The sequence below is a fragment of the Littorina saxatilis genome, unplaced genomic scaffold, assembly GCF_037325665.1.
Source record: "Littorina saxatilis isolate snail1 unplaced genomic scaffold, US_GU_Lsax_2.0 scaffold_555, whole genome shotgun sequence".
NCBI classification, from domain to species: domain Eukaryota; kingdom Metazoa; phylum Mollusca; class Gastropoda; order Littorinimorpha; family Littorinidae; genus Littorina; species Littorina saxatilis.
In genome coordinates this window covers 19899-86509 of record NW_027125972.1, presented here as the reverse complement: position 1 = coordinate 86509, position 66611 = coordinate 19899, and the positions used below count along the sequence as shown (strand labels likewise).

General features: G+C 41.9%; 2 protein-coding genes and 1 long non-coding RNA gene across 3 annotated transcripts in view; 1 reads left to right on the top strand and 2 right to left on the bottom strand.

Moving 5' to 3' along the window:
* Positions 1-16211: 16211 nt before the first annotated feature.
* On the top strand, positions 16212-52961 carry LOC138954418 (NXPE family member 3-like). The gene is made up of 5 exons (XM_070326274.1): positions 16212-16470; positions 43496-43563; positions 44184-44337; positions 44834-44966; positions 51710-52961. Exons 1-5 carry the CDS (start codon positions 16400-16402, stop codon positions 52220-52222), a joined length of 939 nt encoding a protein of 312 aa, XP_070182375.1. The 5' UTR covers positions 16212-16399; the 3' UTR covers positions 52223-52961.
* Positions 40144-41119, bottom strand: LOC138954419 (uncharacterized). Its single transcript, XR_011451830.1, has 2 exons — positions 40779-41119; positions 40144-40460 (listed from the first exon to the last, which is right to left on the bottom strand). It is a non-coding gene; the product is annotated as an uncharacterized lncRNA (long non-coding RNA).
* Positions 52962-64370: 11409 nt separating the features above from the next.
* LOC138954420 (dentin sialophosphoprotein-like) overlaps positions 64371-66611 on the bottom strand; it is a 5372-nt gene continuing 3131 nt past the window's right edge. The window contains exon 2 of the mRNA XM_070326275.1: positions 64371-64679. Coding sequence (XP_070182376.1) covers positions 64468-64679 — 212 coding nt within the window. The 3' untranslated portion in view covers positions 64371-64467. The remainder of the gene's footprint in view (positions 64680-66611) is intronic.

Below are 66611 nucleotides of genomic sequence, written 5' to 3'. Positions count from 1 at the left end.
GCTATGCTATGCTATGCTAAATTTCTATTTTTGTCCCCAGAATAAGAATCTATTTGGGACATGAGGTGGTTGTACGCTAAGAAAAAGTTGGGTGTGTGGGGGTGGGGCCGGGAGGATGACGGGAGAGGGACTGTAAAAGTTAAAAGTTGCGTTGATAAAAATAATAAGAGTTTCATTCTGGGCACGTATCAGTTTCGCCCGTGGTCACTATTATTGCTGTGTCTATATTGTGTCGGGGGGTGAGGTGGGTATAAAATAATTCAATTTGTATTCAATAATCTTTTTAAAAAGGGATAAAATCAGAACCACCGGTTTTAAAAAGTGACGTTCAGTATGCAAAGCATCTGTTCTGCCGCAGCAGTTTAAAACCTGAATATTTATAATATACATAATGTACATAATATACATAATATACATAAGACTGGCTTGCTTAAATATAAGTAGAGGTACATGAAGGTAAGGAGAGGTACATTAAACAAAAAAACCTAAAAACTGACATCTAAAAAGTGTTGCGTATAAAATAGTTTGTCGTATAGTGACGCGAAAGTTAAGGATAAGATGGTTGATTTGTTTTTTTAAATTTGGTGGACTGCCATTTTAGAGCCCTTGGCTGGGTATGGACGGGGGGGGGGGGGGGGGGGGGGTAAGGCCTCATCGGTGGTGTAGTGGTAGCAATAGATACAAGTGGGTGTCGCGATTTGGTTGGGTCTTGGTATGCGGTGCTCAGCGACCCACTCGCCAGAAGGGGCGGTGAGGGGAGAGGGGGGATGAGGGTGGAGGGGGGAGGGGGGCTCGTCTCTCCCGGCAAGTGGGTACCGGCGGGACGCGCACACCAGACAAAAGAGTGATTGAGGTATGGTGGGGAGGGTTAGGTACGTATTATGTTGGTATTTGGTGTGCGGTGCACAGCTCCCCCCACCAGGTGGAGCAGGGAAGGGAGAGGGGGGATGGGGGATAGCCATTCGGCGGCGGGGGGATGCTGGCGGACGCGCACACCAGGCCATCTGCTCAAAATCTCTTGCATTTAAAGTATTTCTAAGGCCAAGAAGATATGATACAGACATCACACCAGTGCGGTTCAGTGACAACTGACATAAGCAAAGAATGATATTGTAGAAAATTATAACACGGAAACTGAAATGTAAGTGCCTGCAGCGATGACGAGAGGTTTGTCGCGCTGGTTGACTGACATAGCCCCCGAGCTCTCGGGGACCCCTTGTGTTCTCCTGTTGGGGAAAATCAGTGCCCGTATGCTTATCGGAAGAACTTGCCTCACTTTCGTATGCATGGGCCGGAAGAAGGGCTTACTTCGAAGCAAAGCGAGGAAGTAATTGATGGTAGTTTGCGACAACTTCCTACGTTTTGAGCGACATCGGAAGTACATCCTCAATTTCGCATGCATGGGACGGAAAAAGTGCTTACTTTTGAAGCAAGCGAGGAAGTAAGTGAGGGTAATTGCACTACAGCGAAACCCAGGAGTAAACACGCTGCTTCCAAAGTTTCTCAGTGCAAAATTGCAGGGCTTTTCTTCGGTTTTTCATATAAAACCGATCTAACGCAAATGAAAGTCCCAAAGAGAGAAAATAGAAAGAAAAGTCGTATCTCGTGCGTGCATTTCGTGTAAATTTCCCTGAATACAAACCTGAGTTGCCAGCTTTGACTTTTGTTCGTTCTGGGTCACTGGCCACCACTCTTAAAATTTCATCCCCGCTTATAGGGGGGGGGGGGGGTGTTTCTATTGGGCGTCTTTGTGTGCATGTGTGAGTTTGTGTGAGAGTGTGCGTGTGTGTGTGTGGGTGTGTGTATGTGTGTGCGTGCGTGCGTGCGTGTGTAGGTGTGCGTCTGTTCATTCATTCATTCATTTGCAGTGCACGCGCGCACATGTGTGTGTGTGTGTGTGTGTGTGTGTGTGTGCGTGCGTGTGCGTGTGTGAAAGTGTTTGTATGTATTTGTGCGAATGCCTGTGCGTGCGTGCGGGTATAATTGTGAGTTTGTTTGTGTGCGCGTGCGTGTGTGTGTGTGTGTGTGTGTGTGTGTGTGTGTGTGTGTGTGTGTGTGTGTGTGTGTTCGACAGTGTGTGTGTGTGCACCCCTACCCCCCACCCCCCCCCCCACACACACTATTATGAGCTGATCATTTGCGCCTCAATATTTTATTTATTTTCTTACGTTTTATGTTGTTTGTTGTGATTCACCACACCCGAGTTTCTCGAAATTGAGATAATAAAGTGTTCTATGTCTAACACACATGCACACACGCGCGTAGGATAAACAAATCCAATCTTGACTTTCAACTTTACATAAACATACATCCTGTTCACAATTAACGAGGACAAACATAATTTACTAACACCTAAGTACAACAATTTATCTTTTGTAAAAATTTGGACACACATTTTCCCAATTAATATGAAAGTTACTGAACTTATCTTCTTTCAACTACACCTTATATCTTGATTCCCCAAAAAACTTGAGTTCTGCCTTTTTAAATTGACCAGTAGCCCAAAACTTTCGCTCTAACCAAACAGTTTTACCGATACACAATCATTTAAAAAAAAAAAAAAGAGGTTAAACATAACCGACTTCGCTACCTCATAAACAAAAAAAGTTTTATTCTCCCCAACATTCTGGTCAACAAAATCATTATTACAGACAGTCATTCAATTTCAAGACAATCATCACAGCTTTGAACAGACCATTTCGTTCAACCAGTCAAAAACAACAACTATAGTAAAAGCTACAGCGCGATCAACGTTCGCCCATTTACGAACTCGCGATGAGATTTGTTTCTTCTGGTCGCCAAGCCTACCGTTTACAAACGCATGCGCACAAATTGGGATTCCCCCAATTTCCTCGACCTTGACCTCAGGACTCTCGACGCCACTACTTCGGCGTTCAAGTTAGCTCGTACATACCGAGTAGCTGGCAACTTTGCTTCCGAAGTTCCCACTTTCAAAGTTAATTTCATCATTTATACGACGATATCGCATCTAAAAGGTCCTTACCCATCTAAAAAAACCTCCAACGCATGCTCCAATTGCATGACATTCCGGTTTTAAAGGCAGCTCATTGGGAAATGAGCTCAGACACAATATTGAAGACGTGAAATGCGTCAATCGAGCAACTGTCGTAACTTGGCTACAATGAGACGGTCGGCTACCTTGCACCATAGACACGAACTGTGACATTCTTGTTTAATTTAGGTGAAAAGCTTGAAACAGCGGGGCTCAAAACCGACAGTACGATCATTTACTGACCGAAAAAAACGTGCTCGAGTCATTCGGCGAAGGTTGTGAGCTTTCAAACTACCACGACTGAATAACTGATAACACATCTTTGCATAGTGCTTTTTCTAGACGAGTAGCATAGTGCAGTGGTCACGGATTCGGAATTTCAATCCGACGCTCTGGGTTCAAGTGCCGCTGGGAGCTACACATTTATTTTTTAATTAACCTTTTTCTAGACCTCAATTGCATTCAGACTGCAACAACCGGTTTTTGCCTCTGTGTTAATTTTTTTTAATCGCGTAAAGAAACTGTCCTATGCTTTCAAAAACAAATCGAATCTTGACTTTTAACTGTACATAACCATGCATCGCCATCGTAATCAAAAATTAACGAGGGAAAACAAATTAAAACACCGATGAACAGTATTGTCTTTTCTAAACTTCTTGACAGACATTTCCCCAATAAATAAGGATCAAGTCACTAAACTTAGTTATTTACGGTCTACTGCATAATGTTCTTCCTTTTAAACTTTACCAGAAACCCAAAGTTTCCCTTTAACCAATCTATGTTTGTCCAACAAAGAGTTTTACCGATATAAAATTATTAAACACAAGTACAACATACAGTAATTGTTGTACTTATTGTGAGAACGAAATTGATAATACTGATTTTTTTTTTGGTGCCCCAAAATTATGTTCGCTTGGAAATGCATTGAGGATAAACTGATTTGTAAATATAATATGATTATTAAAAATTTTATGAAGTTTTTTGGGCGTGTTTAAAATACATTTAGAAATATTATTGTTAACGATATAGGTACATTTAAAGTAGAAAATTTAATATAGCAAGCAGAAAAAAAGAAAAGTAAAAAAGATCAATGAAGAGGGATACTCCCCGCAAAAAAAAAAGAAAAAAAAGGGTTGAAGCAAGCAGCTGAGATAAAAAAAAAAAAACAACAACAAAAGTTCAACATAATCACTTACTCTTCTCCTAACATTCAAGCCAACAAAGTCATTTGTCATAGACAGTCATTCGATTCCAAGACAATCATCACAGGTTTGAACCGACCCTTTCGTTTAACCATTCAAAAAAAAACCCAGCAATAATGCTGTTAGTACTACAGCACGCTCAACGTTCGCCTTTTTGAACTCGCGATGAGATTTGTTTCTTCTGGTGGCAAGCTTACCGTTAACAAACGCATGCGTACTAGTTAGGATTCCCCCAATTTTCGCGACCTTGACCGAATACTCTCGAAGTCACCACTCCGGCGTTCATGTATAGTGAACAGTTGGAAAATTAAACTTCAGGAGTTCCCACTTCCAAAAGAGGCCTCTACTTCCAGTGTTGCTGACTTCCTCCTCATGCATACGGGCCCAGACCACATCAAGGCCTGACTAGCTTTTTCTTTACAAAATGCAACGGAATACGAATGAAAATTGACCTCTTGGCACCCAGGTGCGCCCAAATCTTTCATTCCATACAACATGTTAGCGCCGCTTTTGGGCTGTTACCCAACCAACCGCTTCTCTCCCTGAAACTATGTGCCGCTCAAAGAAACGAGGCGAACAAGACACAGAGAGTGTTCACAGCCATTACTGTACGAGTGTGACATAAGGTTATCGTGCAAGTGAAAAGAAGAGTTGTATTTAATGGGCTGTAACAAAGAGCGTCGGGAACCACCCGGGAAATGTGTCAAAACAGTTTTAAAAAATCAATTGATGCACGCACAGACACACCCATCTAACCATACACAGACACATTTATAAACCCTCCCCCCCCCTGACCTCCTTTCCCTTTCAGCTGAAGGTATGCGCTGTAATGCTGGACGACAGAAAGGGGTTAGGCGGGAAAGAGGGGGGGGGGGTGGTATGGTGTCGAACATGAGGGGGTAAAATTCGATTGCGATTGCTTGTGCTATAAGAGTCAACGAAACAGTTAACTGCAGTTTAGCAACTATTTACGAGTAAAGAGCTCATACAAATCGCCATGCAAACACCAAACAACCAAACTATCTGCCTTGGATGCCAGTTTACTTTTTTGTTTTACCTCTTCGCCATTGTTTTCTTTTCTTTTTTCTGTGAAATGTATCCACGGCCACCATTTCTCGATACAACATTATAATTTGCATTCAAAGTATTTCTAAGGGACATTGTTAGCAAAGAACATACATACATTTACACACACACACACACACACACACACACACACACACACACACACACACACACACACACAGACACACATTGACTCACACAAATCTCATACACACACACACACACTCACACACACACATACACACACTCACACACACACACTCACACACACACACACACACACACACACACACACACAGAACCACGAACACGAACACACACACACACACACACACACACACACACACACACACACACATACACACATACACACACACACGAACACACACAGACACAGGTACACACACGGTGACACCAGACGAAGAAATGTCCGTTGAACATGTCTATAGATATAAAAGGTTCTTAGATTTTGTCTTGTTAGACTTCGTTCATAAGATGCTCTGAAAAGCGTAAGTTACGTTGAACAACAACACCAACACCACCACCACCAACAACAACAAAAACAACAACAACAACAACAACAACACACAAACAAACAAAAACAAAAAAACACGTCTTGGGTAAATACCATCTGGAAGAATTCACATGTCAAACTTTCATAAAGATTTGGTCAGTAATATTCTGGAAATCGCTCTACGCATACAAACAGACACAGACACAGACACGCAGAGACAAAGACACACATAAAGACACAGGCACACACACACACACACACACACACACACACCCATTCCCCCCATACGCACACACACACACAAACACACACACACACACGCACACACACACACAAACACACACACGCACACACACACACACACAAACACACACACACACACAAACACACACACACGCACACACACGCACACAGACGCACACACACACACACACACCCATTCCCCCCACACACATACACACAAACACACACTGAAACACACACACACACACACACACTGAAACACACTCACACACACCCATTCCCACACACACACACATTATACACACATACAGACACACACACAAACACACACACAAACGCGCTCACCCCCCCCCCCACACACACACACACACACACCCTTGTCTCAATTCCGAGTCTTTTGGAATTCGTATGGTCAAATATTGAAACAGTGTAAAAAGACAGTACATCATGATGAAGTTTCATTCGTCTGACCCTGTTCTTAGTGACCAACGTCCGGGACAGTTTCATAGCTGTTGATCCGTAACGGCTCTTGACTTGTTTTTCCGCTTTTTTTCGGCGAGTTTGTTACACCCCAGCCACACATAGACGCCGCTTCTACTACGATGGAAAAGTGTCAGAGAGCGTGGCCAATCATGGGCCAAACGTGGGAGGATCTCTATGAGCGTGGTTTAGTCGGGGTGGGATCTGCTAGGTCGGGAAGCTGCACGCTCTCGCAATGCTTATTTTGAACTGCACAAAACAAGCGCAGCAGGGTAGTGGCGCAGTACAGTCGTGATGTCGTTTTTTACATTCAGTCAAGTAATGACTGAATGTCTTAACATTGACGGAGAGTGAGGTCTGTCTGCCGATGTATGTGTGTGTGTGCGTGTGTGCGTGTGTGTGTGACAAGCATTTCTCAGAAACTACCCGACAGATTTTCTTGAAAATTGATGCATACATTTCTGAGGGCATTTTCTTGTGTCGCTTTTTTCCTATTTTTAATAGGGCTATTTGATGACGTCATATTTGACCGTTTGTGAAAGTTGAGGCGGCACTTTCAAGGCTACAGTTTTTTATCAATTTGTTTGAAATTTTCGCTTTATGATCTTCGACTAAGTGCGGACTATGGAATTGCATTTCAGCTTGGTATCTTAACAATTTGTTTATGAAATGTTCACTCAAAGTTAGCCAAATTTGTCGATTTCTTAAAAGTCGATATTTTAGTCACAAAGTGACACCATCGTATTATGTAATGCCTCCTGTATCCGAAAATATATAGTTTTGTATTTGATTTAAAGATTGGCTTAAAATGAAAAAAAACCGTTAAATAGCTACTTTCTTTATTGTTTATTTTCATTTCTCTGTTCCTTATCATTTGCTGATTCCAAATATGAACAGTTTATGGTGTTTGTCGCTGAAAATATGCTTACAATGAAGAAAACCTGTGAAAGGTAATTATGCTTCATGAAGCCTGTATCTAACCACATGAGCTTTTATCAAAGCGCCGGTCGATCATTATTTACTCCTTCATCCTTACTGTACCTTACAACTACTATTCACTAGTAGTGAATAGTAGTAGTAAGGGTAAGCATGCAGGAGTAAATAATGATCGACCAGCGGTTGGATACAAGCTCCTGTGTATCTAACTCATCAAGCTGGTTTCTGTGTGTGTGTTTGTCTGTCTCGGTACGATGACAAAAGCCTCCGAAACGGCTTCACCGACCGAGACGGGAATTACAGGGTTTGTTCTTTGCCACTCGAGTCGTGTCATAGGGTATTTTTGAAAAAGCAAACTTGAAAGGAGTCGTTAAAAACAGCGGACAAAAGTAGATTCCATTTGAGCTATCGAGGACCCTTCTCGTCTGGGCTGTCGAAACTTTGATTCATCTGTCCTCATCACGTCTTTAGTTTTGACGTCATGTCATTCGTCATATGTTCGTAGCGTCATTGTCCAGTCTCTTCATTTGTGTTGGCAAAGTCTTGGTCTCAGTTACAAAAGTCAGTCACGGCAAGCCCAGAGTCTCTCTCTCTCTCTCTCTCTCTCTCTCTCTCTCTCTCTCTCTCTCTCTCTCTCTTTCTCTCTCTCTCTCTCTCTTAGATCAGGGGCCAGTTTCATAAGATAGCAGTGAACCGACTGACAGTCGATCGACTGCCCAGTCGATCGACTGTGGTTGATCGCCGGGTCACCGAAAAGCGCGTTTCATGAGCGAATCACCGTCACCCGCGGACAACCGCAGTCGACCGACTGTACAGTAATCCGAATGGCCAAGTCGAAGGCTAAATTTAGCAACATTACCACTTCCGTTTGCTCATTCGCACGTGGAAATGGCCGATTTCGAAGAAAAAACTAGTCTCGGCCCGCTCAAAATAACAATGATCGAGACTTTCAGTAATTGCTTCGCGTGACGTCTAACCCTCTTACGCCATAATGTGACGTCTTCAAGACATAACCCTGACTTGTCTCCTGGATTACTGCGTCATGATAGATAAATTTCGAAGAACAATCACAAGGTTTGGCTCACAATCCAAAAAAGTGTGAGCATTCTGCCATTGACTGTGCGGATAATTACATTTATTTTCGGTTTACCGCAGTAAGCCGAACACAGTGTTGGGGGGAGAGCATCGCCGTGTTTGGTCGACTTCCGGTGAGACGACCCGCAGTCGGCCGACTGAAATTTTGTTCGTGAAACCCGATGACGTCGGATTACTGTGGTTCTCTCGGACAACTGCAGTTGGTCGACTGTGTTTCTGGCTTATGAAACTGGCCCCTGGGGCCGGTAATATGAACAGCGTATTTTGGACGGTCGAGCAACCACAGTCGACTGACTGTCAAGTCAGTTGACTGCAGTCTGCTGACCGGCCGTGTTTTGACGGGTAATATGTGCAGCGCGGTAGCACTGACAGTCGGCTGACTAGACAGTCAGCCGCTCAGTGGTATTTTTAGAACATTACAACTTCCGATGTAAACATCGGTCCTGTTTTGGCGGTATCGGTATCTAAATTTCGGCGCCGACCCTAAACTTTTTTTTTCCAAACTCTAATTTTTTTAATTTTTTTTGGGTGGTAAAGGACAGGGTGAGAAAATTTGATCATTAAAAATCTGAAAAATGTAAAAAAAAATATTGTTTTTATAAAACGATCCAAATTTACGTTCATCTTATTCTCCATCATTTGCTGATTCCAAAAACATATAAATATGTTATATTTGAATTAAAAACAAGCTCTGAAAATTAAATATAAAAAAATTATTATCAAAATAAAATTATCGGAATCAATTTAAAAACACTTTCATCTTATTCCTTGTTGGTTCCTGATTCTAAAAACATATAGATATGATATGTTTGGATTAAAAACACGCTCAGAAAGTTAAAACAAGTAGAGACACTGCGGTCGATCGACCGAAAAAGGTGCCTGTAAGCCCAACCGCAGTCGGGCGACTGTTTTCAGTTGGACCGGCAGTTGTTCGCGCTCATATTACTGACTTTTGCGGTTCAACGTCGACCCACCGTCAGTTTCACGGTCAGCCGACCGATGACTAGCTACATATTACCGGGCCCTGGTCGTCTCACCGGAAGGCGGCCAAACACGGTGATGCTCTCCCCCCAACACTGTGTTCGGCTTACTGCGGTAAACCGAAAATAAATGTAATTATCCGCACAGTCAATGGCAGAATGCTCACACTTTTTTGGATTGTGAGCCAAACCTTGTGATTGTTCTTCGAAATGTATCTATCATGACGCAGTAATCCAGGAGACAAGTCAGGGTTATGTCTTGAAGACGTCACATTATGGCGTAAGAGGGTTTGACGTCACGCGAAGGAATTACTGAAAGTCTCGGTCATTGTTATTTTGAGCGGGCCGAGACTTGTTTTTTCTTCGAAATCGGCCATTTCCACGTGCGAATGAGCAAACGGAAGTGGTAATGTTGCTAAATTTAGCCCTCGACTTGGCCATTCGGATTACTGTACAGTCGGTCGACTGCGGTTGTCCGCGGGTGACGGTGATTCGCTCATGAAACGCGCTTTTCGGTGACACGGTGATCAACCACAGTCCATCGACTGCTATCTTATGAAACTGGCCCCTGGTCTGCGGAGGTGGAGGTTCACTAGCAGTAGCAGGTAGAAGGCATGCAGCTGCTTCTTTTGCGGCTTTACGCTTGGCTCTGATAAACAAAACAAACATAAAATCAAAATCAAAACAGGATTTAAATTTTTATGCAAATACAGGGATTGCGCTATGCTCAAGCTAGTGAGCAAGGGGGAAAAATGTTTGCCACTAACAGAGACTGTAGCTTACCTCATCTTCTGAACTCGCAGCCTAGCTGGTCTTCTCACGGATACGCAGCAGCGCTTCCTCATTCCCTGGCTCCTTTAACTTCCGGCGATACAGTTGGCTTTGGATGACGCTCTGTTGTTGCTTCTCAGCATGAAGTCCAGGGTTGGTCTCCTCTACCCTCTTTCTGTACTTTTTGCACTTCTAAGTTCTCTGCATTTGTTGAGGTCTTCAACTTCACATGTGGATTTGATCTCCGTGGACGAAGAGCTGGCAAAAAGAACAGAAAATATTCAGATTAGAAAGTAAAATCCAAGATAGGCAATAAGGTTCTCAATTAAAATTAAATCGAAAAAGGTAATTAGTTGTACGTAAAATCCTAGCAAAATCCCAATTAAAAAAAATTAATCTTCGATTTTTTGTTGTTGTTGTTCGGAAGGGGGGGGGGGTGTTAAAACAATCTCATGAAAATAGTCCTTCCCCCTGCTAACCCAAATGCATATTTTTAGCTTTGGCTACAATATTTACAAGGACATAAATGTCTCCTCCTGAATCGTAACACGGACATTAACAGAACCATGTCCGAGATAAGTGATTTCTCCACATTTGGTCACTAAAATCGCGCGGGACAAAAACTGGCTAGAGAATCGTATTTTTCTTCCATCAAATTTGCCTTCAAAAGTAGCAAGCAGTTATTAAAAGCTAATTCAATTCGTTGGGAGAAGAATTATGTGTCAGACGTTACACCTTACCCTGAACAGACAGTAAAATATTTTCTTACCTTTACGGCTCGTCGTCTCCACGAATTGGTGACCGGAAACGCCATAGAAGCAAAGCTAGTGGTTTCCACGCTTTCGTATCAAATACTCGTGAAACTTCTTTGTGAAAATTGCAAAAATAACAAAATGTGTGTGGTGTGCGATGTGCGATTCAGAGAAATCTTCTGGACAGATCGTTATGAAACTTTGCACACAAATGTTCCGACCCCCAACCCTTCCCCCTGATTCAAATTTATGGATTACAAGTCTAGTGCTCTACCAACTGACATACAGGGTTCCCAAATTATTGTTTTTAATCATTTTTGTCAATCAAGATATGGGGGTGCGGGAATAAATGTGAAGTTGACCATAAGGCAACAACTTATTTTGTTTACAGGTATTGTATCTGTAGGCCTATACAGTTAACTGTGTTCAAATTTAGTTATGATCTGTCGAGCAAATTTTTTTAAATAACGTTCTTACTACTAAATGAGTGATAATTGTATGTGTACGCCCTCGAGAAACCTCGATCATTTTCTGAAAATGCACGTTGATGAGTGCCGTATTAAGATAAAGTGATACTCTTCATTCATTTATCTACACAAAGTAATGTTTCATTTATCATTTGTAGAGCTAAACATGTCAGTTAGAATGACGTTAAGAATCGCAGTGTTTTTTCGCAAAATCGTACTTGACAACCCCCAGTAAAAAAATTATTAAACAAAAGGTTAATAAGGCAACCACCTTTTTTCTTTGCACAGATGTGTCCATATTGCTCAGAGGAACCTGTGCACAAAATGTGTAATGTATTTGTCGAGCGATTTGAACACACAAGTAACCCCTTAAAGGACCATAACAGGCTCTTTTTAAGGTCAGATAAAGCAGTTGGGGTTGATTTGAGGATATAGGTGAGCATCTACAGATACAAAAACCAATCAGTAAATCTCAGGTTTTGTGCTGCATCAGTCTAATTTTACACAAAATGCATGCTCAAAAAGCGACCAAATTCGTCTGCTACGCGAGACTTCAAATTCCCCGCGGCGGCAAGCCCTTGGCTGTGACGTCACAAGGGGGAACCAGAAGCGAAAGTAGCAACGCTCGGTGTGCGTCTTTGCTGCAGCTTTGGATGCGCGCGTGCTCCCGACATCATGCCGAGAGAGTGTGCTGCTGCCGAATGTTCGGAGTTGCAAAAAAAAAGACTCAGGCTTGAGTTTTTATTTGTTTCTATCCGACTGGGTAACAACCGTACAACGACGACAATGACACTGACAACAACTCGAAAACCAAGAACAACTAGGCTACAATGTCAACAACAACTGCTTTACACTGATACTGTAGGTGGAACACGATTGATTTGACACGTTACAACCTTGATTTCACCTACGACGACGACAACAACAACATCAACTTAAATTCGAGAACATAATAATACGTCTTCAACAACATAGTCAACAACAAATCCGATAGAACTTCAACTTCAATCACAACAGTGATCATGGGCTGCCTAATCTATTTGTTGAGTCTGGCAGACATTTTACTTCCACCCTTGAGAGATAATGTTTTTTCCTCGTACACTTTGTGCCTCAAACCTGACTAAGAGGATACAATTCTACATTAATCCCCGATTATCAACCCAAATAGGTGGGACACTTCCGTCTCAACTCGGACGCCGCTGTAAGAACGATCTCCAGTAACAGACGCTGATAACGATACAGCTATCTGCTCGCTCCTAAGCCAATCCCCCAGCCTGCATGCCTACACACTGGCACCAATTAAACCTCCAACTGAGCTGTTAACCCGTGGTTTGTAAAAATGTAAAAATATTGTACAAATTACGTCGAACCTAAATCCGCGATTTGTAAAAAAAAAATTGTTTTTCTCTATTCAGCCTATTGTCCCATCGCTGAGAAATTCGGATCGCTTCCTCCCAGTGGAAAGCTAGCAGCAACAGAGTCGCGCTACCCCAAAGTCAAGGCATCCATTAGATTTGTTTTTCTTTCTTTTTCCATTTCGTTATTTTCCTTCATCGCTGGCGAATTCGGATCGCTTCCTCCCAGTGAAAAGTTAGCAACAACAGAGTCGCGCTTGTGGTCCAAGTTGTGGAAATTTCTAAGTTGTGGAATGTGTCCAAGTTGTCGTATGTGTCCAAGTTGTGGTATGTGTCCAATATGTGCAATGTTGTGGTAAATGTCCAAGATGTGGAATGTGTCCAAGTTGTGGTATGTGTCCAAGTTGTGGTATGCGTCCAAGTTGTGGTATGTGTCCAAGATGTGGAATGTGTTCAAGTTGTGGTATGTGTCCAAGATGTGGAATGTGTCCAAGATGTGGTATGTGTCCAAGTTGTGGTATGTGTCCAAGATGTGGTATGTGTCCAAGTTGTGGTATGTGTCTAAGATGTGGTAATGTGTCCAAGTTGTGGTATGTGTCCAAGTTGTGGTATGTGTCCAAGTTGTGGTATGCGTCCAAGTTGTGGCATGTGTCCAAGATGTGGAATGTGTTCAAGTTGTGGTATGTGTCCAAGATGTGGAATGTGTCCAAGATGTGGTATGTGTCCAAGATGTGGTATGTGTCCAAGTTGTGGTATGTGTCCAAGATGTGGTAATGTGTCCAAGTTATGGTATGTGTCCAAGTTGTGGTATGTGTCCAAGATGTGGAATGTGTTCAAGATGTGGTATGTGTCCAAGATGTGGTATGTGTCCAAGATGTGGAATGTGTCCAAGTTGTGGTATGTGTTTAAGTAGTGGTATGTGTCCAAGATGTGGTATGTGTCCAAGATGTGGTATGTGTCCAAGATGTGGAATGTGTCCAAGTTGTGGTATGTGTTTAAGTAGTGGTATGTGTCCAAGTTGTGGTATGTGTCCAAGATGAGGTATGTGTCCAAGTTGTGGTATGTGTCCAAGTTGTGGTATGTGTCCAAGCTATGGTATGGGTGAAACTTTTCCGTCTCAGGGCGGAAATCCGCCAAATGAAATTGGTCAAATAAGGATTTTGAAAATCTTTAAATTTTTTTTATTTTTTTTTTCGCCTGCGATCCGATCCGTATTTCCCCTAACACAGTGACCGGACATCGCTGAGTCTTTGTTTCACTGGGTGCGCGAATTTTCGGACTATAGCTTGGCATTTGTTACCATTGTTTAATGTGCAAATTTGTGTGTTTGAGATACCAGGATACGCCTACTGTTACCCTTAAAAGCCTGATTTTTTGTTTTCTTCCGGGTGGCTTCGCCCCCCTGGGCCCCCTAGGAAGGCGTTGCCCCTGCACCCCACCAGTGCCTATGTGGCCCCTGGACCCCGGCCTCATTTTCCTTATTTTCAATTCTGATCAGTTTCACCCATGACTGTAAGTTCGCCACACGGTAGATTCGTCACGGGTGACGAAGTTACCGGCAGGGCCGGTGGGCGGGTGTTTATGCTTAGAGCTTATGCTTTCAGATGTTTGATTTGTGGGAGAGATTCAAGATTCACATTTTTAATGACAAAAAGCTAGAGGGGGAGAGAGAGAGAGAGAGAGAGAGAGAGAGAGAGAGAGAGAGAGAGAGAGAGAGAGAGAGAGAGAGAGTGTGTGTGTGTTTGTGTGTGTGTGTGTGAGAGAGAGAGAGAGAGAGAGAGAGAGAGAGAGAAAGAGAAAGAGAGAGAGAGAGAGAGAGAGAGAGAGAGAGAGAGAGAGAGAGAGAGAGAGAGATGAATCTCAAACAAAATTATCCAAATGTCCACACCAAAACAACTTTATTTTCAAATCACTGAGGTACCATCAATTCTGACATACAAGTGAAGCATACAAAACATGTGTCATTCAACTGAAGCACACTTTCTTACTAACAGTTCACAAATATTTTATATAAATAATACTGCTAAAGTCAAAATCCATGTAATTGCCATAAAAAACAGCAGGGAAAACTGCAAAGACAGATAGAGAACACAAACGAATCTAGAACTAGAAGACAAAAGCATGCCAAGCTCACATTTCCAGCAGTTGTAGTTTTTTAAACAAGAAAATGTATCTTCAAAAAAGGAAGCAATGAATTGGGTAGGAATCTAACTGGTCAAATATTCTCAATATGAGACACTGCATCATCAAATTTTGACTATTGATCATAATATATCGTGTAAATCACACTATTAGTACTGTAGCGAAGTTACTGTGGCGAAGTTACCGGGGACCGGTGACGAATCTACCGTGTGACGAACTTACTGGTATCCGTATGGTAATGTGTCCAAGTTATGGTATGTGTCCAAGTTGTGGTATGCGTATAAGATGTGGTCTGGTATGTACGTGTCCAAGATGTGGTATGTGTCCAAGTTGTGGTATGTGACCAAGTTGTGGTATGTGTCAAAGACGTGGTAATATCGTCATGTGTCCAAGTTTTGGTATGTGTCCAAGTTTTGGAATGTGATGGGACAATAAAGAAATGGAGAAAAAAAATCTTATAGATTCACTGACTTTCGGGTTGCGCGACCCTGTTGTTTCTAGCTTTTCACTCGAAGGAAGCGACCCAAATTTCCCAGCGATGGGACAATAAAGAAAAGGAAGAAAAATCCCATAGATCTCCCTTGACTTTGGGGTATCGCGACTCTGTTGCTGCTAGCTTTCCACTGGGAGGAAGTGATCCGAATTTCCCAGCGACGGGACAATCTAGTAATGATATGGAGAAAGAAAACAAAATCAACGGAGTCGCGCTACCCCAAAAGTCAAGGGATTTTGTTTTTGTGCCTTGACTTTTGGGATGACAAGAAGATATCGGGATTAACGTGATTCAGTGTAAAAAAAATTATTACAAATCACGGGGCGCGCAAACCCTTGATTTTAACTCCCAGGCTCAAAACTGTAAGGTTGAGCAGCTAAAGTTTCTTCTATGAATACGGCTTCTGACGTCATTTCTTGTATCTTGTATCTTGTCATCGAACATTTTACCCAGAATTCACCACTTCCGTACTCTCGCGGACGTTCGAGATACAATGGCCGCCAGATCGGAACGCGAAAACGCTTCGCTTCAGCCACGAAATTCGTCGGATTATGGCCTAAACGATTCCGAAATAAACTAAACCCTGTGAGGCAAGGTGACAAAACAATTTCCTACGGCATGCATATGTCTGGTTAACCTAAGTCACGCCAAAACGCAAATAAACGCGTTTTTGACACCAAAAATAGCCCGTTGGGGTCCTTTAAATGAAGATGTCCTCAAGCAGCTTGTGCCTGTTTGTAATTGCAGAAGACGCTATGTTTTCCATTGGCGCCCATTCCTGGCTTCGCCAAAATCTGCAACCTGACGTCACGCAATGGCGACCGCAGCTGGTTCTGCTCACATCCGGTGTCGAAGGGCCTCAACTGCAGCCACTGGAGCAAAACCAACAACATGCCCGCCTTGTCAGACACGCAATGGCCAATAACTAGCGTGGTTAGACCATTCATCGCTAAATTAGGAAAGTGAGTACTCGGTACGGTACGGTTAGACCATTCATCGCTAAATCAAGAAAGTGAGTATGGTATTGGTACGGAACGGTTAGACCATTCATCGCGTAATTAAGAAAGTTAGTACGGTTACACCATTCATCGCGGTACGGTACGATTGGACCATTCATCGCTAAATTAAGAAAGTGAGTACGGTTACACCATTCATTGCGGTACGGTACGGTCAGACCATTTATCACTAAATTAAGAAAGTGAGTACGGCACGGTTAGACCTAACATCGCTAAATTAAGAAAGTGAGTACGGTTCGGTACGGTTAGACCATTCATCGCTAAATTAAGAAAGTGAGTACTCTACGGTACGGTACGGTTAGACCATTCATCGCTAAATTAAGAAAGTGAGCACGTGGTACGGTACGGTTAGACCATTCATCGCTAAATTAAGAAAGTGAGTACGGTACGGTACGGTTAGACCATTCATCACTAAATTAAGAAAGTGAGTATGCGGTACGGTATGGTTAGACCATTCATCGCTAAATTAAGAAAGTGAGTACGGTACGGTACAGTTAGACCATTCATCACTAAATTAAGAAAGAGAGTACGGTACGGTACGGTTAGACCATTCATTACTAAATTAAGAAAGTGAGTACGCGGTACGGTTAGACCATTCATCACTAAATTAAGAAAGTGAAAACGGTACGGTACGGTTAGACCATTCATCACTAAATTAAGAAAGTGAGTACGGTACGGTACGGTTAGACCATTCATCACTAAATTAAGAAAGTGAGTACGGTACGGTATGGTTAGACCATTCATAATAATAATAATAATAATGCAAACTTTTATAGCGCTATTCTAGAAAAATATCTACTCTTAGCGCTTTACAATACATACATCGACAAGCATACTATACACGCACAGGCAAAGAAACCGACCAAACATAACCAACAAACTATACATGCACAGGCAAAGAAAGCGACCAAACATACAATACACGCACAGGCAAGATAACGACCAAACATAAACAAACATACTATGACCAAACATAACCAACATACTATACGCGCGCAGGCAAAGAGAACAATCAGCACATGTAATAATTACTGACAACTAATAATGCAGGCATACAATGACAGTCCAATACACAGCCTAAGCACAAGAACCACAGTAGGCTTCTATATAAAAACGTGTCAACGGTACTATTTACACACACACAAACAGTGCTGACACAAAGCGCAGAAAATATATATACACGTTATTTTAGGCGCTAGGTAGGGGGTGAGGTGGGGCGGGATGGGGTGGGTGGGGAGATGCTGGAGGGGAAATCACTTGCGCTGAAAGAGGTGTGTTTTGAGATTTGTCTTGAATGTAGTGAGAGAATCTGTGTGTCTGAGAGGCAGTGGTAATCACTAAATTAAGAAAGTGAGTACGCGGTACGGTACGGCTAGACCATTCATCGTTTTATTAGGAAAGTGAGTATGGTACGGTACGGTTAGACCATTCATCGCTAAATTAAGAAAGTGAGTACAGTACGGCACGGTTAGACCATTCTTTGGCTAAATTAGGAAAGTGAGTATGGTACGGTACGGTTAGACCATTCATCGCTAAATTAAGAAAGTGAGTACAGTACGGCACGGTTAGACCATACATCGCTAAATTAAGAAAGTGAGTACGGTACAGTACGGTTAGACCATTCACCGGTAAATTACCACGAGCATGCAAGGCTTACCTGTAAGGTGCAGCTTGCTCTGGATTTATCCGAGATATGCATCAGGAGCGTTTGTGTCAAGTAATAGAACGGCCCGCATGCGCAGAACTCACACTTCAGAGAACGAATGTACACTATTAACAGATATAAACAATGCTAGGTCAAGCATGACTGACAAGAAAGGGAGGGAAAATTAAGGGAGGGACTTGACACAAACGCTCCTGATCCATATCTCGGATAAATCCAGAGCAAGCTGCACCTTACAGGTAAGCCTTGCATGCTCGTGGTAATTTAACCTCGACATGCAGTAGCGTTTATGTCAAGGAATTTTTAGAGCAATAGTGTACATGAGACAACAGAAAAAAGTCCCATCATAAAGTCTTGGTTAGAATAAACTTCAATCCAACACTTACTTTAGTTCTTCTTCAGGAAAGAATCCAACAACTTTTGACCCATGTTGACAGTGTGTGGCTTCTTGTAAAACCTTCCAAAGGTTGACTCTGAAGACCAGCCTGCAGCCTTCATGATAGTAGCAATGGGAACACCCCTTGCAGCCGCTGCTGATGTACTAGCAGCCCTCGTGCTATGAGCACCAAACACTGATGTGTCAATACCTGCTCTGTTCAATATGTCTCTAATCCAGCGTGACACAGTATCCTTAGAAACAGCACCATGAGGCTTCTGGTAACTGATGAACAGTTTCTTTAAATCTCCCCTCAAACTCTGAGTCCTTTTAATATACTCCTTCAATACATTGACTATACACAGACTTCTATTCTGAGGATAAGCAAGAAATTCCAGAGGCTCTTGATGTACACCTTTCCGTGAATGTTTCAGCTTTTCACTTATGTTGAACACACAACGATTATTTTCCATAGTTAAATCATCCAAAGACAGACTATATACAGTTTGGCAACGTTGGCCAGACAAAATAACAAGCATTGTTGCAAGTTTGCTGGACAGTTCCTTAAGAGTAAGTTTATTGTGAGGTTGAAGATTCTCCAAATAGTTCAACACTATATCTACATTCCAGGTAACACTGTACTTGGGAAAAGCAGGCCGAAGCTCGAACACACCCTTGATGAATCTTCTCACTAGTTTATGTTCACCCAAACTTTCACATCCTTCAATATTCAAATAGCATGACAATGCAGATCTGGCTATGCAGATTCCACTATAACTCAATCCAGACTGAAAAAGTTCTGCTAAGAAGTTAACAGCTTCACTCACAGACGAATGAACGGAATCAATGCCCTTTTTGCGAGCATACACTTTCCACTTTTGAATGTAGTGTGCATACTGTCTAGATGTGCCAGATCTCCACGAAGCACAGATGAGTTGTGAAGCTTGCTGCGAAAACCCTGACTGTCTGAGTCTTTTCCTGATACTTTGCACAAAATCAGCTGCAGTGTTCTTGCCAGTCGATGCTGACACTCCTTTCCTGGGGCCAGTTTCATAAGCCAGAAACACAGTCGACCGACTGCAGTTGTCCGAGATAACCACAGTAATCCGACGTAATCGGGTTTCACGAACAAAATTTCGGTCGACTGACTGCGGGTCGTCTCACCGGAAGTCGGCCGAACACGGTGAAGCTCTCCCCCCAACACTGTGTTCGGCTTACTGCGGTAAACCGAAAAAAAATGTAATTATCCGCACAGTCAATGGCAGAATGCTCACACTTGTTTGGATTGTGAGCCAAACCTTGTGATTGTTCTTCGAAATGTATCTATTATGACGCAGTAATCCAGGAGACACGTCAGGGTTATGTCTTGAAGACGTCACATTATGGCGTAAGAGGGTTCGACGTCACGCGAAGGAATTACTGAAAGTCTCGGTCATTGTTATTTTGAGCGGGCCGAGACTTGTTTTTTCTTCGAAATCGGCCATTTCCACGTGCGAATGAGCAAACGGAAGTGGTAATGTTGCTAAATTTAGCCCTCGACTTGGCCATTCGGATTACTGTACAGTCGGTCGACTGCGGTTGTCCGCGGGTGACGGTGATTCGCTCATGAAACGCGCTTTTCGGTGACCCGGCGATCAACCACAGTCCATCGACTGGGCAGTCGATCGACTGTCAGTCGGTTCACTGCTATCTTATGAAACTGGCCCCTGGTAAGCCGATTAGATCTGTCCTTGCCGACATCAATACTGGTATTTCTGTGAGCATGTTGGCAATCCTGGCGTACCAAGGTTGGCTTGGCCAGAAAGGTACTACCACTATTCCTTCTGCCTGGTCTCCCTGAATTTTCTGCAGCACTCTGGAGATAAGGCAAAAGGGAGGGAAAGCATAAAACTTTATGTATCGATTGGAGATTGGATTTCCCTTCTTTGAGTCATGTGACGTCAGAGGCCGACAAAACTTTATAATTTAGCTTTTCAGGTTGACCGAAACTTCAAAGGAACTAAAAAAAAAACCGTCATGTGTTTGATTGGCAGATTGCATGTGTGTGTGCTGTTCAATGTCAAAACAACAACAAAGTGAGTACATGACGTGTGTTTTGTAGTTCCTTTTAAGTTTCGGTCAAACTGAAACGCCCAAATATGAAGCTTATGTGTTTGATTGCATACATGTGGATTGCATGCATGTGTGTGTGTGTGCTCGTTCAATCGTCAAAACAACAACAAAGTCATAAGTACCTGAAAGGAATTCGATCGATACATAAATGTTATTTGCGTGTTTGACCAAAATATGACATTTTACACAGATCTCGACAGTCATTGTTCACCTCGACCGCTAGCGCGGTCTCGGAGAACAATGACTGTCTCGATCTGTGTAAAATGTCATATTTTGGTCAAACACGCAAATAACGTATAATGTTGCCCCAAAACAAGTGAAATGCATTCACAGCATAAGCTCCTGGGTCTGGCCTGTATGCCACGTATATAGGCAACTGATGATTCAGTCTAGAAGCAAACAAATCTTTTTTGCCATCTTATCAATGTTCCCCTTCTCAATGACTTCTTCGTTCAAACGGGGGGGTCTTGTTTCCAAGCAGTTTCCTGGTGTTAAAACCGCACTCATCTTCTCTTTAAGTTTAGGTTCCGGCATTCGCACAGTAAACCTACTTTTGGTAATATACACAAAGAAAAAAGCCAAGCACCCCCCGAATGAATTTGTGATAATAATTGAGTCAAATTTGTTTTACCATTTTTTTTCTTCGTAATGACATACATGGGTTTCCATAATAAGGTTGGGAAGTTCACGCGTCAAGATTGTGTCGCCACTGCCTGTGAGAAGCACGTGCAGCATGCAACCCATGAATGTTAAAAAAGGCAGTATGCTCACGCTGCAAATTTCTGTATTTAACACTGGACGACGACAATTTGCAAACATTCTCTGTGAACATGGCGAGAAGACGATTATCAGAGGCGATCCGATGGCAGATTATAGGAATGCATGCTACAGGAGCATCCTTCAAAGCGATTGGTCGTCAACTTGGCTACCACTACACCGTCATCAGCCGTTTGGTACGCAAACATCGTCAGACTGGTGCTGTGAAGGACCGTCCACAGTCAGGGCGACCCCGTGTGACGTCAGAAAGTGAAGACCGAGCACTTCTCCGAATAATTCGGCGTGAGCCATTTTCAACGAGTACCGTCCTGAAACGAGCATGGCTTCCAAATCGACATCTGTCAACCAGGACCGTACGAGACCGCTTGAAAGCTGCAGGAATGGCAGCCCGAAGAGTCATTAAGCGTCCCCGACTGACAGATGACCACAAGAGAAGACGCTTGGCATGGTGTCTGGCACGGTAAAGATGGAACCTGAGAACGTGGAGGAGGATCCACTGGTCGGACGAAAGCAGATTCCTTCACCATGTCACTGACGGCAGACTGAGGGTATGGAGGCTCAGGAACACGGCCTATACACCCAGGAACATCAGACAAACTGTTCCATTCGGTGGCGGGTCAGTCATGGTTTGGGGTTGCATTTCCCATGACTGCAAGCTAGACCTTGTCACCATACGTGGCAACCTCACGGGTGATCAGTATATGCGACATGTCCTGGAACCTGTTGTCGTTACTCATTTTGACAACCACCCACTTGCCACAAGACCCGTGTACATGGATGATAACGCCAGGCCTCATCGATCCAGGGCAGTAGTGGACTACCTCCAGAACAACGCTGTAACAACACTCCCATGGCCGGCAATGAGTTCAGATCTTAATCCGCTGGAGCATGTTTGGGACATCCTGGGGCGTCGTATACAAGCTCTGCAGCCTCCTGTGCAGACATTACGTGAATTGGAGGCAGCTTTGCATCGTGAGTGGTTGCAAGTGACCCGTGAACAGATCCGACGTTTGACTGGAGGGATGAGACGCAGGGTTGACGCCGTCATCCGGGCACGCGGGGGTTTCACTCTATATTGAACTTTTGAATCGCGTATGCCATCTGAGCACTCTCAATTACATTTTTTTCATGACACATTTACCTAAACCTGTCTTTTTCAGCTTGCAGCTCCATACTTATCAGGGGTACTGTTTTAGGGTTAAAACGTCACTTTTTGGCAAGGTACCAAATCACGATTAAAACCAATCAAAACTGGAGTTTTCTTGTGTGATGTTATTTCCAAAGAGTTGCTCTTGTCGATAACATTTGTCAAACCGAGCTCCTGAACTTACTGTTTCCATACCAGAACTTTAAAAATCAGTCATTGCGAAATTGAAGGGGGGTGCTTGGCTTTTTTCTTTGTGTATATTTGCCAACTTCTCATTCACAGGCATACCCACTGGCTCAACCACTTCCAGATCCGCTTCCATCTGGGAAAACACATCACTATCCTGACTGTCCAGCACTACGCAAAAGCCACTCTCACTCTCATCGTCAGCATGTTGCGTATTGCTAGGTTCACTAGCCTTCTCTCTTTGAATCTGAGTGATGTGTTACTGTTAGATTCACCAACAGTTTGAGTGCCGGATTCACGGGCGAGAGAAGTTTGCTGGTTACGAATTGTCACACCACTTCCGGTGGTACAGTCATCGGCCTCGACCGCCGTGTCAGATTCTTCCTTTGTGTCTTCTTCTTCTTCTTGTGGGGGACCGGATCCGATTTCTTGGATGTTGAAGGTCCCGCGGTGATGTCCATACACTGTTGGCCCCCATTGCGGTCTGTGCCAGTCGTGTAAGGAAGTTAAAAAGCCAAAGCTGGGGGAGGGGTAGGGGGGATGCAGGAGGACAGTGGAGAGGAGCTTGGCTAGGTTTTGGGGTTATTAAAACTTTGTAGGCTACAATCCATCAACGGCTATGGGAGGGAGGTGGATGGCTGCAGGGCTCTGCTGCCACCGAGTCGTGACATGAACGACTCAAGGGAGGGGGCGGATGTGGTGGAGATCGGGAGCTTGTTCCACTCTGATGTTGTCCGCGGAAAAAAAGGAGTGGGACAGTGAAGGGTGGTAGTCCTGTTCTTGGTGGATCCTATTCCCTCTCGTTCTCGTGTCTGATGGTTTGAGAAACGCGGTCTTATCAATGCCGACCATGTATTTTTTCATTTTAAACATCATCGCTAGCCGACTGTTATGTCTTCGTTCTTCGAGGCTCTTCCATCCTAAGTTTGTCAGCATGTTGGTGACGGTGCCAGGCTCTTTCCCTGTAGTTATTGTGGACATATCTGGCCGCTCCTTTTTGGACTGACTCGAGCAGGTTGTTGTGCTGTTGTTCGTGCGGATTCCAGACAGTCGAGGCATACTCAAGGGTGGGGCGGACCATTGTGATGTAGGTTGCCGCTTTCACTTTTGGGGTGCACTCCTTGAAGTTCCTTCGGAGGAAGCCGACTGTCCTGTTTCCCTTCGCTGCAGCTGTTTCTACGTGCCTGCCCCAGGAAAGGTTACTTGTAATAGTAACACCTAGATATTTGCTCTCTGTCGTTGTTTCAAGAGTCTGTCCATGGAGGTGGTAGTTGGATGGAAGAAGTATCTTATTCTTGTTTGGCATGATGTTCATTACCACACATTTGCTTGGGTTGAACTCCATTTGCCATTCTTGCTCCCATTTCTCTAGCGCTTCCAGGTCTTGTTGGAGCAGCATCTGGTCTTGTTGATTTGAGATGTTTCTAAACAGGAGGCTGTCGTCAGCAAACAGTTTTACTTTGGAATTTTTGACGACGTCTGGCATGTCGTTAATATATAGCAGGAATAGGAGGGGTCCTAGCACTGTGCCTTGGGGCACGCCTGATGTTACTGGTGCTGGTGTTGATTGGACGCCCTCGATTGCCACCCTTTGTGTTCTGTCGGACAGGAAAGATTGAATCCAGTTTAGAGTGGAACCCCGAACTCCGTAGTAGTGGAGTTTGTGCTGAAGGGCGGCGCTGGTGAGGAACCTTGTCGAAAGCTTTCGAAAAATCCAGTAGGACAGTGTCCACTTGCTTTTTCTTGGCAAGGTTTTGTGCGATGTCGTGCACTGTCACTATGAGCTGGGATTCACAGGATCGTTGCTTCCGAAAACCGTGCTGGACGTCAGTAAGGATGTTGTTCTTTTGAAGATGTTGCATTATGGTGCTATGGACTATATGTTCGAGGATCTTGCATGTGATTGATGTGAGTGATACAGGACAGTAATTCGCGGGTTGGTGTTTGTCTCCATTTTTAAATATAGGGACGACTAGGGCCTCCTTCCAGTCCTGGGGTGTTTTTCCTCCATCAATCGACATTTGGAACATCCTTGTTAAGATAGGTGCTATTTCTTCAGCTGCTGTCTTCAGTAGAAAAGCAGGTATTTCATCTGGTCCAGTCGCCTTGTGGGGATTGAGGTTTCTCAGCAGCTTCAGTACCCCGGCTTCAGCAACGAGGATATTCTTCATGGCTGGGTACTTGCTCACGCCTTTGTTGGGAATATTTTGTATGTCCTCATTTGTGAAGACAGACTGAAATTCACACGCTTTAGCAGCCAGTTCGTTGTAGTTTTGCTCTAAAGAAACTACTTTGTTCATCATTTGGCTCATCATGGTTTGCATGGATTTTAGAATGTCTGTCTGTGTCAACGAGTCCTCTAACTTTGCAGTACTCGTACTGGCGGTAGCGTCACCTTCAGCCGCCATTGTCCCCACACGGCTCGCACGAACAATTAAAATCCGAAGAAAAATTGCACCTCACCTGACCATCGATATCCGAATTTCACACACTGAATTCCGATCTCAAAGAGAAATCACACACACAGTATATAATCCATCTAAAAAAGAAAGAGATCTCTTATTTTACACAAATTCTACCAACAGTAAATTCCCTGAAGTTGCGATCCAAGCGCGCGAAACCAAAAGTAAGTTCTGCGCATGCGGGCCGTTCTATTCCTTGACATAAACGCTACAGCATGTCGAGGTTAAATTAAGAAAGTGAGTATGGTACGGTACGGTTAGACCATGCATCGCTTAATTAAGAAAGTGAGTACAGTACGGTTAGACCAATCGCTAAATTAAGAAACTGAAAGTGAGTACGGTTACACCATTCATCGCGGTACGGTACGGTTAGACCATTTATCACTTAATTAAAAAAGTGAGTACGGTATGGCACGGTAAGACCATTCATCGCTAAATTAAGAAAGTGAGTACGGTACGGCACGGTAAGACCATTCATTGCTAAATTTAGAAAGTGAGTACGGTACGGCACCGTAAGACCATTCATCGCTAAATTAAGAAAGTGAGTACGGTACAGTTAGACTATTCATCGCTTAATTAAGAAAGTGAGTACGGTACGGTACGGTTAGACCATTCATTGCTAAATTAAGAAAGTGAGTACGCGGTACGGTTAGACCATTCATCGGTAAATTAAGAAAGTGAGTACGGTACAGTTAGACCATTCATCGCTAAATTAAGAAAGTGAGTACGGTACGGCACGGCACGGTTAGACCATTCATCGCTAAATTAAGAAAGTGAGTACGGTACGGTACGGTTAGACCATTCATCGCTAAATTAAGAAAGTGAGTACGGTATGGTAAGGTTAGACCATTCATTGCTAAATTAAGAAAGTGAGTACGGTACGGTACGGTTAGACCATTCATCGGTAAAATAAGAAAGTGAGTACGGTACAGTACGGTTAGACCATTCATCGGTAAATTAAGAAAGTGAGTACGGTACGGCATGGTTAGACCATTCTTTGGCTAAATTAAGAAAGAGAGTAGCCTACGGTACGGCATAGTTAGACCATTCTTTGGCTAAATTAAAAAAGAGAGTATGGTACGCTACGGTTAGACCATTCATCGCTTAATTAAGAAAGTGAGTACTGTACGGTACGGTTAGACCATTCATCACTAAATTAAGAAAGTGAGTACGCGGTATGCGGTATGGTTAGACCATTCAACGTTTTATTAGGAAAGTGAGTATGGTACGGTATGGTTATACCATTCATCGCTAAATAAATTAAGAAAGTTAGTACAGTACGGCACGGTTAGACCATTCTTTGGCTAAATTAAGAAAGTGAGTATGGTACGGTGTGGTTAGACCATTCATCGCTAAATTAAGAAAGTGAGTACAGTACGGCACGGTTAGACCATACATCGCTAAATTAAGAAAGTGAGTACGGTACAGTACGGTTAGACCATTCATCGGTAAATTAAGAAAGTGAGTATTGTACGGTACGGTTAGACCATTCATCACTTAATTAAGAAAGTGAGTACGGTACGGTTAGACCAATTGCTAAATTAAGAAAGTGAGTACGGTTACACCATTCATGGCGGTACGGTACCGTTAGACCATTTATCGCTTAAATAAGAAAGTGAGTACGGTATGGCACGGTAAGACCATTCATCGCTAAATTAGGAAAGTGAGTACGGTACGGCACGGTAAGACCATTCATTGCTAAATTTAGAAAGTGAGTACGGTACGGCACCGTAAGACCATTCATCGCTAAATTAAGAAAGTGAGTACGGTACAGTTAGACTATTCATCGCTTAATTAAGAAAGTGAGTACGGTACGGTACGGTTAGATCATTCATCGCTAAATTAAGAAAGTGAGTACGCGGCACGGTATGGTTAGACCATTCATTGCTAAATTAAGAAAGTGAGTACGGTACACTTATAGACCATTAATCGCTAAATTAAGAAAGTGAGTACGGTACGGCACGGCATGGTTAGACCATTCATCGCTAAATTAAGAAAGTGAGTACGGTACGGTACGGTTAGACCATTCATCGCTAAATTAAGAAAGTGAGTACAGTATGGTACGGTTAGACCATTCATCGCTAAATTAAGAAAGTGAGTACGGTACAGTACGGTTAGACCATTTATCGCTAAATTAAGAAAGTGAGTACGGTACGGTACGGTTAGACCATTCATCGCTAAATTAAGAAAGTGAGTACGGTACGGTACGGTTAGACCATTCATCGCTAAATTAAGAAAGTGAGTACGGTATGGTACGGTTAGACCATTCATCGCTAAATTAAGAAAGTGAGTACGGTACAGTATGGTTAGATAGACCATGCATCGGTAAATTAAGAAAGTGAGTACGGTACGGCACGATTAGACCATTCTTTGGCTAAATTAAGAAAGAGAGTAGCCTACGGTACGGCACGGTTAGACCATTCCTTGGCTAAATTAAGAAAGAGGTTATGGTACGCTACGGTTAGACCATTCATCGCTTAACTAAGAAAGTGAGTACGGTACGGTACGCTTAGACCATTCATCGGTAAATTAAGAAAGTGAGTACGGTACAGTTAGACTATTCATCGTGGTTCGCGGCGTTGAGCGTGACCCGTCCTGGTATCCTTGGCATTCGATGTCATTAATCCAACAAATAAGCCCATAAATTTGTGGGGCACATTTCCAGTTTGTGGACCACAAAAATAAGCCCACAAATTTGTGGGGCACATTTCCAGTTTGTGGACCACAAAATGAAGGCCAAAACAAAATGTGAGGCACAAAATGTGCGCCATAAAAATAAAGGCAAATAAAAGTAGTCCTTAAATAAAATTTGAAGCAAGTTTTTGTGGACCATAAAATTCAATTGATCACTTTCCCGAGAAGTCGGTTTTAAGACACAATAAAACGCTCTTCCTTAATGGAGTACATGAATAGTATTGATGACGAAAAAACATGGCGGCCGTCGTTACTGACATTGAAAACAATCTAATATTTGGAAGTTCAACACGTCCACCAGAGAAATATATATCGACAAAGAAGTTAAAACACTGACTGCCCTTCTGAAGGAATTTAATCGGGATGTGAATGGTACAGCTGATTTTGGTGATTTGGACACGGTTTGCCTTGAATGGGGAGGTTGGCGATGAATCGCACTGTTCTACACTACAGCCAGGACATTTTCCCCTCACTGATTTTCAATCATCGGTTTGGATCAACCAGCAGGTAAGTTATTGTTTTTAAAATCCAAGACATAACCATTGCAAACGTGGCCTTTGTAGAACTGAGCAAGATTCATATGTTGTGTATGTGTGTGTTACTGAGTAACCTGGGTGTGACTGTGAGTCACAGAGTGTGTGCTTGTTGTGTTCTTTTTTTTTTTACTCAAGTTTAAAAAATGCTTGATCTTTAATCTGTATGCACAGAATCAAATGCTGCTGTATCAGTGTATGAACTATGGTTGTAAAAGAATAAACAAAACAATTACTGAATTAGTGAGTGATTTGGCTCTGATAGTGAAGTTGAAATAGTACTTATTTCATTTTCAAGACATGTTAATAGTTATGTTAAATATTTTTCTGGTTTTGTCAGGCCTCCCGAGAAACCAGACATGATGTGCATCATTCATACAGCTCCTGTCTTCCAGTTCCAACAGTTAAACATGGATACATGTACTGGAGAGGTATCAGGATGACTTCTTCTTCTTCTTCTTCTTTCTTGATGTGGACTGGGTTCATCAGAACGTCTGTAGTCCAGCGGCGGAGTACTGAGTGATTGGTTACTGGTGGTGGGTGACCCAATAACTCCGAGAAGATGGTTAAAAGTATAAAACTATTTACACGAAGAGCTGCAGGGTTACCGTGTCAGCGAGGCAAGTCCGTGGGTATATACGACCCAGACCAGCTTGGAAGGACTCCAGTGAAGGAGCAACTGTGGTCTTAGGGTCGAGCTTGTTCCACTGACGCAGTGTTCGGGGGAAAAAGGAGTTGAAGAGAACAGGATGGGATGCCCTCTCCTGGAACAGTCTCTGGGCTCCTCTGGTGCGGCTGTCGCCAGAGGTGTAGAACTCGGCCTTGTTGATGTCGACTATGCCGTTGTTGATCTTGTAGAGCATAGTGAGGCGGTTGGCGAGTCTTCTGTCGGCGAGTGGTTCCCATTGGAGGGTCTTCAGAATGCTGGTCACACAGCCTGGGGTCCGATCGCTGTAGTTGTTGTGGACGTAACGGGCTGCTCTGCGTTGGACTTTTTCAAGCTCCGTGACGTCTTTCTGAGAGATCGGGTCCCAGACTGGCGAGGCGTAGTCAAGGACCGGTCTGACCATGGCCTTGTACGTAGCAGCTCTGACGGTGGTGGTGCACTCCCGGAAGTTCCGCCGCAAGAAGCCCACAGTTCTGTTGCCCTTGTTGACAGTCGCTTGCACGTGGCTGCTCCAGGACAGGTCATCGGAGATTAAGACCCCTGGGTACTTGCTGGATGGTGTTGTTTCCAGAGTCTGTCCATGGAGGCTGTAGGAAGTTGGCAGGATGGGCTTCTTCTTGTTCGGGGCAATGCGGATGACGGTGCACTTGCTGGGGTTGAACTCCATCTGCCATGTTGATTCCCACTGTTCGAGGCTGGATAGGTCCTGTTGGAGCTGCAGACTGTTCTCTGGAGAGGATATACGTTTGAAGAGTAGGGAGTCGTCTGCAAAGAGTTTGACGCTGCTGAACTGAACGGATTCAGGGAGGTCGTTGATGAAGGCTAAAAACAGGAGAGGACCCAGGACGGTCCCCTGCGGAACTCCGGACTGCACTCCGACTGGAGACGATAGGACGCCCTCCAAGGCCACCTGCTGTTGACGCTGACTGAGGAAGGCAGAGATCCACTTGAGGGTGTCGTTTCTCACTCCGTAGTAAGCCAGTTTCGTGAGCAGGCGGGCGTGGGGCACCTTGTCTAAGGCTTTGGAGAAGTCCAACAGGATGGCGTCGACCTGGGCTCCCTCTGCTAGCTGCCGGGCAATTTTATGAACTGTGACGACTTGGCATGGTGCTTTACATTACAGACTACCCCTGAAAAGTAAGTTACACATTTATAAGGTATTGGTGATGGTAGTCTGAAGCTATAAACATGTACTGATGTAGATCATTCAGCAGTCTTTTGTTCTTTGTAAATTGTATTACATTTACAAGTACTGTGTAGATCTAATTATTCATACATTTGAAGATGCATAGTAATACTGTGCATGGTAATAGGTATGATGTACTTTGTATACATAATGGTACAAATATATCTTTATTTTCTCTCTCTTTCCCATCTTAAAGTTTGTTGCAACCCTATACTCATAAAGTGCATTATGCTGTTTGTATGATCATTTACTATTGTGATGAAATAGCTAGAATGAAAGATTTACTCATTACTGGAATTATTTTAAATACAGTTAGTCCTTTCCTTGGCTCACAATCACAGATCTGGCCAGTTTTTTTATAGTTTTTTTTTTACATGGAATAAGAGTTAGAATTTTTTGAATGACTTCACATCACATTTGTCAACAAAACTGTAAGGTGTCAACACTAAATAGGGAATGTGTGTGGGATGAGGGCTCATGCTGTCAATTTGAAAAATAGTAAATTTCCATCACATTCCAGAACAAGAAGGGCAAAGCCCATACGACTCACATGCTTTACACATTTTTCCTACCAAAATACATGTGACCTTGACCCAAGGTCAAGGTCATCCAAGGTCATGCAACACAAAGCTGTTAATTCAAGACATAGGAAGTACAATGGTGCTTATTGGCTCTTTCTACCATGAGATATGGTCACTTTTAGTGGTTCACTACCTTATTTTGGTCACATTTCATAAGGGTCAAAGTGACCTTGACCTTGATCATATGTGACCAAATGTGTCTCATGATGAAAGCATAACATGTGCCCCACATAATTTTTAAGTTTGAAACAGTTATCTTCCATAGTTCAGGGTCAAGGTCACTTCAAAATATGTATACAATCCAACTTTGAAGAGCTCCTGTGACCTTGACCTTGAAGCAAGGTAAACCAAACTGGTATCAAAAGATGGGGCTTACTTTGCCCTATATATCATATATAGGTGAGGTATTGAATCTCAAAAACTTCAGAGAAAATGGGAAAAATGTGAAAAATAGCTGTTTTTTAGGCAACATTTATGGCCCCTGCGACCTTGACCTTGAAGCAAGGTCAAGATGCTATGTATGTTTTTTGGGGCCTTGTCATCATACACCATCTTGCCAAATTTGGTACTGATAGACTGAATAGTGTCCAAGAAATATCCAACGTTAAAGTTTTCCGGACGGACGTCCGGATCGGACGGACGGACGGACGGACGGACGACTCGGGTGAGTACATAGACTCACTTTTGCTTCGCATGTGAGTCAAAAACCGCTCACATCAGCAGCATAACAAGATATCATGTCAAATAACCAAAGGGAAGTAATCGCTCTTTATGAATACGACCTGTGTAGTAGAGTAAGCGAGAGTTGTACGGAACCTTATATCCTGGCACCTGAGAGAATAACAAGCATTGAAATGAACAAGCGACTTTCATCCTCAAAAAAGGATGATCACCGCAAGCTCATATGCTCATCATTCTCTAAGGCACTCCAACTAACAACACCTACGTACACAGTCATATATATATATATATGTTACAGTAAATTCATCAAACCAGTAAATTTGTAAATTTCCTGAATTTTTCAGTAAATTGGTAAATTTACGGAGTGAATTTACAAATTTACTGGTTTGATGAATTTACTGTAACATATATACAAGAACCAGCTTTTATTGTCGACCGGACATAGTCCTTAGATCAAGACTGGTTTAAACAGAACAAACACACAAACACACACATTGACATTGTTACAGGGTCGCCTTGAAAATATCAGTTAGAATCTCAAACAGAATGAGGCAGAGCGATGTTAAGATATCAACTGAATAACCAAAGGGAAGTAATCGCTCTTTATGCATACGACATGTGTAATAGAGTAAGCGAGAGTTGTACGGAACCTTTTCTCCTGGCACCTGAGAGAATAACAAGCATTGAAATGAACAAGCGACTTGATATCATGTCGTTAGAAAGGCTCTTGTGGGGAAGTCTTGCAAGTTAATTTTATTTTTAATGATGAAAGATTTTCTTTTTAATTTTAATGATGAAAGTATATAAATAAATGGTTTTCACAGGAAGGAATGATGGCACCTGTAATATTACAGAACAATGTTTACAGTTTAGTTAATAGTTGTCACTGTCAGTATCACCCACACCATTCTCCATCCCACTGATTGTGTGAAGAACAAGTATTACTTCCTACCTACCTTCCCGCACCCCCACCCCCACCACACACCCTCTTCTCAATACCAAAAACATATCCCCATCAGCGCACAGCAAAGTCTGAATGTGCTCAGTAATACATTTTCTTTATTTTCCAGGAAGTGAGGTGCTGAGATATGACGTGCAGGCAGCTTGCAGAGTGGTGCCTGGCTTTGCTGAGGATGATCAGATTCAGTCCATTCTGTGCTGACAGAGCTACCAGAACTGCTCTAATATAGTCCATCTGAAGATGCTTACACTTACAGAGGTTTTCTGTTGCCTTAGTGGTGAAATGAACATGTAACACATTAACAATAACATTCTACACAAATACTGTAATATGTGGCGCGGTGTGGATCAAGGGTACATTGTAACTTATGTAAGTTGTCAATTCAGCTAAATACAGGTAGTGTTTGGTATGCAGATATTTACTTACAGCAAACAGCGGTGTGTTTGCTTTTACTACATAAAGTGGTATTATCTTTTATGTTGTTTGAGTGCTTTAAATTAAGCTGTTAGGCAGTATTTTACACACATGCTTAGCTTTGGGAGATGTGTGTGTATGTTTCTGTCAATGCGTGTTCATGTATAGACTTTTTTTGCAATATTAGAATTTAGATCTTTTAACTGCATTATGCACATGAAATGTGTTAACCCATGACTTTTTCTACCTTTGAATCCTTGTCAGTACTTTATCTTGTTTCACATTTTCATTGATTCTGTTTTTGGGTTGTTCTGGTGCATCCTGGATGCGTTCAATTCATTCTTATGTTGTGCTGTAAATTGTGTAATGTTGCTTTTGTAATACAGGAATGTATATGTATATGTTTCTGTGTTTGTTTTTGTTTTAATAAAAAAAAAACCACGTGATCAAATAATCAGAACTCTTTCAAAATACTCTTAATAAAATATATTAAATTCAATAACTTTTGTTTCTTTGTTAATTCAAATAAATGTTTAAATTTGACTGCATTTGAATTTCTACGAAAATACAATGGTAAAAACCTTTTCCTCACATTTTCAAAAAAATGACACTGAAATATATAATGAAATTCATCCCCGAGTTCTCCAGACTGGCATTAAACACATATTCTTTCGTTATGTGGTATATTTAACATTCGACCTTTCTGTATTGGTAATTTATGATTTAATGTTCTAAAACGTAAAAAAGAGAGTGCTAGGTTATTATCAGCTGAGAGGAGACCTGCAATAAAATAATAGATGAAAGGTACAGTAAGCCTCCCGTAAACCATCACAGAGCTCCCCGAGCGTCTACATACAGCACAAGCATACTTCCATTTGAACGCTCACCGAACGGGAACATCCTGGCTGCTTTCTGTCGAGCGTGAGAAATTTTCAAAGAATTTATTTTCGTGGAGCAATCCTCTACAACAATGGCGCCTCGTTTTGGTGCTGGACGGCTGTTATGAATATACCGGAAATCACGCCCGGACAGTAAGCCTCCCGTAAACCATCACAGATACTGTCAGGCTTTTACACACAGTACAAACACCCTTCCATTTGAACGCTCACCAAACGGGAACATCCTAGGTGCCTGTCAGGAATGAATTATCTACAATACCGACTGTCAGTCAGAAGGCTACTATTTCATTTATACGCATTCGTTATTCTCCTCCGATTCATTCCAACAATAAAAGAAAATACGTGGAGCTCAATATGTTTATATAGCTCACTGGTAAAGCATGGACATATATCAAACGTTCAGGATTCACACACACCTATACACAATACGCCCAGGGTTCTAGATGAGTAAATTAATGTGTTACCCCATCACCAGAACAGCGTAGTGTAGTTCATCTCTGTTTCTCCATCACCCAGCCGACGCGGCGACTCCTGGCGTGGTCCATTATAGTCCGGTTAAGATCACGTCGCTCTGCTTCGTGCATCTTCATCTCTTCATGCGTCTGCTTGAATGGTCAAACAAGCTCTCGCGAATTCCGTCTTCTGTCTCTGGGAAGACTCCTGTGAAAGTAATTCTTGAGTCAGTATTCCATAGGCATAACACACACACCAATTCACTCATCATTCACCCTGGGCTGTAATTACACTCTACATTCAACCACACACACACGAATTCTTAAATAACTACTGTCAATACTAATATCAATTCCCATCCATGTCCGAGTTATTTATCCACACATTAAACAACTATTCAGAATATCCAGATTAAGAACTAGTACAATGAACACTTAAGTTAACATAGCAGCGAATATTAAGAATGCCTATTCATAAACATACTAGTGTTCCTTAGCGAAAACATATCATGAAAAATAGTTTACCTGAGCACGCGAGCAAAGAATCTTCCCCGACTTGCCGCTTACATGTTCAATGGGCAAGTGAAGCTAACAGCTTAGGTGACTGGCGACACAAGTCTAACAGCTCACCTTACAAAAAAATGGACATTCAGGTTTTTCACCTGTTGCACGTGAGTGCGTGGAGACTCGGCTCTACAGGTAACAGTACAGGCCCCATAATCATGGTCCAACAGGCATGCGAATCAATAATAATGTTTTTCGCGATACGAGTCTACTTCTGTCAATTAATGCATACTAATAACAGCATCATTTCATCATTAATTAAGTACTCATATTACATACATGTTCATACATAAAACCCATAAATGTCATATCTGACAATGCCCCCCACTTCAAGTAGAAAGCTGCATAAAAGATTTCTCATTTCTTAACTCGATAACACCATACAAATGTTATCATCCATGATAGTACATTGCATTTAACACAATAAGTCCCACTCAAAGTGTCAACGTCACTACTTGTATATATACAGTTCTTATACAAAACAGATCTGACTTCCAGGGCCATTTTTCTTCTTGTTCAAAGAGTTTGATCGAGACAACAAATCCGCAAACTGATTGCACTGGCCTGCAATCGGCTGAACAACGAACTTGAACTCCTGAAGAGACAACACCCAACGCATCACACGACTGTTCTTGAGCCTACATGACGCCATGTATGTGAGTGGCCTGTGATCCGTCTGTATGACAAATTCCCGGCAAAGCAGGTAGCGCGAGAACTTTGTGAGTCCCCAAACAATGGCAAGACATTCACGTTCGATGGTAGAGTACCTGGACTCTCGATCAAGCAGTTTTCGACTGGCATAAGCAACAGGATGTAGAAGACCCTCCTTTTCCTGCAGAAGAACTGCACCCAAACCTGTCGAACTTGCATCAGTTCTCACAACGAAATCTTGACTCAGGTCAGGCAAGAGAAGAACAGGGAAGGTAGACAGCACCTCCTGAACAGCTTTCAGCGCAGAATCACATTCTGCCGTCCATGTGATAGTTTTGCCGTGATCGTCTCGGGTTAGATCCGTCAAAGGAGCTGTCAAAGTTGCAAAGTTAGGGACGTATCGCCTGTAGTAACTTAACAACCCCATCAGGGAACGAACCTGCTTCTTTGTCGTTGGCCGATTCACAGACAAAATCTTCTTGACCTTCCCGTCCTCTGGTTTGAGATATCCTCGACCGACAACATGTCCGAGAAACTCCAACTCAGAAAACCCAGCAAACAGTTTGGATGGTCGAGCCGTGAGACGAAATCTCAGCATCTTGCTCAGAACAGCCCGAACCTGCTTCACGTGGTCTGACCATGTTTGCGTAGCAATGAGAATGTCATCGTAAAAGTTGACTGCTGAGTTCTCTGCTAGATTTAGCTTACGCATCATCCGAGCAAAAGTTGCTGGAGCTGAGACCAGTCCAAATGGCATTTTAACCCATTGGAACAACCCAAGAGGAGTTTGGAAAGCTGTTTTATGTCTATCTTCCGGCTTGATCGGAATCTGCCAATAGCCTTTTGCAAGGTCAATCTTCGTGTAGAAGTTTGCTCCAGCAAGACTACAAAACAACTCATCCGGGTCAGGGATCGGCTCGGCATCAAAATGCGTGATCTTGTTCAAGGCGCGGAAATCAATGCAAAAACGAACTGATCCGTCTCTTTTCGCCACCAAGACAATAGGCGAAGAGTACGCAGATTTCGAAGGTTCTATGACGCCTAAATCCAGCATGGATTTGATCTCCTTCTCAACTGTCTGTCTAGACGCAAACGGCAACGGGTATGGTTTCCTATATACAGGACAATCGCTCGTCAAAGGGATGACGTGGTCATCGACATCTTTTGTAACTCCCGGCTTGTCTGTAAGAAGTTCAGAAAATTCCTGAAAAACGGTTTCCAGTTCAGTACGTCCTGAATGAGAAAGATCATCAGAGTAGTGAACATCTATGACAGATTCACCCGTAACTGCAGGAATTGTCGGTAAGACAACCTCATCCTCGATTTCAGGAGACAACACAGCGACAGCACAAACAGGATCCAAGACGTGATCCGAACACGCATCTGCCTTCTGATCAGAGTCAGACATCAACGTTGAGAATTCCTGGTCATCAAGAACTGGACCAGTACTTAACTCTCTTTCCACAGCAACAGCTGCTGTCAAAACTCGTCTCTCATACTTCTTCAGCATGTTGACGTGAAACACCTTGTGTTTGCCGTTGAGGTCAATGCGGTAGTCAACAGGGCTAACCACCTCCATCACTTTGAATGGACCTTTCCAGCACATGAGAAGCTTGTTGCTGTCAGCAGTTAAGAGTACAAGAACTTCATCCCCAGGTACAAAAGTACGAAGTTTGGCCTTCCTGTCATGGTAATGTTTGTGAATACGAGCAGCATCACGAACATTCGATTGTGCTAGAGCACACGTATCAGCGATTCTGTTCTTCAAATCGAAGACATACTGATATAGAGGTTTGGCTTCATCTCCATCAGTCCTCCCTGTCCATGAGTCCGCTAAGATAGACATTGGGCCTCTCGGAGTGCTCCCAAAGAGAAGCTCATAGGGAGAAAACCCTGTACTGGCATTTGGAAGTTCACGATACGCAAACAGAAGTGCAGGAACGTATATCTGTCCCAGTCAGTTGGGCGCTCCTGGACAACCTTCTGCAACATGCTCTTCAGAGTTCCGTTGAATCGTTCGACTAACCCATTTGCTTGAGCATGGTAAGGAGAAGTGTGGATCGACTTGATTGCCAAAAGTCTGTATATCTCCATCATGAGATCAGAAACAAACTGCGTTCCACAGTCAGAGACAATGACCTGAGGACAGCCCATCCTCGAAAAAACTGAAAACAGTGCTTCAGCAACAGAAACAGTATCAATCTGCTTCAATGGAATTGCTTCGGGGAAACGAGTCGCTGTATCCACTATCGTCAGAATGTACCGGAATCCAGTCGAAGATACAGGTTTAAAAGGACCGACCAAGTCAATACAGATCTTCTTGAAAGGAACGTCGATAAGCGGCATCTTCTGAAGAGGAGCAGCGGGAACGCGACCCTTGGAAGACGTTTTCTGACACACATCGCACGTTCTACAATACTTGCCTACGTCACGCCTGACGCCTGGCCAAAAAAATTGGGTCAAGATCCTTTTTAACGTTCTTCTGGTACCGAAGTGACCCGACATGAGAGCGTCATGGGCGGTATGGAGAACTTGTTCTCTCAAAGAAGTAGGGACAACAACTTGAAAGACGATCTCAGTCTTCTCACAAAACGCTCTGTGAAGTAACCCATCTTTCATGATGAAGTAAGGTTTGCTCTGATCTGAGACCTGCGATTCCTTCTGAACTTGCTCGAAGCACTTCTTAAGTGATTCATCTTTGGTTTGCATATCAGCTAACTTCTCAGGAGTTACATCAGTAAAAACACAAGGTACCGATTTTAACGGTCTCACTGAACCTTTGGCTTTCTCCGTTTGTAGCCTGGTAGTCACTAATCCGACAGCGTCTGGAACAATAGAGCCCACACATCCCCCAGATACTGAAACAACACCTGGTAGGTTCCCAAGAATAAGATCTGCCACAGGATCGTCAATGACACAACACGTCAGAACACCTGCAAAATAAGGCGAGTCCACAACCACTTCAGCCAAGGGAAATGTCTCAATGTGTCCCCCAAAAGACCGACAACGCTGTTCCTGCCCTGTGAACTGATCATCACGAACTAAAGCCCGTTTCACACCAGCAGTAGTGCATCCTGTGTCCCGCAAGATTGTCCCTGAAAAACCATTGATGGTTCCTATTTCCAGATGTAGGCCAGGTTGTCCCTCTGAAACAAGAACGTGTTCGCTAACAGCGGAGCTAAATGTTTCAGCAAAGTTTTTAGACGAAGCACACTGGTTCGCCCAATGACCTTGACCCCCACAGACATCATTCTGTTTAATGGTCCCTCTACGTGCACCCCTGCGTTGTCCTCGACCTGTACCCGAAGAACCTCGGCCTCCTCGATAACCTCGAGAACCACTGCCCCCGTTGCTAAACCCTGTTGAATCTGCAACGCCAACTCCAGCTGAAAATATAGAAACATCTGATTTCCGTGCTAAGGTTTTGTTGGGATGAGCTTCACGGTACAGTTCAGCTGCTTCACATAACGCAGATACGTCACCCAGCTGACGTTCCCTCAAGAACACGGCCAAATCTTTTGTACAACTTTGAAGTATCTGTTCACGCAAAAACAAGTCTTGTAAACCTTCGGCAGTGTTGGAAACACCAGACAACTCAGTCCATCGGTTGAGCAAATGACGACAGCGTGTTAAAAACGCTAAAAATGACTCTCCCATCTCGGGACGAACAGCTCTGAAACGCTCTCTGAAACCTTCCTCTGTGCATTGGAACTTACGAAGAAGATGAGACTTCAATACATCCCACGAAAGGGTTTGTTCTCCTGAAATTGAATGATAAAGCGACAAGGCACTACCCTTCAATAAAGCAGCCAAGTAGACAGGCCATTTACCCTTATCCCAGCCGCATGCCGAAGCGTGTGTTTCAAACCGAAACAAAAATGCATCAATGTCGTCTTTGTTTTCATCGAACATAGGCAATTTTGGATGAAAAGGTCCAGAACTGTTTGACTGACTAACTTTACCGTCTGATCTCTCCCTTTTCACCCTTTCCGTTTCGAGATCTAACTCGCTTTGCCTAGTCTGCTCTTTTTCTTTTTCAACTTCTAGTCTGGCAAGCTCCTTTTCTGTCTCTCGCTTTGCATGCTCTTTTTCGACTTCTAGTTTTGCAAGCTCCTTTTCTGTCTCTCGCTTTGCATGCACTTCTAGTCGAGCACTTTCTGCCTCTCTTTTTTCTTTCCGTTCATCTCTAGCAATGTTTTGCTGTTCACGGACAAAACCGGTTAAGTCTTTGTCTTTAAGACCTAGCTCTTTCCCTCGAGACATCCACAAATCCCAATCGTCACTCATGGTGATAATATATATACAAAACCACTATACTGTAAAAGTTACTTAATGAAAACACTTCACCACTGTAACAACATTCTTCACAAAATGCGTGCCTACAGATATGCTTACACACGTAGTCAAGCAAACAACATACAATGAAAAAATCTTCAAAAAGTGTGCGTTAACAGTCTACAATCTGTTAAAGACACATACACTGGAGAAAACGGGGTCACCAATTGTCAGGAATGAATTATCTACAATACCGACTGTCAGTCAGAAGGCTACTATTTCATTTATACGCATTCGTTATTCTCCTCCGATTCATTCCAACAATAAAAGAAAATACGTGGAGCTCAATATGTTTATATAGCTCACTGGTAAAGCATGTACATATATCAAACGTTCAGGATTCACACACACATATACACAATACGCCCAGGGTTCTAGATGAGTAAATTAATGTGTTACCCCATCACCAGAACAGCGTAGTGTAGTTCATCTCTGTTTCTCCATCACCCAGCCGACGCGGCGACTCCTGGCGTGGTCCATTATAGTCCGGTTAAGATCACGTCGCTCTGCTTCGTGCATCTTCATCTCTTCATGCGTCTGCTTGAATGGTCAAACAAGCTCTCGCGAATTCCGTCTTCTGTCTCTGGGAAGACTCCTGTGAAAGTAATTCTTGAGTCAGTATTTCCATAGGCATAACACACACACCAATTCACTCATCATTCACCCTGGGCTGTAATTACACTCTACATTCAACCACACACACACGAATTCTTAAATAACTACTGTCAATACTAATATCAATTCCCATCCATGTCCGAGTTATTTATCCACACATTAAACAACTATTCAGAATATCCAGATTAAGAACTAGTACAATGAACACTTAAGTTAACATAGCAGCGAATATTAAGAATGCCTATTCATAAACATACTAGTGTTCCTTAGCGAAAACATATCATGAAAAATAGTTTACCTGAGCACGCGAGCAAAGAATCTTCCCCGACTTGCCGCTTACATGTTCAATGGGCAAGTGAAGCTAACAGCTTAGGTGACTGGCGACACAAGTCTAACAGCTCACCTTACAAAAACATGGACATTCAGGTTTTTCACCTGTTGCACGTGAGTGCGTGGAGACTCGGCTCTACAGGTAACAGTACAGGCCCCATAATCATGGTCCAACAGGCATGCGAATCAATAATAATGTTTTTCGCGATACGAGTCTACTTCTGTCAATTAATGCATACTAATAACAGCATCATTTTATCATTAATTAAGTACTCATATTACATACATGTTCATACATAAAACCCATAAATGTCATATCTGACAGTGCCCTACGTAAAGAGCGAGCAATTTTTAAAGAATTAATTTTGCAGATTGTCTCGAACACTTTTTGGACCCATCCTGAACTCAGGTCAAAAATGAGTTACTTCCCTTCGGGTCTCATTCTATCGATGTAAACTGGCCATAGCCGTGGATCGATGATTATCAGAATGTTTTTTGACCGTGGTGCTTTTTTGTGCTAGACCTAACTTTTAAAATCTAAATAATAAATTGACAGCTTGTTACACAAACATTCTTTAATCATAAAAGAATTCTTTTTTCATCAAGACAAGATCAGTAGAATTCGAAGTTGTGAAAGTTTGAAAAAGGAAAAGCCCGAAAGCAGGGTCACGCAAGGGTCGTAGCAGACGACGGTTTATGCATATCGCCGTTCCTCTCAACAGTCAAAAGCCATCGCTAGAGTTCTTTTGAACAACAGCCGTTTTTTTCGTGCATAAAAACGTGCTATTGTAGATAAGCTCACATCGAGTCGCATTCAAATGACTAACTGACGACTACATTGTGAAAAAGGGAAACTGGATCACACGGGTTCACGATGGCTCAGGGGTAAGATAAACCACGCAACAAAAAAATTCTTTGAACATTGTTTGCTCTTTACGGAGGGCACCTAGGATGTTCTCAATCGGTGAGTGTTTAAATGAAAGGGTGTTTGTACTGTGTGTAAAAGCCTGACCGTATCTGTGATGGTTTACGGGAGGCTTACTGCGCCTTGAAGTACCAATCATGGGAACATCACTTTCAAAATGGTGAGTACTAGCTGAGCAGTAGAACCATTGATTGCCTTTCAAAGAAACGCACTGTAACCATGGCCAGCCTGGGTAAGTCAGCAATTTGATTCTTGAACTAGCCTCCAAGTCCAACCTGCTTGCAATTATATTCCGAGAAGGTTATCTATTTTTAATTCTAGCATTAAAACATTTGACCAGCACTAGCTTTGATTTTTTATTCACTGTCTTGGAAGTTGGATTCAATCTTTAAATTTTTATTTTATTTTTAAATATTATGACTCATGCATCTCGAATTGGGTCAAAAAGAGGTTGCAAAAACGTGGCAGTGGTACTCTTCTTCTTCTTCTTCACATTAATGAGGAAATCCCTGTACAGTGCAACTATCTTCGTACCTGACGTAAGGCAAGGATACATACATACACGTACAGGTACATCCAATGTTGTTGTCAGTGAGACTGACACTGACCACAGTGATAGTACTAGTAGTAGTCCAGTGGACGAGAATACCTCCGCCTGTGCACTGACACTGTCAGTGCATGACAGTGAGCGGAGTGACACATGTTGCAACACATACTCGCAAAGACCCACTCTAAGTATAAAACGAAACATGGAAACTTACCTCTGGTTATGCAAAGGTTCGCCCGTCCCAATTCTCTCGCATTAGCAAACATCATTGGAGATTCTTTCCTTCGCTCCTTGCCTTGAACCGCCATTTTGTAACTTGACTAATAACCGAAACGCTATAGGTCTGACAAACCACGCTCAACGTCCAAAATATGGAGGGAAAAATAGACCCCACAATCGTTTTTGGGGCAAAAACGCTGTTTAAGCCCCACCATTGAAATATTTGTCCTTATTTTTTATTTTACGCTCCACAAATACAGTTTGTGGCCCACAAAACCAAAATGTGCCCCACAAAAATAAGCCCAAACATTTGTGAGGCACATTTGCAGTTTGTGGGCCACAAATGTGTGCCCTTATTTTGTTGGATTACTGACATCGAATGCCAAGGATATCCTGGTCTTCGATATGGTTCGCCGAGACTATCTGAATGTAGTCTCGGCGATGATTGGTTTGCAGTGTTGAACTTGACAAAATGTTTTTATATCGCTTCACGCGACTTGTTAAATACTGCCTTTCGTCTTGCATCACATCAGCCTCTAATTTTACATTAAGTCAAAATTTGACTATGGAAGTGACAATGGTACTGAAATGTGCTACAATTCAAGATTCATACAACTGTGGAAACAAAAAACCAAATTTAAAACAAAGAGACTAGTAACGTTCTAAAAACAAAACACGAAAGTTTCAGTTCATAGATGTTGAATCACAAACACAGACACGCACGCACGTACGCACACGCACACACACACACACACACACACACACACACACATACACACACACACACACTGCGCACCCACGCACGCACGCACGCACGAACACACACACTGACACACACACACACACGCACGCAAGCAAGCAAACACGCACGTGCGCGCACACACACACACATACACACACACACACACACACACACACACACAGCACTTTTACAGCTACGTCGACCCAATGATACGACTGACAATTTTCCCGGTTGTTTTTTCAACTGTTCCAGATGCTGCAAAAATGTGACGCTATCTCTCCGGTTGATTTCCAACAATATTTCCATAAATGTCAAGGAGGGTAAGCAACGCTTCCAATAGGCCAGTGCGTCTTATACTGGGCTCTGCATGGTCTTATTCCTTTGCCCAACTGATTTTATAATTTGCGCAGCCGCTGAAAACATTCTCTGTTAAATATTATTTGTTTTGAAAAAGTCAAATTGCCTCCGTGCTGGATAATTCACACCATCACAAGCATTGATTTTGCTCAGATTAGTTTCATAGGCAAATTTGTTGTTAAAAACTGCCAGGAACGCGTAATTCATGATGTCAGTTAGGCGAATGTGCATGTCTGTGAGAGTGTCAGTGTGTCTGAGTTTGCGCGTAAGTCAGTGTGTGTGTGTTTGTGTGTGTGTGTGTGTGTGTGTGTGTGTGTGTGTGTGTGTATGCACGCGCGTTTGCGTGTTTGTGGTGTGTCAGTGAGGGTGTGTGTGTGTGCGCTTGCTTATTTTTCTTTGTGTGTGTGATTGTATGTGTGCGTGTGCGTTTGCGTGTTTTTCTTTGTGTGTGTGTGTGTGTGTGTGTACGTGTGTGTGTGTGTGTGTGCCTGAATGCGTGCGTGTGCGCGTGTGTGTGTGTGTGTGTGTTTATGTGTGTGTGTGCGTGCATGCGTGTGTGTGTGTGTGTGTGTGTGTTTTGTAGGTACAAGGAAGAAACCTCCTGCTCTCCGCCCGTGCTGGTCCATCCCCCGCAGAGAGACATGGTACACATCCTCTCGCACAGGCTGGTTTCAGAACGGGACGTGGCAATCCGATACCTGTTCCCTGCCGGACCTCACACGTCAACGTGTTCTAAAGTACGTGGCTCTATGTGTTGCAGGCCTGGGGACCCATACGATTTTGCCGTATATGTTGTACGCATGATTGTTTATAATACGAGCAGTACCGGCAGTAGAAAAAAATACGCCGAGAAAAATTTCTAGACTACTTTTCCTTGCAAGCGCATCCAGTCTTTGGACACATGATTATAGTTTTTATCAGTAAACATTGAAAGAAGCATTTGTACGTATTGGTAAACTTGATAAATGGTACTACGGACGCTTATAAAAACACGTTTGAATTATGGATGTTCAAATGCTGTGTGGAGTACGTGTGATATATTGACTCGGACTTATGTTACCCCGCTTGTGATATAGTGACTGTGACTTATACTACCCGTGTGATATATACTGACTGAGACTTATATTATCCGTTTAATATACTGACTGAGACTTATATTACTCGGGAGACTAATTACATTACCCGTGTGATATACTGACTGAGACTTATGTTACCCGTGTGATATATTAGCAGCTGCATGCGGAACACCACACTGGTCCTGCAGGGCGACTCCAACCAACGTTTTTGGTGGGATGCGATCCACCGCTTCCTACCCTGCTCATATGTTCACCAGGAGGGAGCCTGGCATGCCCCTCGTCTATGTCAGGTGACTGTACTTATGTTAGATGCACAATCTATCTAAATCCCACTGTTTCGTTTTGTAACTTCACTCCCCTCCCCTTGATTTATATGTAGTCCTGGTTTATTATTGACATGTCCGCAATTGTGAATATGTAAATATTTAAAATCACAGGGAACAAAGACCACACGAATAACTCGCTAACAAAGAACAACAAAGTCAATGTGTAGTGTTGCTGCAGTAGGCAACCAAAGTGTCTTTGTTTTCACAACTATAACCTTTCCCCAGAAAATGCGTATTGCTGCCTGAATGGCGGAGTAAAAATTATCATACATGTAAAAACCCTCTCATGCGAAAACATGAGTGTACGTGGGAGTGTCAACCCATGAACAAAGAAGAAGACCAAGAACTACAGCCTGATCTCCACTCTCATGTTTATGTCCCTGTTTCAGAACCACAGCCTGATCTCCACTCTCATGTGTATGTCCCTGTTTCAGAACCACAGCCTGATCTCCACTCTCATGTTTATGTCCCTGTTTCAGAACCACAACCTGATCTCCACTCTCATGTGTATGTCCCTGTTTCAGAACCACAACCTGATCTCCACTCTCATGTTTATGTCCCTGTTTCAGAACCACAACCTGATTTCCACTCATGTTTATGTCCCTGTTTCAGAACCACAGCCTGATCTCCATTCTCATGTTTATGTCCCTGTTTCAGAACCACAACCTGATCTCCACTCTCATGTGTATGTAATAAAGATAGCTTATATAGCGCCGCTTCACAAATTTAACTATGCTCTTAGCGCTGTACATCGAGATATAACAATTTCAATAATATAAATACAAAGATGATATTATAATAATACACATTTACAAATATCACTCACGTGCATACATCCTCGTGCACACCACGCGCATACACACTCCCACTCATTAACAAGTGCTTCCATCCCCCTGCCACTGAGATGTTCATATACCCCCCTGGACAAGCTCACACCATGTCCGTCTCCTCTCTAGACTGTACATACACTCAGCAAGAAAAAGAAAGACTAAATGCAAATTTCATACACAACCCTATAGCTCAATCAAAGCTGAAGCAACTATACACACAAAAAAAAAAGACACATTCAAACAACAAATCTAACTTCACCTCTAACAGCCTATAAAGATGGCAAGGACAGTTTACAATGATTCGCGAAAAAGATGCGTTTTAAGGGAACTGCGGAAAGAGTCCTTAGAAGCAGAATGGCGAACGGAGGAAGGGAGAGAATTCCAGACAATGGCAGCCGCAGAAGCAAACGAGCGATTTCCAAAAGAAGGCAAGCTTCGCTCGAGAGTTTCCAGTTTGCGACTGTCAGCGCGTGAGCGGAGGTTGTAGTCAGAGGGATTGTCATATGTGACGAGCAGTTCCTTGGGGTATTTAGGGCCATCTTCAAATTTGGCAGAGAAACAGATACAAGCAAGCTTGTATCTGATACGAGCGGACACGGGAAGCCAATGAAGGGAACGAAGAAGTGGTGTGACATGATCAAACTTCTTAGAACGATATATCAATTTGGCGGCAGAGTTTTGTACCTTTTGGAGTGACTCGACAAGTTTTTGATCACAGCCATAGAACAGGCTGTTGCAATAGTCTATTCTGGATAGAACTAGAGAACAGGCTAGAGTTTGAGCGGCTTGGGGGGTAAGATAGTGGCGGATAGAACTGATTTTCCTTACGTTACTGTACGCAATTGTGCGGATGTTTTGGACGTGCTGGGAAAGGTTGAGGAAGTGGTCGAAGGTAACGCCAAGATTAGTCACAGAAGAGACAAAGTTGACGTCGCTATCGCCGACATAAATGCAAGAAGGCAAAGAATTTTCGGGGAAAGATCTGTACTGGGACCTGACAAGCATGGATTCAGTTTTCGAGTCGTTTAGCTGTAGTTTGTTAGCCGTCATCCACGCCTTTACAGCAACAACACAGTCTTCCATTTCACTCACAGTGGTATCAATTTGATCAATCTCACTGTCTTTGTACAACTGGTTGTCGTCTGCAAAGGCGTGGTGATCGATATGATACTGTTTGACGAGGTTAAAGAGGGGGTTCATGTACAAAACAAAAAGGACTGGACTCAACACGGATCCCTGAGGAACACCGAACTGAAGGACTGTGGATTCTGAACTGATGCCGTTTACCACGACTGTTTGAATCCTATCCGAGAGATAGGATTCAAACCAGGACAGTGCAGAACCTGTGATGCCAAAAGTTGCCTCAAGGCGGGCTGTCATAATTGAGTGGTCAATGGTGTCGAACGCAGCGGACAAATCGAGAAGCGTGAGAACAGACACTTTACCGTTATTGAGAGCCATCAGAAGGTCGTTCACAATTTTCAACAAAGCAGTTTCATTGCTGTGGGCAGGTCTATAAGCCGATTGGAAGCTGCTGAGAAGATTGTTTGATGAGAGGTGGGCATTAAGTTGCAGCAAGACCAGTCTTTCCAAGATCTTTGAAAGAAACGACAAGTTCGAAACTGGTCTGTAGTTCTTTAAATCATTGCGGTCGAGGGATGATTTCTTTATCAGGGGGTTGACAAGAGCTTGTTTCATGACAGACGGGAAAGTGCCAGAGAGAATTGAACTATTCATGACGGAGGTAATGTGAGGTAACACTGTGTCCAAACATTCAATCAGCAAATGTGATGGAAAAACATCAAGATCACAGGTATGTCCCTGTTTCAGAACCACAACCTGATCTCCACTCTCATGTGTATGTCCCTGTTTCAGAACCACAACCTGATATCCACTCTCATGTGTATGTCCCTGTTTTCAGAACTACAACCAGAGCTCTACTCTCATGTTTATGCATGTCCCTGTTTTTAGAACCACAACCAGAGCTCTACTCTCATGTTTATGTCCCTGTTTTCAGAACCACAACCAGAGCACTACTCTCATGTTTATGTCCCTGTTTTCAGAACCACAACCAGAGCTCTACTCTAATGTTTATGTCCCTGTTTTCAGAACTACAACCAGAGCAATACTCTCATGTTTATGTCTCTGTTTTCAGAACCACAACCTCAGCTCTACTCTCGTATTTATGTCCCTGTTTTCAGAACCACAACCAGAGCTCTATGTTTAAGTCCCTGTTTTCAGAACCACAACCAGAGCTCTACTATCATGTTTATATCCCTGTTTTCAGAACCACAACCAGAGCTCTACTATCATGTTTATATCCCTGTTTTCAGAACCACAACCAGAGCTCTATGTTTAAGTCCCTGTTTTCAGAACCACAACCAGAGCTCTATGTTTATGTCCCTGTTTTCAGAACCACAACCAGAGCTCTACTCTCATGTTTGTGTTCCTGTTTTCAGAACCACAACCAGAGCTCTACTCTCATGTTCATGTTCCTGTTTTCAGAACCACAACCAGAGCTCTACTCTCATGTTTATATCCCTGTTTTCAGAACCACAACCAGAGCTCTACTCTCACGTTCATGTTCCTGTTTTCAGAACCACAACCAGAGCTCTACTCTCATGTTCATGTTCCTGTTTTTAGAACCACAACCAGAGCTCTACTCTCATGTTTATATCCCTGTTTTCAGAACCACAACCAGAGCTCTACTCTCATGTTTATGTCCCTGTTTTCAGAACCACAACCAGAGCTCTACTCTCATGTTTATATCCCTGTTTTCAGAACCACAACCAGAGCTCTACTCTAATGTTTATGTCCCTGTTTTCAGAACCACAACCAGAGCTCTACTCTCATGTTCATGTTCCTGTTTTTAGAACCACAACCAGAGCTCTACTGTCATGTTTATGACCCTGTTTTCAGGACTACAACTAGAGCAATACTCTCATATTTATGTCTCTGTTTTCAGAACCACAACCTCAGCTCTACTCTAATATTTATATCCCTGTTTTCAGAACCACAACCAGAGCTCTACTCTCATGTTTATGTCCTTGTCAGTTTACAGAACCACAACCAGAGCTCTACTCTCATTTTTATGTCTCAGTTTACAGAACCACAACCAGAGCTCTACTGTCATGTTTATATCCCTATTTTCAGAACTACAACCAGAGCTCTATTCTCATGTTTGTGTCCCTGTTTTCAGAACCACAACCAGAGCTCTACTCTCATGTTTATGTCCCTGTTTTCAGAACCACAACCAGAGCTCTACTCGCATGTTTATGTCCCTGTTTTAGGGAACTACAACCAGAACTCTACTCTCATGTTTATATCCCTGTTTTAGAGAACTACAACCAGAACTCTACTCGCATGTTTATGTCCCTGTTTTAGAGAACTACAACCAGAGCTCTACTCTCATGTTTATGTCCCTGTTTTCAGAACCACAACCAGAGCTCTACTCTCATGTTTATGTCCCTGTTTTCAGAACCACAACCAGAGCTCTACTCGCATGTTTATGTCCCTGTTTTAGGGAACTACAACCAGAACTCTACTCTCATGTTTATATCCCTGTTTTCAGAACCACAACCAGAGCTCTACTCTCATGTTTATGTCCCTGTTTTCAGAACTACAACCAGAGCTCTACTCTCATGTTTATGTCCCTGTTTTCAGAACCACAACCAGAGCTCTACTCTCATGTTTATATCCCTGTTTTCAGAACCACAACCAGAGCTCTACTCTCATGTTTATGTCCCTGTTTTCAGAACTACAACCAGAGCTCTACTCTCATGTTTATTTCTCTGTTTTCAGAACCACAACCAGAGATCTACTCTCAAGTTTATGTCCCTGTTTTCAGAACCACAACCTCAGCTCTACTCTCATGTGAATGTCCCTGTTTTCAGAACTACAACCAGAACTCTACTCTCATGTTCATGTTCCTGTTTTCAGAACCACAACCAGAGCTCTACTCTCATGTTCATGTTCCTGTTTTCAGAACCACAACCAGAACTCTACTCTCATGTTTATGTCCCTGTTTTCAGCACTACAACCAGAGCTTTACTCTCATATTTATGTTCCTGTTTTCAGAACCACAACCAGAGCTCTACTCTCATGTTTATGTCCCTGTTTTCAGAACCACAACCAGAGCTCTACTCTCATGTTTATGTCCCTGTTTTCAGAACCACAACCAGAGCTCTACTCTCATGTTTATGTGGTGGAGCGCATGCGGGTGTTGGCAATTACAAGAAGCAGAGAGGGAGAGAATACACAAACAATAAAAAGTTTGATGAATACATTGAATGATGTTCTCTGTCCTCTTTATTGCATAACACTCACGCACACAATCACCAAGCATTTAAAATAAAAGTTAAAAATAGGTTCGTCAGACTAATGCTACTTTTCAATAAACACTTTCAACACTTAGTCTGAAAAAGGTGGAAACACATACTCCGCACTCAACTCAGAAGTAGCTTGAGGCAAATCTCTACTACGGAAAAGTTCTGTTGCCACAACACTATAAAGTCACTGGTGTGTGCTCTAAAACACGGTAGTAAACACGCTATGATAAAACACGCTATGATAAACACGCTATGATAAACACGCTATCCCACCAAGAGTCCGCTCGGCTGGGAAAACAAAAAGTAAAAGCAAAGTCAGTAATTACCGAAGCGACAATTCATATCAAAGTATCATCTCACACAGTCATCATAACCGGAACCACAGTTACAATTATTCAAGTTCCAGTATTACATCATGCATGTTTGGTTTTCTCAATCTTATCGTTGGCCTTCTCTTCTGTTGTTAGTTACACATCATTTTATTACAGCTGTCAATTTCCAGACAAAACAACAGACCATTTAGCCAAATCCAATATTGGTCCGAGAGGGGACCAACTTTCTGTGCTTGCTGAGATCTAATTCCAACACATTTACATGACTAAAGAACAATCAAATTATTGTGCCAATTCCAAAGAAGGTGTACCGATAACAAAAGGTCTATTCTCACCTGGTCTACATCATCTCTGTACACGAAACACTCCCTGGTTCACAACAGCATTCGGTTCCAGGACATCCAGCCAACACACACTCCATCACTCCAATTGGTACACACCAACACACACTTTTTCACTTCACAAATGCATAATTCATCCAAAGGCCGGCAAGGCTTGACATGTTTTTCTCTGCCAGTCCAGGCCACAAGTGCGCGTTTGTTTCAACCTTGGCCGAGTTCATTACAACTTTTACTCATTTTAGTCGGGAAAAGGGGAAGGGGGGAGAGGGTCCTATATGACGCTGCTTGATTATGCGTCGCCACCCCAAACATTCTTTTATCAATACGATCTAAACTAATTTAACTTATTAAGAACAAAACTAAGACTTAGTATTCCCCATTCAGGAATATTCAAACGATAACAGCCTATGACGCAATACAGGCGCTAGAAATTATAATTCTATTGACACAGTCACACAATGTCAATACAGATTTCTCTCACTCACCACATTTATGTCCCTGTTTTTAGAACCACAACCAGAGCTCTACTCTCATTTTTATGTCCCTGTTTTCAAAACCACAACCAGAACTCTACTCTCATGTTTATGTCCCTGTTTTCAGAACTACAACCAGAACTCTACTCTCATGTTTATGTCCCTGTTTTCAGAACCACAACCAGAGCTCTACTCTCATGTTTATGTCCCTGTTTTCAGAACCACAACCAGAACTCTACTCTCATGTTTATGTCCCTGTTTTCAGAACCACAACCAGAACTCTACTCTCATGTTTATGTCCCTGTTTTCAGAACCACAACCAGAGCTCTACTCTCATGTTTATGCCTTTGTTTTCAGAACCACAATCAGAGCTCTACTCCCATGGTTATGTCTCTGTTTTCAGAATTACAACCTCAGCTCGACTCTCATATTCTGTTCCCATGCGATGCCCTTCTCTCCGGGCACTCACACCGACCTGGTTACTGTCTCCCTCCCACAGGCACTGGATAAACTCCTCCACCACACGCCACCGGGAGGGAAGGCCGTGTTCGTCCTCCACTACTACCGACACTTCACTACTTATTCCCTGCACGTGTACCGCCAGCGGGTACGCGAAGCACGCCGAACCCTTGAACAGTTCGTGCAGCTGCACCCCAACGTGAAGGTCATCATCCGGGCGCCTCACGCCAGTTACCAGTCGCGCAACGTTGGCAAGACAGTCATCGGAGACGAAGTCGTGGCGGCGTACACTGAGGTGTGGAAGGAAGAGTTTGTTGGGCTTGAGGACAAGGTGTGGTTCCTAGACTTGTGGGATGTGACTGTGGCCGCTGAGAGCGTGCCCGTACACCCCGCGCCTAGTTTGACGAAGGAGCTGCTTAAAGTGCTGTTTGGTTATTTTTGTGAGGGAAACATGTAGGCGTCATGTGGGTGCTGCCATGAACGTTCAAAGGGAGATACTAGGGAGATTTAAAAGACAGCACGTTTCGTTTTGCAGCTCGTTTCGTTTGGTGAATGAGTCACCCCGCGAAACGGAACGTGAAACGAGACGGCATAGGCCGCAGACAAGATTTAGATGTATTCACGTTTCGTTTCGGAATGAAGGAAGGGCGATAAATCTTCAAGTGAAATTATCACGTCTGTCCTCGATCAGAATGGAAAAAAAACCCTAGGAGGTGGTCCAGAATCGGGCATACTTTGATTATTTTCAGTCCAAATAAATCACACAGACTTTGTTTATACAAAATCACATACGAAGCCAGAATAAAAATTCGATGCGATGACCTACTTCTGCTTCGCCATTTGCTTTCTCACCATGAAGTTGGATAAATGTACCAGGATCAGCACCCTTCAAAATATTTCAGTTCACAACAGTTGTCTACCTCCAATGAACACATTCTCAGCGCTGAAAGACTGTGGAAGGGTTGATGAATCTAGCAATGCATAAAATGGCCAACAAATAAAACTGTTAGTGTGCAAAAATACTCACAAAAGTTGACGAAATATTGTTCGTTTTTTGGGGGTGGAAAACGTGACTGCGTTTTGACGTTCCACGTTCCGTTTCAGTTGACCTTCACCTTTCCAGCGAGAGACCCCCGAAATGATGACGTTTACCACAACTTCAAAACGAAACGTCCCGACGTTTCGTTTTTTAAATCTCCCTACTATGAGTGTCGTTTGGGTGCTGCCACGAGCGTTCAAAGGGAGATAATATAAGTGTCGTTTGGGTGCTGCCATGAGCGTTAAAAGGGAGATAATATAAGTGTCGTTTGGGTACTGCCATGAGCGTTCAAAGGGAGATAATATAAGTGTCGTTTGGGTGATGCCATGAACGTTCAAACTGGAAAATCTGAGTGTCGTTTGGGTGCTGCCATGAACGTTCAAACTGGAAAATCTGAGTGTCGTTTGGGTGCTGCCATGAACGTTCAAAGGGGGAAATCTTAGTTTAATTTGAGATCTACCATGGATGTTTCAGATGGGCGCTGTGGCGGGTTGGTAAGACGTCGGCCTCTTAATCGGAAGGTCGAGGGTTCGAACACCGGCCGCGGCCGCCTGGTGGGTTAAGTGTGGAGATGTTTCCGATTTCCCATGTCAACTTATGTGCAGACCTGCTAGTGGCGTATCCCCCTTCGTGTGTACACGCAAGCACAAGACCAGGTGCGCACGGAAAAGATCCAGTAATCCATGTCAGAGTTCGGTGGGTTATATAAACACAAAAATACCCAGTATGCTTCCTCCGAAAGCGGCGTATGGCTGCCTAAATGGCGGGGTAAAAACGGTCATACACGTAAAATTCCACTCGTGCAAAAACACAAGTGTACGTGGGAGTTTCAGCCCACGAACGCAGAAGAAGAAGAAGAAGAAGAAGAAGAAGAAGAAGAAGAAGAAGAAGAAGAAGAAGTTTTTATGGGGACACATAAGTGTCGTGTGGGTGCTGCCATGATGATTAAAAGGTGAAGTAAATGTGTCAAATTGGATAAATGTAAACGTTGTATTGTGTGTGTTACCATAAACGTTATCTGCGAGAAATGTGTCATGTGGGTATTATTATGAACGTTGTCTAAGAGAAATGTAAGTGTTATGAAGTTGTACACATGACATTATCTGAGAGAAATGTATACGTGTTATGAGGGTGTTACCATGAACGTTATCTGAGAGAAATGTTGGTGTTATGTGGGTGTTACCATAAAGGTTATCTGAGAGAAATGTTTGTTGTGTGACAATCAGTTTTGAAATTTGTCCTTAAGCGTCTGCTATTCTTCCACTGTTGATGTTGTAACATTGTTTTCTTTTATCAACATGATCTTCGTGTATAAGTGAGTGGGTATCTTGTTGTATTTGAGCGGGCAATACACAATCATGTGTATCACTGGTCAAAATGTATCTGAAAGTCGAAGTGCAGTAATCCTTGCGTTTTTAACTTTATTTTGTTCACAGCAAATTGTGGTTAACTTTTATTGTTTTGCTTCATGTTGCATATGTTCCGATTTTTCTTGAAATCATTTTCAAGTTACGATAGTTTTGTGTGACAATATTGAAATTGTCTTTAAGCGTCTGCTATTCTTCCTCTGTGGATGTTGTTGTTGTGTTCTTTTATCAACATGATCTTCGTGTATAAATGGGTAGGTATTTGGTTGTATCTGAGCGGGTGATACACAATCGTGTGTATCACTGGCCAAAATGTATCTGTAGGCCCTAAGTCGAAGTGCAGTAATCCTTGCGTATTTAAGGGGAGACCGGGCAGGCAAAATGAGTTATTTTTGGTCTCATACACCTTTTTGGGGTTGCAGTTTTTTACACCTTTGAACATCCTGGAATGCATTCAATAATCTGCTTTTATCATTTTAGACATGCATTCATGTAAATAAAACCATTTTCAAACCGATGTTTTGTTGTTTTTGTCTGTGTTTTATAAAAATAAAAAAAAATCGAAAAAATGGTCTACTTTGGATACTCCGTGCTGGTAAAAGTGCGCACATGACATGGCCCTTCGCTGTTCAAACTGTGTGGAAATTTCCGTTCTTCAAGATGACGTCATCACCGTTGGGGAATTTCCGTTGACATAGGCACAAAGAGAGAGAATCCGTTCCAACCGAAACCCCGGAATTAATTATATGCAAATATATGTAGGTTAAAGGCATTTGGCGCAAGCGCAGTAGACAACTTATCAGTCCCCGGTGTCAACAAATCCATGACTTTTTCACCGATTCAGCAGCATTTTTCAAAGTTTTGAGCTGCGGAGAACAACCCTAACATTGAAAATGTTCGGCATAGTGGCAAGAAATATCAGAGAAAGATGAACCAGCAGCAGCGAACAGTAGAAGGAAGTAACAACACTCCTTCTTCTTCTTCTTTGTTCATGGGCTTAGACTCCCACGTTCACTCATGTTTTTTGCACGAGTGGAATTTTACGTGTATGACCGTTTTTACCCCGCCATTTAGGCAGCCATACGCCGATTTCGGGGGAAACAACACTCCGAAATGAACCAACATGATCGCATTGAAGCAGACGACATTCTAAGATTCTTGACTCGACGAGGTGGGTTTTGCTTCTTTCTCTTTTCGATCTTGTTTGTTTGACAACGTGATTTATTGCACATTGTTATGTTGTTGTTGTTGTAAGAAATGTGTTAGGGTTTGCAGGTAAATGATAAACAGTTTGTGTCTGAAGTATTTTGCGGGTTTCTTGATCCAAAGTTTACTGACCATGCCGCCGCCGCACCCCCCCCCCCCTCCCTTCCTCCCTCCCTCCCTCGATCATCTCTGTGATATAGTCTTCACAACCCCTATTTTATTGTTCTTCGCTGGCCAGTCCTTGAGAGCTTACTATGGTGTAACATGTCACCATTATTCTTTGTCTGGGGTCAAACTGAGAAGCAGCATCGAGATCTGAGCGATGTACGACTGACACAGTTTCTGTTTCTGGTCATTGACCGTAGGAAAATAAGTACCCTACTAGAGAGCGTTCTCTAATTCTAAAGGATTGGTTTACACCAGCATGGCTGACCAACCTATCATTGACAGCAATATTGTTGTCAAATCTTTTCCGTTAACCAAGGAATAAACAAGTCGCGTAATGCGAAAATACAATATTTAGTCAAGTAGCTGTCGAACTCACAGAATGAAACTGAACGCAACGCAACGCAGCAAGACCGTATACTCGTAGCATCGTCACTCCACCGCCCGTGGCAAAGGCAGTGCACGTGGAATTGACAAGAAGAGCGGGGTATTCGTTGCGCTGAGAAGGATAGCACGCTTTTCTGTACCTCTCTTCGTTTTACCTTTCTGAGCGTGTTTTTAATCCAAACATATCATATCTATATATTTTTGGAATCAGGAACCGACAAGGAATAAGATGAAAGTGTTTTTAAATTGATTTCGAAAAAAAAATTTTGATAATAATTTTTATATATTTAATTTTCAGAGCTTGTTTTTAATCCGAATATAACATATTTATATGTTTTTGGAATCAGCAAATGATGGAGAATAAGATAAACGTAAATTTGGATCGTTTTATACATTTTTATTTTTTTTTACAATTTTCAGATTTTTAATGACCAAAGTCATTAATTAATTTTTAAGCCACCAAGCTGAAATGCAATACCGAACCCCGGGCTTCGTTGAAGAGTACTTGACCAAAATTTCAACCAATTTGGTTGAAAAATGAGGGCGTGACAGTGCCGCCTCAACTTTCACGAAAAGCCGGATATGACGTAATCAAAGACATTTATCAAAAAAATGAAAATAATGTTCGGGGATTTCATACCCAGGAACTCTCATGTCAAATTTCATAAAGATCGGTCGAGTAGTTTAGTCTGAATCGCTCTACACACACACACACACACACACACACACGCACGCACATACACCACGACCCTCGTTTCGATTCCCCCTCGATGTTAAAATATTTAATCAAAACTTGACTAAATATAAAAAATAGATCCAATTTACTTCACCAAAGAAAAAAAAAGAGTTAAACTAAAGGACTGGGGATGCAAATCATGAATCAAAAGCATAAAGATCACCTGCAAACAGTGCCAGGTTTAGGAAATCTGAAAATGTATACACACACACAGAACACACACACGCACACACACACACACACACACACACACACACGCGCACACGCACACACACACACACACACACACACACACAGAACACACACACGCACACGCACAAAACAGACAACAGACAAGAAATAAGCAAATACATAGCAAGTGTGATGAAATAAATTAATTTTAAAAGAAAAATATGAAAATAAATAAAAAAAGAAAGAAAATAATTCAGCTAGTTTCAGTATTAGTTCCTGTGTGTATGTGATTGTGTGGTTACTCAAATTCCATAGTAAACATGACATGTCAATTTTGTGATAGGGGCCGGTATGTATATATGGGATAACCTTCAGTGAGGTTTAGTGTGTGACAGGGTGAGAATACTTTGATTTCTTTTGCTTTTTCGTGGCTGCTTTTATTTTCAATTATTTAGTATTATATATATTAAAACATACCCTTTTTTGTCATTAAATTGTGTGTGTGTTTGGGTATTAATAAGTAGTGCAAATCCACATGTATGTAATGATGTATGCATTATTAGTATGAGTCACTGTTAAATTAATGAATGTCTTTTGTGTGTGTGTGTGTTCGTCAACCGACATATGTGGGTACGAGCCGCTGAGGTGGGTGTAAGAAAACCCGCCTGGTTCAGTGGTTGGGGGCCGATTGGGATTTCTGATTTACCGGCCTAGCCAAAAGGTTGAGGTACACCCCATGTGACTTAGTCATTAGCAAAATAAAGTACAAGCACTTGTTGACGTTTATATTGAGTCTTAAAATTTGCAGCTTATTACAAACAAACACCATGGACAGTTGTATCAAATATTAAATCAGTGTTTGTGTATTTATTAGGTTGGAGCAAGGGGAGAGCCAGTCCTCCTGTGGTGGCAGCGAGGAGAAAGATTGACCTGATGGAAAAGTTTGCTAAACCGGAACTACCCTCTTCCACAGCAGAAACATCAGCTTTGCCATCTTCTGACCAACCATAAGAAGATACAGATACTTTGCCATCTTCTGACCCATCACAAGCAGATATGGATACTGGTACTGTGCAACGTCACTCCGCTGACATGTGTTGGGCTTTTCTCAACATTGATCAGCTCAATCTATTGCTGAAAAGTCTATCCTGTACTGAATGCTTGTCTGATAGCAGTCTGATTATGAAAGAAGGTGATGCATCAGCCCAAGGATTTGCACAGGCATCTGGAGTGCATATGAGTGTCCATTCAAGTCTGCAGTTGTTTACTCTTCTCCTGGTGTTTGCAACTCTTCGAGTGGTAAAGTTGCATTTAAAATAATCCGCGTATGACCATGTTGGTACATGAACTTGGAAAGGGACATTCAGCTTTACATAAAATTGCTGCAGTGTTAGGATTGAGCACAGAAATACTGTGATTAAAATGTTGCAACTTTTGAATGGCTGGATAGCTTTGTTCCATTTGTGTATATATAATTATATGTAATGTTGTTGATGATTTGTGAAGCATCATTTCTATGCAACGGAATAAGAAATCAGTGCATCCATTGGGTTTTTATGAGTCTGACAGTTTGGTTCTGATCAATATTTTCATATCAGCACAAACACAGATAGTTGACTTTTTTTTTAATGTTTTCATATGATTTTTTTTTACATACAAAAAATCAGATAATTTGATTATCAAATCATTTCTCCTTCATAGTTAGAGTGTTATTCTGATTAAAAAAAAAACCCACCCCATTAATTCAAGCTCTACTGTGGTACTAGTTTACCGGGGTACTAGTGAGACTCTTTTACATGCTGTTTTCTCTACATGTAATTTGAGACAAAATGTGGTAATTAAAATGTTGCAACTTTTGAATGGCTAGATGGATTTGTTCCAATTTTGTATATGTTGTTTATGATTTTTGAAGCACCATTTCTGTGCATGGAATAAGAGTACAGTGGATTCCTTGTGTTTTTATGAGTCTGACAGTTTCGTTTTTATTCATATCTGCACTAACATAGATGAGTTTTCAAAAAAAGTCCGGATAATTTGATCGTCAAATCATTTCCCCATCATAGTAAAGTGGTTATTCTTATAAAAACATATCAATTCAGGCTGCACTCTGCTACTAGTTTATTGAGGTACTGGTTGGAATCTTTCAAATGCTGTTTTCTCTTAATGTAATTTTCAGACCAACATCTGTAATTAAAATGTTGCAACTTTTGAATGGCTTGATGGATTTGTTTCATTTTTGTTTGTTGTTATATTTAGTCAAGTTTTGACTAAATATTTTAACATCGAGGGGGAATCGAAACGAGGGTCGTGGTGTATGTGCGTGTGTCTGTGTGTCTGTGTGTGTGTGTAGAACGATTCAGACTAAACTACTGGACCGATCTTTATGAAATTTGACATGAGAGTTCCTGGGTATGAAATCCCCGAACATTTTTTTCATTTTTTTGATAAATATTTTTTGATGACGTCATATCCGGCTTTTCGTGAAAGTTGAGGCGGCACTGTCACGCCCTCATTTTTCAACCAAATTGGTTCAAATTTTGGTCAAGTAATCTTCGACGAAGCCCGGACTTCGGTATTGCATTTCAGCTTGGTGGCTTAAAAATTAATTAATGACTTTGGTCATTAAAAATCTGAAAATTGTAAAAAAAAAAAAAAAATTTATAAAACGATCCAAATTTACGTTTATCTTATTTTCCATCATTTGCTGATTCCAAAAACATATAAATATGTTATATTTGGATTAAAAACAAGCTCTGAAAATTAAATATATAAAAATTATTATCAAAATTAAATTGTCCAAATCAATTTAAAAACACTTTCATCTTATTTCTTGTCAGTTCCTGATTCCAAAAACATATATATATGATATGTTTGGATTAAAAACACGCTCAGAAAGTTAAAACAAAGAGAGGTACAGAAAAGCGTGCTATCCTTCTTAGCGCAACTACTACCCCGCTCTTCTTGTCAATTTCACTGCCTTTGCCATGAGCGGTGGACTGACGATGCTACGAGTATACGGTCTTGCTGAAAAATGGCATTGCGTTCAGTTTCATTCTGTGAGTTCGACAGCTACTTGACTAAATATTGTATTTTCGCCTTACGCGACTTGTTTATGATTTGTAAAGCGTCAGTTTTATGTATGGAATAAGAGTTCAGTGCATTGGTTGGGTTTGTATGAGTCTGACAGTTTGGTTCTGATTCATGTTTTCATATCGGTACAAACAAAGATGGTTGTTTTCATATGATGTATATAAAAAAATCCTGATAATTTGATTGTCAAATCCTTTTCCCTTCATAGTGAAGTGGTCATTCTGATAAAAACATATGAATTCAGGGTGCACTGTGCTACTTGCTTTTTTTAAGTACTTGTTCGAATCTTTAAAATGCTGTTTTCTCTGAATGTAATTTTCAGACAAAACGCTACAATTAAAATGTTGCAACTTTTGACAGGTTTGATGGATTTGTTCAGTTTTTGTATATGTTGTTTATGAGTCTTACAGCATCAGTTCTGTGCATGGAATAAGAGTTCAGTGCATTGGTTGTGATTTTATGAGTCTGACAGTTTGGTACTGATTCATAATTTCTTATCCGGACTGAACCAATAACTGAAAATGCTAAATCAAATACATATTTTGCTTTGAATTCATTTTCCATGCACATAATTATTAAACACACACATATCGCTGCAAAGAAGAAAAATTGGATCAAAACATGCACTGGTTCACAAACTGCAACATTTTGAAAATAAGCACATTTTATTATGTTTTTCTCAGTTTTTGGTGAATAAAACCAAAAAAATTTGCTTTTCACTCAAAATTTAAATGGTTTTCCTTAATTAAGTTATTATGCTTGCAAAACTCAAACAAGCAGCAAACTGTTTCAAAAAGAAAAAAAAAAGTGTTTGCCTACCCCGTCTCCCCTTAACTTTCGTTTGTTTCATGCTAAATTGTGGTTAAGTTTTATTGTTTTGCTTCATGTTCTTGCATATGTTTCCATTTTTCTGGAAATCATTTTCAAGTTAAGATATTTTTGTGAGACAATATTGAAATTGTCTTCAAGCGTCTGCTATTCTTCCTCTGTGGATGTTGTTGTTGTGTTCCTTTATCAACTTGATCTTCGTGTAAATATGGGTAGGTATTTGGTTGTATCTGAGCGGGCGATACACAATCGTGTGCGTATATCTGTAAGTCGAAGTGCAGTAATCCTTGCGTATTTAACTTTCGTTTTTTTCATGCCAAATTGTGGTTAACTTTGATTGTTTTGCTGCATTTTGTTGCATGTTTCCAATTTTCTTCAAGTTAGTTTTATTTTAGGTCACGTTACGTTCGTGTGACAATTCTGAAATTGGCTTAAAGCGTCTGCTAGTCTTCCTCTGTGGCTCTGAAGGAATATGTTCATTGAGAGAACTGTCCAGACTGTTTTATCAGTGATGTACTGTGTCCTGTATACTGTAACAGCACTTTTAAAAGTAATGTTCGTAAAATATTTGGCATCAACTTGAATATTCAAGATTTCGGTGTGTGCGTGTTTGTTTTTGTTTTGATTTGGTTTCAATATCTCTTTCTGTAAGCAGCTTATTTTTATCTTTCGTCTTCTTGAACAATGGTGGTGGTGTTTGGCAGTGTTGTGTAATGGAGGCTTTTGTGGTTTGTTTATGAATCTACATTACAATTATGTGTCAAGGGAGTAATAAAAGGTCGCTGGTTACTTATACGTTGTTAAATGTCTTTTTTCATGTAGTGTGGTAGTTTTATTGCAGTGTTTGTGGATGGTGTGTGTGTGGGTGTGTGGGTTGGGTGCGCGATTGTTTCTTAACTTGTCTGTCTATTTCCTCCTCAGTTTGTTTGCTTTATACGAAAAGATAGTGCAGTTTGTTATGCTCTCTCTCTCTCTCTCTCTCTCTCTCTCTCTCTCTCTCTCTCTCTCTCTCTCTCTCTCTCTCTTTCTCTCTCTCTCTCTCTCTCTCTCTCTCTCTCTCTCTCTCTCTCTCTCTCTCTCTGTTTGCAGTTGTCCGCCGATGTTCTTTTGTAATTGGATGTTCATATTTTTTAAAGTAACAGTTGCAAAACGTACGCCACACACATACACACACACACACACACACACACACACACACATACACACACACGGCACACACACACACACACACACACACACACACACACACACACACAAACACACACACACACAGCGTTATTCGCTCTTTTGTCCCGAAAAGCCAAATAAGTTAATGCTTAGGGACAAGGAAAACCAAAAATCAACCTGTAAGTGCAGGCAACATCATTGTTACAAAGTCAAACCTAACAAACGTGAGGGCTTTGCTTTCCCTGTTGTATTTAAAACAGTACAATATACATGTCATGGATGCAACAAATACATTACATGTGCAACAAATACATGATAGCACTACTTTCTAAGCAATACCGAAGTCCGGCCTTCGTCGAAGATTGCTTGGCCAAACTTTCAATCAATTTGATTGAAAAATGAAGGTGTGACAGTGCCGTCTCAACTTTTACAAAACGCCGGATATGACGTCATAAAAGACATTTATCGAAAACATGAAAAAAACATCTGGGGATATCATACCCAGGAACTTTCCTGTCAAATTTCATAAAGATCGGTCCAGTAGTTTACTCTGAATCGCTCTACACACACACACGCACAGACACACACACGCACACACACACACACACACACACACACACACACACACACACACACACATACACAACGACCCTCGTCTCGATTCCCTCTCCATGTTAAAACATTTAGTCAAAACTTGATGATGTAAAAAGATACCGATTTGTTATTGCGTCGTTCTGACGCGGCACTCAATGATTTGCTTAATCTATCACACCGACCCACCCAACCCCTCCCCCTAAAAAACCAAAATAAAACAAAAACAGAAACACTTAAAAACACACCATAATTTCTATCCATGCACCCATTCTCTTCTAAAAATCTGCTTTGTCGCAATAAATAAATAAATACCTTATTGGTCATATTACTTGGACATTGTTTGATGCCAACATTTGGAATTCAACTATCATTTTCAAGCTTTAAATATTAACCGTAGCTTGATCATGCTAAACTGAGAAACACAGCGTACACTGACTGAATACAAAAAAATAATTAATACTTAATGGTGTACTGCACAAAATTGAGTACAGTTTTGTTTGTGAATCTTTTGTTGGATAAATAGGAATACGCCTTTAGAAATCAGCAACACACACACACACACACACACACACACACACACGATACTTATAAGGACGTGAATTGTACTTCAAAATGTTACTTTTACACGATTAGAGTGCTGTATGTCTTTCCTGGTTTGTTCTTGTGCTCCATGACTATCATCATCTATTTAACTTCTTGTATATTATACTTTCAAGTCTTGTAATAAACAAAGGATGCTGAATACATGCATGAGTTTCGACAGAATCGTCAATAAATGCCGTCAAAACAAGTTTTAAGAAAGTTCGCTGGCAATAACAATATTTCAATCAGAGGACTGAGCCAAACGTTTTCCTTTCTCCGCCATTCGTATCTCCAAGCGTTCTTCCACCTTTTGCATGCTTTATAAATACTGAAGATGAAAAAACACTTTGAGGGCCTACACGTAATGCTAATGCTTCAAGTAATAGTCTGAGCTGAAGATGGTCCTTTCTTCTTCCTTTTTACATTTAGTCAAGTTTTGACTAAATGTTTTAACATAGAGGGGGGAATCGAGACGAGGGTCGTGGTGTGTGTGTGTGTGTGTGTGTGTGTGTGTGTGTGTGTGTGTGTGTGTGTGTGTGTGTGTGTGTGTGTGTGTGTGTAGAGCGATTCAGAGTAAACTACTGGACCGATCTTTATGAAATTTGACATGAGAGTTCCTGGGTATGATATCCCCGGCTTTTTTTTTCGATAAATGTCTTTTATGACGTCATATCCGGCTTTTTGTAAAAGTTGAGGCGGCACTGTCACACTGTAAAATTGATTGAAATTTTGGCAAAACAATCTTTGACGAAGGCCGGACTTTGGTATTGCATTTCAGCTTGGTGGCTTAAAAATCAATTAATGACTTTGGTCATTAAAAATCTGAAAATTGTAATTAACATTTTTGTTATAAAACGATCCAAATTTACGTTTATCTTATTCTTCATCATTTTCTAATCCAAAAACATATAAATATGTTATATTTGGATTAAAAACAAGCTCTGAAAATTAAAAATATAAAAATTATGATCAAAATCAAATTTCCGAAATCGATTTAAAAACAATTTAATCTTAATCGGTTCCTGATTCCAAAAACATATAGATATGATATGTTTGGATTAAAAACACGCTCAGAAAGTTAAAACGAAGAGAGGTACAGAAAAGCGTGCTATGCAGCAAAGCGAAACCACTACCGCGCTAAACAGTCTTGTCAGTTTTACTGTGTTTTGCACGAGCGGCGGACTACGGTCATTGTGAAAAAATGCAGTGCGTTCACTTTCATTCTGTGAGTTCCACAGCTTTACTAAATGTAGTAATTTCGCCTAACGCGACTTGTTCTCTCTCTAGATATTCTTCCACTTTCTGCGTGCCACATACAAAAAAGTTGCTGTTGAAAACGCGTGCGAGAGATTTCAGGCTGCGTCAGTGTTTCAAGCGGTGGGCTGGGGGAAGTGTGATCCTTCCTTCTTCCTTTTCTCCAGATATTCCTCTATCTTCTGCATGGCTTCGGCGTGTGTCGTCACTTCCTCCACGCCGGCTCTGACGTCAGACGGAATGGTGACGACACCTTCTCGTTCAAGTCTTGCTTTCACCACGAGACCCAAGCAGACTTTGAAGTCAGTGGCTTTGATGATCTTCTCATCTGCAATTCAGAATTGGAATTAGAAGATGGACATGGAATCTAAATAAACAAACTTATTCTTCAAGATTCCATCATATCAATTGTAAAGAAATCAGTTCGTGTGCGGCATTTTATAGTAAAGGAAAAAGATTGTTTGGGGTCTTTGTTCACAAGTTTGCCACGCTCTCTTCCTTCTACATTTAAATAACAACATAGAGAAAAAATGATTCAGTACTTGCCATATATATGGATAACTTTTGTCAGATGTCAAAACAGCTGTCTTAGCTCTTTTAAATGTACAAGACGAATCATTTTTTTTAAACTGAGGGCGAACGTTAGCAGGGATCTTCTCATTCACATGTAAAATTAGTTTGGTTTACCTCATCCATTTAAAACAAGTGTGCTTGCCCTTGAGTTGCTGTAAGATTTTAAGATGACTTATGTAAATTCTGGAGGATGTAATTTTGGTGCTACAAAGAACCGACGCGCTCACAAAACAAAACGAACACTAGAACTGGAAAATTAATTAAAGTTTTATTGTGGATATGGTCATACTTGTCAATGTCATAGGAATCAGGAATCAGCTCGTAATATCAATCTATAAAAAGCTAAACATAAACCTATGAAGAGCTAAATAACTTATATTGGAGCGTGGCGGAAAAACTGATCTAAGTTTAGAATATGAATTGATGCTAAAATGTGGAGTAGATATGACTAGCTTGAGTGAGAGTGCAGAACAGTAGAGTGTGAAGCGTGGAGCGTGAAGCGTGAAGCGCGGAGCGAGAAGCGCGGAGCGGTGGAAACTGATAGAAAGAAAAAACTAAACTTAGAATTCGAAACATCAAACTAAACATCAAAGGTGTCCTAAAAACATAAACATCAAAGATGGACGTCAAAATGGCGGCCGAAACAAGATGGCGGCAAATCAATAAAAAATCACCAAAGCTATCATGAACACCAAGACAAAATATGTTAGAAAACCCTACATAGAATAAACGTAGGACACACTAGGCTAACTAAACAAGAAACGACACGCAGTGAAAGGAAAGCTGACCAACATTACAGGACGGAGAAATACAAATACGACTCGCGAACATGAACCAAAATCTTACAGAAGGTTAGCAAACAAAAACTGGCTTAAAGTCAAATCATAATAAACCAGAACAGTCTCAGCTCTTCCCTTGCATAGATAAAAACGTAAGACAAAGAAACGGAAAGAAGACAAAGAAACGGAAAGAAGACACAGAAACGGAAAGAAGTCATAACAAACAAAGATTCGAAACGAAAATTACACGAATTCGGTAAATAAGAGCAACATGGAGTCAGAAATGGATACTCGCCTTTGACAGCATCAATATAACCTAAACAGGCTCAAGGCGAGCAACTAAACAGAACATTACAAATTAACTTGATAAAACTGGTCCCAGGAACAGAGCAAAAACCCTATCTATACTAAAACACATGTTGTTCCCTGAACGGCTTCCCAGCAAGTGACAACGAATACAGGCTATCCACCACAGAGGTGAACTAAAAGTTACTACGCGTTACTACGATATTACTGTTGCAAAGCATGCGTCCCGTGCTCTCCGGGGAAAATCTCCAGAGGCTAGCATGGTCCAGCGTGAGCCATACAGGCACATGAAAACAATATCAGAAAAACGTTACAATATTTAACGTCAGTAAAACAAAAACAAAGGTCGTACCAGGACGCTCATACTTAATAAAGAAAACTAGAAGATAAAGAGCAAGCTAGACCCGCACACGAACCTACAGAGGTGGCTGCAAAATGGGAACAAATAGGGGCAAAAGTAAGATAAGATAATAAAAGTGAAAGAACAAAAAGGGGAAGCCACCACCACGGAAAGTCGCATGCGAGTCAAGCTAGAAGCAAGACTAAAAAACACAAGCAAAACAAAAAGAATCTAGATACACAGAAGGCTCCTTAGCAGGGGC

Excerpts from the sequence above, each read along its gene's own strand:
- LOC138954418 (XM_070326274.1), top strand. The coding sequence starts at position 16,400 with ATGCCCGCCTTGTCAGACACGCAATGGCCAATAACTAGCGTGGTTAGA. Across the intron at positions 16,471-43,495 it reads TTCATCGCTAAATTAGGAAA|ATGCTGCAAAAATGTGACGC; the intron begins GTGAGTACTCGG and ends CAACTGTTCCAG. Across the intron at positions 44,967-51,709 it reads ATGCCCCTCGTCTATGTCAG|AATTACAACCTCAGCTCGAC; the intron begins GTGACTGTACTT and ends CTCTGTTTTCAG.